This window comes from Quercus lobata, chromosome 5 (assembly GCF_001633185.2).
Source record: "Quercus lobata isolate SW786 chromosome 5, ValleyOak3.0 Primary Assembly, whole genome shotgun sequence".
Lineage (NCBI taxonomy): Eukaryota > Viridiplantae > Streptophyta > Magnoliopsida > Fagales > Fagaceae > Quercus > Quercus lobata.
Genome location: NC_044908.1, coordinates 40736656 through 40808744, shown reverse-complemented (window position 1 = coordinate 40808744; position 72089 = coordinate 40736656). Strand labels below are relative to the sequence as shown.

Sequence of the window (72089 nt, the reverse complement as noted above, 5' to 3'; positions counted from 1 at the left end):
AGCTTCGACCCATTTTGTGAAATAATCTGTGCCAACGAGAAGAAACCTTTTGTTCCTCACTGCTTTAGGAAATGGTCCTAGGATGTCCAGGCCCCACTGCACAAATGGCCAAGGGCTGGATAACGGATTAAGGGTCCCGCTTGGTTGATGTATATTTGGGCCGAACCTTTGGCATTGATCGCACTTCTTCACATATTCCTGCGCCTCTTTCTGCATGCTCAGTCACCAATAACCTTGCGTTATGGCCCTATGGGACAAGGACCTACCCCCCGTATGGCTCCCACAAATTCCTTCGTGTAATTCCTCTAGGATAACCTCAGTGGCATCTGGGTGCACACATAGCAAGTACGGTCCTGAAAATTTGCGCTTATACAGTTTAGACTCCTCGGACAGCCAAAATTGAGAAACCTTTCTTCTAATCTTGTCGGCCTCGTTCTTATCTTCTGGTAAGATGTCGTTCTTTAAAAACAGTACTAAAGGATCCATCTAGCTAGGCCCTGCCCTGATGCTGTGAACATGCACCAACTCGGTTCTTACCATCGATGGTCTGTATAGATCTTCTACGAGTATGACCCGAGGGAGGGGTTGCGTCGAGGAGGTGGCAAGCGTTGCAAAGGAGTCAGCGTGGGTGTTCCTGCTCCTGGATACGTGCATTAGGCTGAAATAGTTGAAACGCGCCTGCAAGCACTTGACTTGGACTAGGTACTCTTGCATTCTTTCATTCCTCGCCTCCAATTCCCCATTTACTTGTCCCACGACAAGTCTTGAGTCCGAGAACATGTTTATGGATTTCTCGCCCAGCTTCTGGATCATAGACATTCCTTCCAACAAGGTCTCATACTCTGCCTCGTTATTCGTGGCAGAGAAGCCCAGCCTTAATGATTTTTCGATGGTAATCCCCTCGGGGGAAATCAGGACGAGCCTTACCCCTGAGCCCCTTTAGTTGGCCACGCCGTCAACGTATGCTTTCCAACAAGTGGACTCTTGCTGAGAGACTGTGCCGATCAGTTTTTTGTTTGAGTTTAGTGGCCCTCCTCCTCCTTCTGATGAGGGTTCGACAAACTTAGCTACCAGATCCGCGAGGACTTGGCCCTTCACAGCGGTGCGAGGCATGTATCTAATGTCGAAGGCGCCCAGAATCGTCCCCTACTTTACTATTCTGCCCGTGTAGTCGGCACTCCGGAGTATTGATCTGAGCGGGAGTTGGGTTAGTACAACAACGGTATGTGCCTGGAAGTAGTGGGGGAGCTTTCGCGTGGCTTGTACGATTGCCAGGACGGCCTTTTCGAGGGGGAGGTAACGGATCTCTACCTCATGCAACGATTTGCTCACGTAGTAAACAGTCCGTTGTGTGCCGTTGTCCTCTCGGATTAGCACTAGGCTCACTGCGTGAGGGGCCACAACAATATAGGCGAATAGAACCTCGTCGGCTTCAGGACTGGACATGATTGGTGGCCGAGACAGATATTCCTTAAGCTGCTGGAAGGCTAAGGCGCATTCTTCAGTCCACTCGAACCCTTTCCACTTGTTTAATAAGAGGAAGAAAGGCCTGCACCTATCCGCCGAGCGGGAGATAAAACAGTTTAAGGCAGCAATCATGCCGATGAGTTTTTGGACCTCTTTGGGGTTCCGAGGAGGCTGCAGGCTATGGATAGCTCTAATTTGGTCGGGGATGACTTCAATACCTCTATGGGTCACCATGTAACCTAAGAATTTCCCTGACCCCACTCAGAATGAACACTTGGACGCATTCAGGCGTAGCCTGTACTTTCTTAGAATTTGAAAGACATCACCGAGGTTTTTGACGTGGTTAGACACTAACTTGCTCTTCACCACCATGTCATCTATATAGATTTCAATGCTCTTACCCATCTATAGTTCAAACATCCTGGTCATCATCCTCTGGTAGGTCGACTCGGCATTCTTCAAGCCAAAGGGCATTACTTTGTAGTGGTAATTTCCAACGGGGGTGACAAAAGCCATTTTTTCTTGGTCGTCGGCAGCTAGGGGTATTTGATGGTAGCCTTGGAAGGCGTCCAAAATGCTCATTCGAGGGTGTCCCACGGTCGAATCCACCAATCGGTCTATTTGAGGCATAGGGAAAGGATCCTTCGGGCAGGCCTTGTTCAGGTCTGTGAAGTCCATGCAGACCCGCCATTTTCCACTCTTTTTCTTCACCACGACTGTGCTGGCCAGCCACTCGGGGTAAAATACCTATTTGATAGCCCCCGCTTTCTTCAATTTCATCACCTCCTCTCTCACTGCATCTGCATGCTCTTTCGACGATCGCTGAGGAGGTTGCTTCTTAGGTGTCACGGCTGGGCTAACATTAAGGTGGTGGCAAATGAAATTTGGATCAACCCCAGATCCTCACAGGCGTCCCATGCAAACACGTCCACATTTTGTCTGAGAAAATCAATCAGCGTTTCCTTCTCTTGGGGCGGCAATTCTGAGTCGACCTGAAAAAATCTTTCTAGGTTGGAGCCCACAAGAACTTTTTCCAAATCCTCACAACTCGCCCTCTCGGCGGGTCCCCCACTACCCGAGGCCAGGGCCGGGGTTGTTAATTGCTATAAGCCATTCTCGGCTGAGGTGGAGGGCTTAGTACTCGGTCGTCGCGAGATGGCAGACACCATGCATTGTTGGGCCATGGCTTGGTCCCCTATTACTTCTTTCACCCGACCCTTCGAAGGTTGATGACACAGCCCCTAGGGTGTGAAGCCACGGTCTAGCTACAATGGCGGTGTAAGGGGAGTAAGCGTCTACCACTATGAAGTCCACCTCCACTATGTCCGAGCCTGTCTGTACAGGCAGCCTAATTAGGCCTTTCGGAGTGACGATTTTCCCTTCAAAACTCACTAAAGGGGAGTTGTATGCTGTCAAGTCCTTTGGTTTCAGCTTCAACCCCTTGTACAAGTCGGGATACATTACTTCAACGGCACTGCCCTGATCGACTAGCACCCTTTTCACGTCATATCCCCCAATCCTGAGTGTGACGACTAGAGCATCATCATGGGGCTGGAGGGTTCCTAGTTTATCCTCATCCGAGAATCCGATTAGGGGCATGGCTATCCCTTTAGCCCTCTTAGACTCCCGGTCGTCAACTTCAACGGGGAGTTGGGCCATCGACATCACTCTGAAAGGATGGGAGCCGGTTCTTCCTAGTACGGCAAGAATGACATTTATCATGCTAATGGGTGGCCTTAATGTGCTTTACCTTGTTTCGACGTTCGACTGCTCCTGCCATCCAACAGGATGATGCAAGAGGTGTCTCAGCTTTCCCTCTCGGACCAGCTGGTTCAAGTGGTTTTTCAGATTCCTGCAGTTATCGGTGGTGTGGCCTAGCTCTTGGTGATATTCGCAATACAGATTCTGGTTACGTTTCGCGGGATCGCCTACCATCCTACTTGGCCAATGAAAGAACAATTCGTTCTTCACTTTCTCTAGGATCTTATATAATGGTTCTCGGAACACAGCATGGATTGCTTGTGCCCCTGTGGATCCAGATTGCTCCGAGTAATCCCTTCTCGGCCGGTTACTATTGTTAAAGCGGTCTGACCTGAAGTCCCCCCTCTCCTGAGGGACAACCTTCGCTTTGCCTTTTCCCGTCTGTTGGTCCTCATCGACTCTCTTGTACTTGTCGATTCTGTCCATGAGTTGGTGCACGCTGGTAACCAGTTTCCCAGTTAGAAACTTTCTTAAACCATGCTCTGTTGGCAGGCCCCTCTTGAATGTGCTAATGGCGACGTCATCGTAATTTTCCTCTATCTCGTTATACATTTCTCAATATCTGTCTGAGTAGGCCTTCAGGGTCTCTCCTTCTCACATGGACAAGGACAGGAGGGAGTCTAGGGGCCGAGGAACCCTGCTGCTAGTTATGAAGCAAGAACCGAAAGCCTATGTTAGCTGCTTAAAAGAGTTTATGGAGTTTGGCTTAAGGCCGTCAAACCATCTCATCGCCATGGGTCCTAAACTGGACGGAAACACTTTGCACATTAACGCCTCGTCCCTGGAATGGATGGCCATCCTCTGGTTAAACTGGCTTATGTGCTCTACTGGGTTCGTCCAACCATTATATATGGCAAAAGTGGGTTGGTGGAACTGTCGAGGAAGCTCAGCCCCCTCTATCCTGCGCATGAAGGGTGATTGGGAGATGCGGTCAGGGCCTTACTCATGGTGTCTTTTGCTAGGCCCATGTAAGATGGGCTTTTGTGGCCACGTTTATGAGGTTGGTCTTCCTCATAGGAGAAGGTTTCACTTGGCGGGGTTCTCGATCTCCGCCTGTACTCATTGTCCTCCTCATTGCTGGTGTCCGGACTGGGGGAAGGACGTCTTCGTTGCGCTCAGCGTAACCTCTTCTTCAAGTCGTCGATTTCTTGCTGTAGAGCCCTATGATCGTCCCGCTTTTGGGATGCGTGACCTTTCCCTTTCGAGCAACTTCTACTCGTGTGGGAGGTATTTACACTACCCTCTCGTCGCTTGTCTTGATCTCTCTCCCGTTCGAGGTTCAAGAAGTTGTCTTGCCGTTGGGAGTCTGCATGTCCCGTTTGGCGCAGACCTGATCCTTCCATCTCTAACGGTCTCACTTGCTAAGGCACAAGTTCTCCCCACAGACGGCGCTAATTTTAGGGTTGCAATTCAGGGCCCAGGCCCAACAGGTATGGGGTTCTGACCCAAGGAGCCCTAAACAATGAATTTATAGAGAGTGGGTTACAGAACTAGGCCTTAACGAAGTGTATACTAGTTAACATTGGGCCATGCGACAATCGAGAGTAAGAAAATCCCCTTCATGTCCATTAGATATTCAATCCAAGAAGACATGAAGGACGTATATCAGTCCCTGCCCAAGGGCTATGGTCCTTACCTTGTTCTTCTGTTCTAAGTTCCTTCCTTTTTTCGTCCTCCTCTTCATGGGGACTCCCCTCTCTTATATAGCCCTCTTGAAGTCATCAGGACCTTACATTTGTTGATCATCTGGACCTTCACTTGAGTACCCGTCCCATCGGACATCTCCCCAATTTTTCTGTGAGTTGTGGTAGCCAAGGCAACACTGTTCGCAAGTCCTCTTCACATTAATGCGGCCAGAAAAGTAGCTGCCATGCATTTAATGTGGCAGTTGTAGCCTCTCCCTTGGCATCCTACATTTTCTTCCCTCTTACGGGCTTGTGGGACTCATCCTTGTTACTAATGCTCATAGGAGTGGATCCTTCTAGCAGGCGGAGTGCATGTTTGAGCCATATTTGGTACGTCCGAGGAGACATTTCTCCTCGGACCGCCTTTTAAATATTTTTGGGCCCATAAGAATTGGGCCGGGAGCCCTTTTGGCACCCACACCTTCCCCTCAGACGTGGTCGAACTTTCATATGGGACCCAAGGCCCATTGTATGATCCTGGGCCTTTGCCCCTACATTTAGTTATTTATAAAATTCTTTTTTTTTCTCCATGTTGAACTCACTAACTTTAAGAGCATTTAAATTATGTTTTTAAGAATATATAAATAAATCTTTTAAGTAAAAACTTTTTTTCTTTAAAAAAAAAAAAAAAGAAGAACTCTACTATAATAATTATGGTTAAAAGATTGGGGCATGTTCTATTTGTCATAAGTAAATAAAAGAATTTTTTTTTTTGATTTTATTATTATTATATTATCACTGTGTTAGAGCTTATAAAAGTGATATTCATCATTTTAATTTATCTGAAATTAATTGTTTTTTCTACATTTTATATCTTATTATATTATTATATTCTAATAGTAGTATTTAAATTTTTTTTTTTTAAATCTTAAGAGAAATTGTTTCAAAATATTAATTATGATTATTATAATTTAAAGGATAATACACATGACTTAATAAAAAAAATATTTTCCTTGAATTATATAAAACCGACTTTTTTTTTAGTAGATATATAAACAAGAAAATAATAATATAATAATAATGTTAAAGATATGTTTTATGTGTGTGTTTTATTTTTTGGTTTAAAATGATTGATCTAGTTAGATTTTGCCCCCCTCTTAATTTTTTTTTCACTCCTCCATTGGTTAGGATGTGTGTTTAGATGCTAAGAAGCACCAAGATTGTTAGGGTTTTCCTTTGAATTTCTATTTGGATTCAAGAAACTAGGATTGTTGGGTTTGTGTTTGGGTTTTATTTGGATGCCTAGACAAGGGATTTGAATTAATTTTTTATTCTTTAATTTTAAAGTTAAAAAAAAAAAAAATTTAGGCTATATAATTGCGTGACATAATTGAAATAACATATCATGTTTTTATGGCACTAACTAGCACATGACAAGCTTAAATGGGATTTAACGGCCACCTCATTAACATAAATGGATAGGTGGTGCTACTGCTTAGAATTTTCAGACGACAAGGAGTTGCAAATAGTTTTAATATTTTTGCTATCCTATTTTGTTTGTCAATAACTGAAGTGGGATAACAAAACTATTTGGTTTAATAATTTGTGTATGGTGATATGCGTAGAATCTATAGAAAGATTGTAGGGGCAGCAAACATTGGGACAAAATGGGCTTCTGCCCTTTTCGGGCAAATTAATTAGCCTTTTATCATTCTTTCCAAACTAAATAGAGAAATGCCAATTTTTTGAAAATTGAGTTTTTCAAAATCAATTTAAGCCCTATAGTGATGTTTTCAAGGACCTATAGTGGCGTTTTGTAACTTGATATCCATAAAATCGAGTTATAGGCAATAAAATTGTCTATAACTTGATTTCATGGATATCAAGTTATAAAACGTCACTATAGGTCTCCAGAAATTTTTTTTTTTTTTTAACTCGATTTTGAGAAACTCGATTTCCAAAAGATGAGCATTTCCCTATTTAGTTTGGGAAGAATGGTAAAATGCTAATTAATTTGCCCGAAAAGGGCAGAAGCCCATTTTGTCCAAAACATTGTAACACTGCTGTTCTAATACCTAGTTTAAAAAAAAAAAAATTGTCTAACCTGTGGGTCCAACGGTTCAACCCAACCCTCGTAGGTTGGATTGAGTTGGACCCCTTTGATTACTTGTGTTGGGTTGAGATTTTTTCAACCCACCTATAGTGGGTTAGACTGAAAAATTCTTGCAACCAAACCAAACCAAATTCCAGCCTAGCCCATGCACACCCAGGAACTACATGGCCTGTTTTTAATAATTTAGTATGCATGGTGAGGGCTAAATCTGGGTTAACGTTGTTTGGCCCCATTGACCTAAAAAATAAACATAATTAGGTCACGAATGGGTCAATATGGATTACGGACGGTGACATGTTAATATCATAACCTATATACGGCGCAGGCTAATTATAATAAAACCTTTTCTTCTTTGAAAGACAAGGTTTGGCGAAACTTCATCGGTTAATACATTATACATTGGCATGTTATCATAAGATCCTTAATTATCAAGGCAGTGTGACACAAGTAGTACAAACTTACACCACAAGAATTTGTGCTTAGACCTTAATTAATGGGATGTGCAACTGAGAATGAACAATTGAACCAAAGGGAGAATGGAAGTAATTGTAACTGTAAGTGTTCTTTGAAAAAATATTGTTACAGGAAAAGGTTTTTTTTTTTTAATTTTTTTTTTATTAATTTTTTTAATTTTTTTAATTTTTAGTCCTGTACGTATTTTTATACAATACATCTCTGCATGCAATCCTATTGAATTTTGAATAATGCTTAATTTTCAGCGGCTGCCACTGGAGATCGGTTTGAAGTAGATGGTGTTTCTGATAAATTTCAGAAATTTAAGGATACGAGTTCCATCACCGATGATGAATCAGATTCAGATGGCCTTTCTGATATTGTTGATGTTGAGGTATGAAGCTTATTGCATAAACTTTTTTTTTTTTTGCCTTATTATAGAATATTTTGGTCTCATGGGAGGTGCACATACTACAACAAAAGCTTATCAAAGGAGAGCTGAATGTCACACAAATATTTGACATAATTGCCAACAATTACAATTAGCATTTTAGTTCTCATGAAACATGGGAATTCTAACTCCCATCACTTTGATATGAAATGCCAACAAAAAGTCAGCTTCTTTCTTTGGACAGCAGTTTTGGGGAGAATTTTAACTATTGATAATTTGAGGAGGTGTTGAATAGTTGTTGTGATTGATTGGTGTTTCATGTGTAAGAAGGATGGGGAGACTATTGACTATTTACTTATTCACTGCCCTGTAGCTGGAGAGTTGTGGAATATGGTCTTTTCGGTATTTGGGGTTCAATGGGTTATGTCAAGTGGTGTTGTGGAGCTTCTATCTAGCTGGTCGAGCAAGTTTAATAGACATAATCTGTGGTGATCCTTCATTGCCTCATGTGGGGTATTCAGAGGAAGAGGTGTACTTTTGAAGGAGGGGAGAGATCGATGCATGAGTTGAAACTATCTTTCCTACTGACTTTGCTTGAGAGGATAATTGTGTTAGGTGTTTTTAGGCTTAACTCTTTGGTTGATAGTTGTACATTCTTTTTTTTTATAGATAAATGTTGTACATTCCATGCACCATAGTTTTATTTTATTTTATTTTATTTAATTTTTTTTATAATTTAATTTAATTTTTTTTATAATGTTTTTGCTGTTTTTTTCCTTAGCACATTGCCTGTGTGCTTTGGCCCCTTTGGTATGATTTCTATATTTTTCAATGAAGTTTATTACTTATAAAAAAAAAAAAAAAAAAATTCTAGTTTATCTAAATCTTCATGAAAATAACTAATTATATATAGTACACGTCAATTTGAGTTTTCATTGAACAAACAAGTGCATTGAGTGATTTCCAGAAAAAAAAAAAAAAAAAAAAAAAAAAAAAAAAAAGGGGGGGGGGGGGGGGTTGATATTTCAGCCAAAAATATGTTTATCATTGTTGTAGGGTTTTTTGTCATTTGAAAATTATCCATAATGGTCAAAATATTAATTTTGTAGCTACAAAACAATTATTCAGAAGATTATTTAAACAATCAATTTATATATTTTTAACACATAGTGTTGTCTAAAATATGGTATAAGAAAATTTCTATTCCCAGGTATGGTGCAAGTTTTGATAAAGTTGTGTGGTTGGGGGAAAAGTTGTGTATTTTCTCTTTAAAGTCACCCTAAAGGGTAGATCAAGAGGGTAGAGAAAAAGAGTGGAAAGCTGCATAAAAGGTTGAGGATGTTTTTGTGGATGGTTGCAACTGGTTTTCTACCATTAGCAAGCAGATTGGCTAGAAACTTGGTTGGTGAAGGAGAGGTGTGAGGTTTGTGTGGAATGGAAACAGAAACTCATTTGTTTTTGAGGTCTTAAGAAGCAAGGCTATCTGGTTTGGTTCAGATTGGGCTTTGAAGTCCAGATCTGCTTGAGATCAAAGTTGGTGCAGTTCAATAATTATGCTCCTGATAATTTGCAGCAGGACCAAATTACTGCAGATCATTTTTCCTTGTTAGCTGCTGTTACCATTGATGTTCTGTGGAAGCTGAGAAGTTCAGTTTTATTTGGAGGAGGTAAGGTTTAGCCAGTGGTTTTGCTTGGAGTATACATCATACTTTTATTATGAGTGCCAGGAAGTACCAAGAACCAGAGATGGTGATTCTTAATCAAGTGATACCATGTTGGGAATGCAATGCCCTCCTGAACAGTGGCTAAAGTTTAATGTGGATGCCGCTTGGGATGAAGATATTGCTTGTGTAGTAGTTGTAGCAAGGAATAGCACAGGGGAAGGTTCAAAAGCTTGGGTGGAGAACACTAGATTGTATTCAGCAGCTGCCAAGGCATTGGCAGTGAGATGGGCTCTGGAGTTGGTGCTTGATATGGGCTGCAAGCAGGCTTTAATGAAAGGTGATGCTAAATTAGTGATAGAAGGCATACTTATCTATAGAAAAAAGAAAAAGAAAAAACGAAAGTGAATAAAAAGGATGTCAATTTGTTCAAGAAAGTTGGGTGGGATATTGTGCTTCTGCCGGTGGACTCTTGAGGATTTATGGAAGCTCATCTCGATTTCAGTTTTTTGTTTAATGGGGTTGTAGAAATAATAATAGAGTGGCCTATTTTTAGGTATATGGAGCTTTAAATTCAAATTTTATGGGGTTCTTCAAACTGACTTTTCCAAAAAATGGTTGAGGGTTTTTTAAGTGTATGAGGCTGGTTTGTAATTTTTATTTGTTTGTTATTTACAATGAATTCCTTTTGAAAGAAGAATGGGGGAGGGAGGGAAAGTATACCATGTTTTGGTAATACTAATTCAGCATCTGTTTTGGTATTTCCTACCCAATAAATGAGTGACATATGTTTCAAAAAACACATCAGACTACTCCAATAAATGATTAATTTATCTTCCTAATAGTATAGAAAATTGTGATTAATTTATTGGAGTAGTCTGATGTAGTTTTTTGAAACAGATGTCACTCATTTATTGGATAGAAAATACCAAAATAATTGCTGAGTTGGTATTACTGAAACATTGTATACTTTCTTGAGGGGGGAGGGGGAGGTGGGAACAAATTCTAAACACATTCAAGCAATAGCATATCAGTTATTGGGAATTTGTGTTGTTGAGTTTGAACTCCCAAGAATTAGTAAATCTCAAAAATTTGAAATTCTCAACAACTGAATTCATTGGGTTGGTTACAGGTTGCATTCTTATGAAGCTCTATACAATTATGCATGATAATATTTCATTTAATTTTAACAGTGAGTTTGTTGCTTGATTTGTGTTTTACTAGATTGATGGCTACCTGAATAATGACAAGGAGACGCGTTATAAGACAATTATATGGGAAGAAATGAACAAAGAGTATCTTGAGGTTAACATTTCATTGTAACATTGAATTGATGTTTTAGTGAACATAAAATATACATAATCTGACAATATTCTTCCCTTAAAGGTTTATATAATGTACTGTATCTGTATGGTTTCCAGGAACAAGAAGCAGTAGCTGCTGCTAAGATGGACGCTAGTCAGATAGACTTGGAGAATTGTTCTGATGAATTACAAGCTGCGCATGAATTAGCTGCAGCAGCTACAACAGCTGTGGCCAAGTCGAGAAAGGTGTTTATTTACATGCCATTTATTCAACTTTGTTTTTCATTTCGGTTAACTTATTTTAGTGAAAACCTAGACTTTTAGACGCAAAGAGGACTGGAGCTTTTTTGTTGAAAAAATGCCAGTGAAGTTGGCTAATTACATAGTGTTTATAATGGCATTGGGAGTCAAGTAAAAGATATGTCTGAAGGATTTCGTTAGTTATTTACCTATAAATTTGATATCTCATGTGATTGAATTTGTGGTAATAGTTTCATCTTCCAAGTAAAATAATTGGGATCAAATCATGTTTGTGATATGTTTTGGCTTTAATTTGTAGCTTATATTTTTGTCGAAGTTTAGATAGGCCTCTACCTAGTGTTGATCATTTGATCTGGGTCCCAGAAAACGAGATCTGCTAATAGTCCTAAACTCTGTTTATATATATAATTTTTTTTTTTCAGCCCAAAAATAAAATTCTTATGCACTTGCTTTGACTATTGTTAGTTTTTGTTTTTGTTCTTGTCCCCCTTCCCCCCATCTGCTTGCAGAGTTGTAAGAGAAAATGTTTCTTCATTCAGTTGTGGTTGTTTTGAAATTATTATTTTGCTTGTCTTGTTATTCTCAATAGAAATCTCTATTCTCTAAAAATAATATCTTTGGTTTCATATTAAATTAGGAGCGAAAACGAAAACAAGATTTGAATGCCAAGCCTGCTCAAACAGCTGCAGAAGCAGCTCATCAAATGCCAATCAAGAAGGTAAGTCATGAAAAGATCAGTACTTGCAGCAAATGAGTATTGACTAAATATGGTAAATAAGCGTGTCACTGCGTGTGTGTGTTTTAATAACACGGTATATCAGCTCAACTGTATTAATATGATTCATTTATTCTGTTTAATCTATGCCAATATTGTTTTCTTATTAGCTTCATTGAGGACCATATAATATATTTTTTTCTTCCACTTGTTGTCATGTTTTACCAGTGTAAAGTCTATTAATTTCATTGCTTTTTTGCTTCTCTCACCGTTGCGCCTAAGATGTTAATTTCCTTCTGGTGTTGATTGCGTTCTTGTTCACAGAGACTCAGTTCGAAAATCAACTATGATGTGTTGGAGACACTCTTTGCCAACGATGTATGTTTATTTCCTCTTATTTTTATTCTGAAAACTTAAATGTTAAGCTTCTGAAAGTGTGTGCGTGCGTGTAATTACCAATAAAATAAATTATTTCAACTTATTATATATATTTTTTATACTTAATCCTGGCAGCCACCTTCTGATTCAAATAAAAAAGCCAAAGCATCAAATGGTGATGGAAGCGATGGTGAGAAAGAGCATGATAGGGACACCACAGACAACTATGAAGAGCTGGGACAAGGGTATGAAGACATGGAACAGGAAGATGCCACAAGAATATATAGCAATGGATTGCACTATGAAAATGAAGAGGATTTTGATGACTATAACTATGATAATGGTGACGATGAATATTATTGAATTGATAAGTAATTGCATTCAGAGATGTAACTCACAGAAGGCTCATTTGAATTCTTTGAATCCCTTGCAAAGAAAATATAAAATCATATTGGAAGACGACATAGAAAGAAAATTGAAAGAAGAAAGAAGTAATATTGTAGAATTTTTTGAAAAAACTGAGAAAATAATTATTTCTAGTCAATCAAAGAACGAAGCTGAGGTAATTGATGTTACATTAGCCTTGTCATACGGCTTTAGAACTTTTTTTTGGATGAATGGGTGCATTAATTAAAAAAAAAAAAAAAAAAATCATATATGTACACAACACCCTTGACATCTATCAATAGATTGTCGACAATAAAGGATGGAGGTTCAGTGCATGAGTCATAAATAGATAATCTAAATGACATTCTTTGCCAAGAAATCCGTACAATGCTTGCCTTTTATGTGAAAACCAGGCTTCACGAGTTAATCTTGCTCATCAGGAGCTCGTAATTAGAGATCGTAACATATGGTTTTTGACTTATGACTCGAGGGTTGGATGATGATAAGAACTGAATTTGAGGACAGTTGACCTCCAAGAATCAGGGAAAGGAAATTAGAGAGATATTGGAAATGAAGCGAAGTAAAACTTTGGTTTATTTTCTGAATGAATCTCATAAAACCAGAAGCTAGCCTTTATACTGACTTAGGCTAAGTTTTCACTAAGCCATTGGCACTAACTAACTTTTTAACCATTTGCCAACTTGGCACTAACACCTTCCTAACTAAGGATACATCTAAATGATTACAACACATTTAGCACCTGCTTAATTTCATTAAGCACATGAAAATTGACTATCCTTGTCAAATTATATGATCACATACATCACAAGTCAGTCCTATACGTGTGCTGTATCATTGAGCTTCATAACTATAAAACTCAGACTAACAGTTGTTGCTGCATTAGTGAACTCAGACTAGAGTTGTGGATGTTTAGACCGGAATCAAAGCCGAGTTGGCTGTACCGCTCTTGGTTGCTACTGACTGTAAGAGGGTCTGCAATTAGAGCTTTTGAAGGAAGTTGCACGCAACGCACACACAACTGTTGGCCTCAGATGAGAGATACAATTCTGGTTGTTTGTACTAAGGTAGCTGAGAGATGCCAAAGTGTGAGTCCTCCAAGAAACATCTGTATCAAAAGCTAACACTTATGTTAAACATCTTATAACATATTATGTATCATGCAATTAGTGAAAAGTGGTATATTTTTTGTTTAATTATACATTTATTCCTCTACCTTTACCCCATGTTTTAAAATGGTTATCATCGTTTGAGATGTTTAACTTTAGTCCTTATACTTAATTTTGTGACAAATAGATCTCTACCGTTAGCTGATTAATTTTTTCTATCTCCAAACATATAAAAGAAGCAAATGAAGTACTTGAATAACCAATCCCTTTCATCCTTTGGTGCTATGTGTAGGGAATTAACACAAAATTCCCAACCTGTGATAAACAAAAAAATAGAGAAAACACACGCCAAAATAATATTTACGTGGTTCGGCAATTTGTTTACGTTCACGGAGTTGTAGAGATTTCACTATTATCAGGGAAAAAAATGCAAGTACGGCAGTACAGTATTTTTTTCTCTCAAAAACTACAACAACAAACCCAAATCACCAAAACTGCGTTTTCTACATCCTGCACGCAAGATTTACAATGAGCTACAAAATGGGCCAATTTTTTTTTTCCTCATGGTTCGAGGGCAATGGACTAAGCCTCAGAAAATCTCCCATTAAAAACCACGCAACATTATTCGAGTCGGGTCAGATCGTCAACCGGATTAAACATAACTAGGCTCCACAAAGCCCAACACTATGAAAATCCCTAAGATTTTGTAGAATAATCCAATCTCAAAATCAGAGCAAAGAGTAATGGCATGGATCTTTCGACATGAACTTAAAAATATAACGGCTGAAAGGAAACATTTCAAAGGATAGGGGCTAATTCAAAACATGGAGTAAAAAGGATTAAATTTGTAATTAAATTTAGTTTGTTTTCTTGGTTTGTACCTTTGCCTAAGTGACTATTAACTTTGTTGGTGGGTGCTATATACTAAGAAATTCCATAATTACATATCATCCCCAAAAAGCATCACATCAAAATGAGTGGGCATGAGAAAAGGCGAATAGGAACAAACTTAATTGTGTTGAGTTTGTGGAGAGAGATGAAAAAAGTACTTGCAATTTGGGTGTTTTGAAATACACTAAGTAATAAATTTCCATACTCTTAAAAGTTTGGAGTAATTTTATATTTGCTTCCTAAAGTTTAAAATTTTCATTCCCCTAATGTTATGTAAGGTTTGGGAAAATAAAAACCATCCATATTTGTTAATGAAGTAACGGTTATGGGCCAAAATGGGTATTTGCCATTTTTGCTCAAAAGATGTAGTAAAATGGCTCTGTTCTGAAATTATCTAGTAAAATGCCCATATTTTGAAATTCAATTCGAAATTCACATGAAACTCAAGTTTCATAATTTTTTTTATTATTTTTTTTATTTTTAAGTTTGATTGCCTATAACTTGATTTTCTAAAAATCGAGTTTTAAAACAGGGATATTTTGCTAGATAGTTTCAAAATAAGAGTATTTTGCTACATTTTTTGGGCGAAATGGGCAAAAGCCCATTTTGGCCAACGGTTAAGTACCACTTTAGCTCAAAATGACATAGTTTTAATATGCTAAAATTATGTCATTTTGTCCACAAAAAAAAATAAAATAAATCTACATCAATATTAATTTTTATTAATTTTTCTTTTTATTTTATTATTCCATTTTTACCCTTCTCCCTCTCTCTCTCTCTCTTCAAAAATCATAAACTCCACTCCGATCTGGTGCTCTTTCGGCACTGCCATTTTATTGGTGCATGTGTACTTGACCAAGTTGTTTCGTGGTCAACAATGGCACACGACTTTAGGCACCATGGACAACATTAGATCCAGTCTTTATGACATGATTTCATCCCGATAACTTCATCTTTAGCTAGTCTGGCACTCAACGACTGGGCCAAGGACCATGCTGACTTATTTCCAACTAAGCCAATAACTTGCACCCAAGTTGATGTCAACTCATCGTAGCCACCCACCCTACTCAAATCCAAGATTCAATCTGGACATTGATTGTTGCTATTCTTGAGCTTGGTGTGGTTGCAAGGTGTGTGTTGGGATTCACATGGAAATAGGTTTCTATACTTGTATAGTTTTATTGGCAAATACGTGAATACAAACTTGTCTAGATATAGCTCATAGAGTCTACAAGATTGATTAGACAATACTCAAGATGGCGGTATTCAGTGTGCAAGAACAGGAAAACAGTTGATTCAAGGAAGTAGATTTTTAACATTTTTGATCGATCGAAAATCATGAATTAGATCAGTTTGCAAATTTTAAAGTCCAGCCCATCGCCTAAACTACTAAGGCTTCATGCCATTTATTCTACACTATAAAAGAAACTTTATTGGATGCAAATAATAGATTGACTCACACTAGTCATCAAAGGTGCTCAAGATTCAAATCTTCAATGAGATTTTGTAGTGTATGGATTGGAAGTTCACATTACAGTAGTTCACTGTAAGAGAAGTATATAAGATTTAGAGCTCAATTTAGTAACTGAAGTTAAATTTGTACGTTTTTAGACTCCTTAAACACAACCAAATTAACCTAGTTATTTAGTCAAGTGATTAACTTAGGTAAATTATGTAGATCTATGTTAACACATATAAATCATATCATTGACAAGTGCGGAAAATAAAGAACACAACAATATGATAACCCAGGAAAACAAAACCAATAAAAAACCTAGGGAGGATTTAACCTAACTATCCTCAGGGTAAAAATGAATTCACTATGAAAGAATTGAAATTTACATAATAGCGACTTAAACTATTAACATCCTATTGCTACCTCGAGTAGGAAACTTACTACCACGACCCCATGATAGTTCTAAGTCCACGGACTACTTTTTTCTTAGATTCCCAGCAAGTACAAGCACTCCCGCTTGTGTATCTTTAAGCTCTTGAATCTGCAACTGAATTGATCACCAAATTCTTGACATAATCTTGAATCTTGAATACCCTAAGTATGTGTGAAGGCAACCACCTCTTGATCTCACAGAAAATTCACACACACAGCATAAAAAGCAACCTCAAAATGTGGCTAGGGTTTTTCCTTTTATACTTAATACAAAACATAAAACCCTACACGTCAAACGGGCTTGGGTTGAGTTGGAAATTCTGTAGAAAAAACAATCTGCACGACTTTCGATCGATCGAGTCTAATTCTTAATCGATCAAGCCAGGTAGATTTACATAGTAAATCCTGCAGCAACTCGATTCCAACTTTACATAAAAAAAAAACATATACTTTGAGCAAGTCTAAACAAGACTAAAACGTTTTGATCATGATTTGTCAACACTACAAAATGAAGTTTTAATACATTTAAACCTAAAGTTTTAGAATCCAACAAACTCCCCCTCTGGCAATCCATGACAAAACACAAACTAAACAAAATGCTCAAAGTTACATAAAAACAACCCATTACAAAAACATAGCCCAACATAACAAATTCAACCTAACTACTATCTATCAATTGCAAGTGTAGATAGCAGCACGACTGAATGAATCTGTATATTTCCTAAAACACTCAACAAATGCATAAATGCACGTGTGGAAAATACAAGCAAAACAAAAATAACTTCTTGATTTCATTTACTACAAAATAAAGACATATATCATGAATAACCTCATAAATATAAATCAATAAGCAATGTGAAACAAGAAGCATATACAAATCAATGTATCTCCCCTTATCATGGACAACCCAATAAAAAAAAACAAAACTACATCACGAGCCAAAAATGTAAATACATAATGAAACACCTAGATACAATTAAATAGCTCCACAAGCTCCATAAAAAACAAAAATCACCCCTAACTACAAAAACCCTCTACAAATGTACTCCCCCTTTTTATGACGAAATGCCAAAGGGCAATTAGAATCCATCTTCAAAATGAGGTGGCGGAGGCGACCGTCTCAAATGCTCCAAATCTGCTCGCAAAGCACGAAACTCACCAAGCATGTCCACCAAAATCTGACCATGAGCTGCTTGAACAGTTATGACAGTTTCCAACATACGTCGAATGTTTGAATCATCCGAGATAGAAGCGGAAGAACAACAGTAGCAGAAGCAGGATCAACAGACTCATCAGCCGTAGTATCACCTGTAGAAGAGGGAGGAGGAGGTGCAACACCAGAAGTCTGAAGTCTCAATCCTAGGGCGTTTAGAGCTCGCTCTCATCTGAGCAGCCCTGCCTAATAAAGGTGGCACCTATGGGAGCAATAATATGGACAGGCTCAGATGCGGGAAATTGCTTTAATCCTAAATGCAAAAGAATCCGATGAATGAAAACCAAAAAGAAAAGAGCATGAGCAGTAGAACTACTCCTATGAAACTCAATCAAGGAACGAATAAAAGATGAGAAAAACTCATAGAAGCATTAGAAATAAAGGCATACAAAAACGCACATCGCTCTAAAGGAATGGTGTGCAGATGAGAGATAGGCCAGATAGAATGGCAAGAAATCCAAAAGAAAGATAGTGAATCTCGGTCAACTCATGAGAGGTGATCCGAAGGTCAGAACCCCACTGGATAGTAGTACCAGTAATAAATGACATAATGTCATTAAGGGGCGGAGACTCATCGTATGGATAAACAGGATGCTGGACCACTGGCACCCTAAGAGCAACAACCACTACTAAAGGAGTAATGGTGTACTCATCACCCGGTATCCAACTTCTCACAAGAGTGTTGGAATCATAGGAGTGGACAGAGAGGTTCAAGTAGAACTCTCTGATCAAGGTAGCCGGAGGAAAATGATCAACATCCAACAGAGGTAACCAGCCTCTACGGTTAACGTTTCTCCTAATCTCAGGATCAAGCTCATCTAACAGAACCTTTCTCTCAGCCCAAATGTTCCTCTAAAGGTTAAGCTTCTCATAAGCTTCTTAGTTTTTCTCACTCAAGAACCTCTCACTCTCAAAGGTGGGGGAAGAAGTAGAGGTGGAGGTCCTATGGGTTATAGTCTTCCTAAACATGATGCTAAGGATCAAAGGATAGACACAAAAGAGAGAGAGAGAGAGAGAGAGAAAAAGATCAAAAAGAAAAACCAATGGCAGACTACAAGTTAGCACAAAAAAATATATATAGAAATAACAGTTCTATATGATGCATGCTCTAATGTAGTGAGAATAAGTTCAATTTTACTTCAAATTCACAAAATTGGCATGAGCATAGAGTTTACATCAAAAACCCCAAACTTTGAAAAACCCATTTTCACAAAACTCAACAAATTGATCAATTGACCATTTCACAAGAGAGATAACACAATATAATGATCAAATGAATCAATCTAACAAGCCAATTTCACAAAATTTACCACAATTGAACAAAATCCCCAATTCGGGTAGTTTCAAGCCCTAGAAATTTCAATATTTCACAAATCACCAAATTGATCAAATTAATTCACATAGAACAGTTGTTTAACATCCTACAACAAAAACCCATTGATCAATTTCCAAAGAAAATATTAAAATCAACAAAAATCCCAAATTTTCTTAGGTTCGAAAATCACCCTTAAATGCATGAAAAAAAATGCATGAATAATGAAAATAAATGAAAAAGGAAGGAAATAAAGGTCTTACCGGCCTTAGATGACAAAAACCCTTGAAGAAATTTGAGGGAAAACGACAAAAATAGTGATTTGAAGCCTTGACCGATTGAAGAGAGAGAGAAAAGAGTTTGAAACCTTTTGAAATAGTGAATGAACACGTGAGAAACACAGGTTTTAAAAAACTCTTTATACGATTTTTGATTAATCTAAAATTAGATTTGATCGATCGAAAATCACTTTCGATTGATCCAACAGCGATCGAGTAGGTCAGGTTCAAACCAAAATTTTAATCGCATTTTCGATCGGTCGAAAAATAAGTTTAATCAATCGAAATTCTGGAAAACACATTTTTTTCAAAAACAGAGCAATTTTATGCAGAAACTCCTCAAAGCATTGAATTTTATGGAAAAAAATGTATGAGTATGAGATGAAATGCTTTTCAAAAACACTTGTTTTGAACCCAGTTTTCCCAAAATTAAGATTTTCAATCAATTCATCTTTTATTCTCAAGCATCAAACATGTTTTGCATAAAACTTAAGGAATTTTCATACTTGGTTGGCCAAACCAAAATCACACACAATAACATGTACAAAGTTTAGCAAAAAGTAACTTGTGTAGTGTGTGCAACTAGCAAAAACTTGAGATACATGTGAGGTGATATGTAAATAGAAATCAAGCACAATGTATACAAAATTCATCATATAGAATTTGAAAGAGACTATTACCTAAAGAGTTATAACATATAACTCTCACATCTCCTAGAAAACAAGCTTGCAATCAATTAAGTTTCTTAATTTTTCTCATAATGTACACATCAATTTTATTTGATTAGAAACTTATTAAAATAGCCAGAATAATGTACACACCAATTTTATTTGATTGTGAAGTTATTAAAGCCCAATGATGTACACACTAATTTTAGCATTTAAACTGAGGCTAAACCTTATGATTTTTTTGTGCATGTGCTACACTTTCTCGAGCACAAAATCTTATGATATGCACTAAAGTGTTCATGATTGGCTAGTAAATAGTGATGAGACAGTTATTTATGTCTTTCTCAATAAGATCAAGTTCGACAATCAAAGGCATATGACTTCAAGATCAAGACAATGTGATAAAAAACTATAAACATTTTTCCCACACAATATGCACTACAAGGCTTCAACTAGTAAAGTGTAATAAATGAGCTCATCCAAGCTAAACAAAGTACATAAACATGTTATGTAAAAATAAATTGGTCAACCTTGATTTCAAATCCAAAAAAAAATGTAAAACACATTTTGCTTTCCTTATTCCTTTCTATTTTATTTTTATTTTTTATTTTGAAAACAATAACAAAAACAATCCTAGAATGAAATGCATGAATGTTATGCAATACAAATAAATAAATAAATAAATAAAAACAAAGAAAACAAAAGCAACAAAGAAGAATGGTCACAAAGAGTAGAGCGATGAAGTACAAGGACCATGTCAAAAAGACTTAATTTGGTTGAGTCTTTTGCATCCAAAACTTTTTAGATGCAACTTGAGCATTGGAGTTATTCTTTAAATTAGAATTCTGAGTAACTCCAGGATTAGAATAAAGGTTTAAAGTCTTTACCAACTCACCAATAAGTATTATAGGATCTTGTGCTTGAGGCACAGACACTTTTGGCTTGTTTGCTTGCTTGGGAGCTTGCAACTTGAAACAGTTTGGACGAATTTGCCTAGACTTTCCACAAAAATGACAAAATCATGCAGGCTTATCATACAACTTGCCCTTAGGAGAATTATGCGCTTTAGGTTTAGACTTTTGAAGATCAACCCTAATCTTCCTAGGAGGTGTAACTTCTACAGATTTAGCAACCTCACTCATAGAAGGTTTGACAACCTCACTCACAGAGGGTTCAGAAGAAGGAACAAAGTTTGTGGAATGGGGTTCAGGCACTGAAATGCTTTCTACAAAACCTACACCAATTTTGCCTGAGGGAAACTTTTGAACACTCAACATGTAATCAAGTTTGGAGCTTGCAGACCTATTAGTTTGTTCTCTAGTAACATATAATTCAAGTTCCAAATTCTTAACTTTATCAAGTAAAAGCATGTTCTCAGTCTTCACATTATTCAACAATTCATTAGCATCAAACAGTTTCACAAGCAAATTTTTCTTTTCAAGTTCAAGAGATGCAATTTTCTTTAAGCCTAAATCAACACTCATACCATCCTTTGTAGCAACTTTGCAAAGTTTATTGTCGGCTTCTTGTAAATCTGCATCCTCAGAAAGTTCCCTATTAAAAGGGTTCTCCTCAACAGCAACACTTTCATCAACTATAGCAGTAGCTGTGAAAGAAATGAAGTTTCCATCCTCATCACTACCAGATTCATTATCAGAAATTTCATCATCACTAAGGGTTACAGCCATAGTCTTACCCTTAGACCTCAAGAATGTTGGACATTCAGATTTCACATGACCATACCCTTGACATCCAAAACATTGTTGACTCATAGAATTATTAGAAGGTTGACCTACTTTCTCTTTAGGTTTTTTCAATGTTATTAGCCTTAGTGGGATCATTCCTCTTAAAATTTCTAAGTTCAGCAGTGTTCTTACCTCTTGCCCTTCTGTTATTGTTGTTAAGAAAATTTATAAAGTTCTAGGCAAGGTAAGCAATCTCTATAGCAGAAAACTCATCATCAAATCCACTCACATCAACATCATCAACAGACTTAAGAGTCATTGATTTGGATTTTCTAGTCTTAGGTAAGTCTAACTCATAGGATTGAAGAAATCCTACAAGTTCATCAACAGGGATGGAATCCACATCTTTACTCTCAGTGATGACAGTCACTTTGGGTCTAATATCCTCAATCAAAGATCTAAGAATCTTCCTAACAATTTTAGGTTGATCATAGATTTCACTCAGATTATAAGCAGAATTCATCAAAAGATTCATTATCAAACATCCTAATGCTTTCAAATTAAGTAGTTAGTTACTGCAATTTATTAATTTTAATTGCCTTTGTGCCTTCATGCACAGTCTGGAGGATATTCCAAGCAATATGAACAATCTCAACATTAAAGATTCTCTTAAATTTCTCCATAGAAACAGCATTAAAAATAGCATTCATAACTTTGTTATTAAAAGCGGCTGCTTCTTTCTGAGAAGTTTGTCACTCACTAACAGGAGTAATGGGCTTCTCCCATTCGTATTCAACAGAGTTCCAAACTCTCTTATCAATAGATTTCAGGAATATTTTCATCCTCACTTTCCAATAAGCATAGTTATTCACATCAAAGTGAGGTGGAATAACAAAAGAGTATCTGTGTTCCATGACAACAGGGGTCAAGGATCAGCTCTTAGATCAAAAGATCTACAATAAGAAAGCAACCTGCTCTGATACCACTTGTACATTTTTAGACCCCTTAAACACAACTAGATTAACCTAGTTATTTAGCCAAGTGATTAACTTAGGTAAATTATGCAGATATAGGTTAACACATATAAATCATATCATTGACAAGTGTGGAAAATAAAGAACACAACAATATGATAACCCAGGAAAACCAAATCGATAAAAAACCTGGGAAAGATTTAACCTAGCTATCCTCAAGATAAAACTGAATCCACTATGAAAGAATTGAAGTTTACACAATAGTGACTTAGACCACTAACATCCTACTGCTACCTCGAGTAGGAAACCTACTACCATGATCCCATGATAGCTCCGAGTCCATGGACTACTTCTTTCTTAGAGTCCCAACAAGTACAAGCAATCTCGCTTGTGTATCTTTAAGATCTTGAATCTGCAACTGGATTGATCACCAAGTTCTTGACATAATCTTAAATCTTGGAAACCTTAAGTATGTGTGAAGGAAACCACCTCTTGATTTCCCAGAAGATTCACACACATAGCATAAAGAGCAATCCTCAAAACGTGGCTAGGGTTTTCCCTTTTATACTTAAGACAAACATAAAACCCTACACGTCAAACAGGCTTGCACTGAGTTGGAAATTTTGCAGAAAAAACAATCTGCACGACTTTCGATCGATCAAGCCAGGCAGATTTACATAGTAAATCCTGCAGCAACTCGATTCCAACTTTATATAAAAAAAACATATACTTTGAGCAAGTCTAAACAATACTAAAACGTTTTGATCATGGTTTGCCAACATTACAAAATAAAGTTCTAATACATTTAAACCTAAAGTCTTAGAACCCAACAAATTTACTACAAATAAAATTATCCCTGATTGTAAATCTTCATCTTATAGTGAACTGTTACCTCAAGATTGATTAGGTTAGTTCCCCCCCCCCCCCCTCTCCTAGGTTTTTCATGTGAAATTGGTTTGGTTTCATTGATTTCCTAGGTCATCGTAGTGGTTCTTGTTTGTTTAACTTAAGGCTTTCATAATAGATATAATTAACAACTTGACCTTAAAAATGGTTAAACACTGTTTGTCTCAAGGCTCTAAAACTACCAAAAAAGATGATATCTAGGGTTGATTCTATGAAGAGTAGATTCACCCTTTATGTAATGGCCCGTCTTGCGCTTAGTCACTCATGAGATTCGGATAGGGGAGTAGTAAGTCTTTTCTGAAAAAACTCGCAGTTCTTCTTATGTATGTATGTATGTATGTATTTTCTTTTTAGATACTAACTCTTTGGTTGGATTGGATTGGGACTTCTATAAAATTAAGGGCCCAAATTCAAAATGTGAAACTTTTAAGGGCAACAAAATATATAGCACATTTTAGAGTGTAAATTGCAATCTTGTCTATGCTAAATTATCTATTTTATTATTTATTTTTTGAAATTAAGACAACCATGAAATTCTACATAAAATGCTAGTTCTTATTTGTTTTTTGATTACTTAAAGTATTTCCATCAAGCTTGAAGAAATTTTAGTCAAGTTTGGTCTAAAGAACTATTTTAACATAGTCATGTAGATAATCCAACTTTAGACTTAAAAATCTACCTCTAATTTTATTTTATTCATTGTTAAATTTTTTTTCTCACTAGATATGCTATAATTTTTTTCTTCCTCTCTCTCTCTCTCTCTCTCTCTCTCTCTCTCTCTCTCTCTCTCTCTCATACCCAACCATTGTAACCCCTCACTCTTCCTCTCATTTGGCACTAAACTTATCTCTCACTCCTCATATAGCTGTTGTTTGTTGACTCCTCGGGCCTTATCATAACCCTCCCTCTCTCTTTCTTCCTCTCATAACATTTAAGTTTACAGATCTAATTTCACTTAATTTCACTTGTGGGCTACACTCAAGCTCTCCATCAAACTTTGAATTAGGCTTTGCCACTGTTCACCATAATAATTTCAATTTTCTTGAAGCCTAAAGCATCTCTCTCTCTCTCTCTCTCTCTCTCTCTCTCACACACACATATGTTTGGCTACCTCAAATCTTTGCTTTTTGTAATGGCAGTTGTTGATTGTTGTTAATGGGTTTGGCAAGTCATTGGAGACCTTGGAGGTTGGCGGTTGGCAATTGATAAGTTATTGGAGACCTTAGGCGTTTGATGATTATGTCAATGATTTTTTATGGAATTGAAGGTTGATCATGGTTGTGTGAATTGTGACCTCAAATTTGTGTGGATTTGATGGAAGTTGTGGACTAATGCTAGTTGTGGATGAGAGAGAGAGAGAGAGAGAGAGTTATACTCATTTTATAAATATGTTATTTCTTAACAACTCAACATTCAGTACCATAAAGCATAGATAGTTGTATATTAGTCTTATATAATTTTCCCTTTAAATTAATAGGTATTCTATATTTACACAATACTCCTGATGCTTTTCTCCACTTCATCTACCCTACTTTTATTCTATGATTCACGTCCTCTTCAATTTCTCAATCTTTGTAAATTATTGACCCAATCTCTCTCTTTAGTATCTCTTGGCCATCAAGTGTTATTGCCCATTCGTCTCTATTTTTACTTTTATCAAATTACATTCCATGTACTCTATTTTAGTCCCATTTAAATGAAAGTCATTAGATTCTAGGGCGTCTTTCCAAATTTCTAATTTGGCATTTACTCCACTTCTAATTTTATTCACTAAATCTATATCATCTCCAAAAAGCATACACCAAGAGACTTTTTTGAATCGATTCAGTAAGCTCATCCATCACTAGTGTAAAGAAATATGGGTTTTAATACTAATCCTTAATGCAAACCTATATAGTGAAATGAAATTCATTCTTTACTTGTCCTCACACTAGTAGTTACAACTTCATCATACTTATCCTTAATTAACTTAATATGCTTTAGGGAACTCATTTTTTCTTTCTAAACCCACAACATAGCATCTCTAAAGACCCTATCTTATGCTTTCAATCAATGAAAAGAGTCTTGCAATTAGTAGAATAATAGGTAGCACACCGATAAATGTCAAAAGCAAGTTTTAAAGAGCTATCACAACAATGTCTCCAATGTGATAAGATTTTGCTTCAAACTTTTCAAGGAATTATATTTTAGCAGCAACATTCACCAAAGTATTGCGATGAAATTATTGTTTGATAAGTTATTATTTCAAACTAGTTGTGATAGTAAATATAAACAATAACTAATTTAACGTTATTGTAACAAAATTCTCATTGTGATAATTGTGGTGGGCCTTTCTAAGATTGTGGGCTGGGCTGCCTCTTGTCACACTACAACGCAAAGGTTCTAGGTAAGAGAGTCAGGACCGGTCCAATTGCAACTCGCCTCAGACCGGCTTGTACACAAACTAAAGTCCCTTTGTCGAAACTTCGATCACATGCCCATGGCAGATGAGGCTGTTACACAAGAGTTATTGCAGACAAATACAAGATGACAACAATAAAAGAAATATACTTACTATTAAACAGAATAAGTAAATGATTCTCAATTAAAATAAAGAAAGAGAACGGCACAACACCAAGAAATACATTACAAATGAAATGGCAGAGGCAAAAGAGAAATAATACTAGTACTTAATCAATAAAAGCAAGGAAGGAATGGCTAGTATGCCGTGCTCAATTGCATTATAGGACTAAGACCAAGGAGAGAACCACTCCCTCAATGTGAATAACCTCTTAGGAAAATCCTGTTGTAGAAATTACCCACTTTAAGAGAATGGGCCTAAATGGCTTATGTCCAGAAAATCCTTAATCCATAACAGAGGATAGACTTTTAGAGGAAGAGAAGGGGTTAGCCTATTGGTGCATATCTGCCATTTCTCTCCCTGTTTTTTCTTCCCAACTTTCTTTCTTTTTCTTTTTTTTTTTTCTTTTTTTTTTCTTTTTTTGTTTTGTTTTGTTACTCTGCTTTTCCCACTCTTTTCTTTCTAGCTCTTATTTGTGGGTGATTGTTGTTGTTGTTGTGAATCTCTCATTATGATTGTTGCTGTGTTAATGATCCCATTATGCACAGTGAAGGCTCCTTATATACTACCTGCTGTGACTGATTTTTTACTATTTCACCCTTTAACCACTTTTGTATGAATGTGGATGTCCTTCCAAATCACCCATTGGTTTATCAGCTGCCTAGCCACCACCATTTACTTATGCTGGCTATGCCACTCCCCATTACCAGACAAAGAAAACTATTTTGTTTGCTTGTTCACCATGGCATTCCAATCCACAACAATGTGGGCGTTCTCTTTTACTATCCCTCATGGCATGCACCTAGTGGTTCCAACTCATCCTTCCCTCTTTTGGGTGATATGTCATCACAGAAAGACATCTCCCCCAAAAGAGTTTGAGCGGGAACCCTAGAATATGTTCCCATCTTCTCCCCATCGCCAAACTATACCCTCACTTACCTCTGACCTATTACATACCACTCCTGTATTGGCTGGGTACAGGTTGGTGATGTTTGGGCTTTGCGTGTGCTCCACTTCCATGTATGTCCAAACCTTGTCTACTGCTTATGCGTTTGCCATGGTTTGTAGGCTCATCTATGCATTATGCCACTCATCCTTGACCTCTTGTGGCATGAACTGTTTTCTAATCTTCTATTCTTTATGGCTTGCTTCCATTAAGGGTTGAGCCTTGCTTGATTGTGGGTTTTTCTCTCTTTATCCCACTCTGTGCTCCTTCCATAAACTTGCTACCATTCCTGTTATGCTACTTTATTATTCTTGTTGTGGTGTTATTTGACCCGTGCTTGCTGGGTCTCTTTTGGGCCTGCTGCATGCTTTTCTTTCACTTGATTACAGTGACCCAGCATTGTCATTGGGTCTACATTCATGCTACTTAGGTTTCCTTGACCCATTCAATTACTTACAGGCTTCCTTGGCCCATTTCTTCCTCCTTGGGCATCCTTAGCCCATTCTGACTCTGCATTCCCATGGGGTTTTGCTAACTCTTTTGGGCTTCCCTGGCCCAATTACCATATTTTTTACCTTTGGGGTTCATGGGCTCATCAACCCCTTACTCACTTACGTTATCACTTTGGGCCTATGTCGGCCCATTCTTGCTTTTATACTGCCCATGAGTTTACTACTTCTTTCTCTAGGCTCCTTTAGGCCCGCTTGCTTCCTTCAAGACCCATTTATCATTTTATGGGCCTTTGATCCATCAATCTTGCCATTCAGGCTTAACGATTTTTCTCTCACTTTACTAACTCTTTTCTGCCCATATTGTTAGGCTTTTTCCTGTTATTGGGTTCTTCCAAAATAAGCATCAACAATAATCTATTAATTCAAATTTTCATGGGAATAAATATGAAAAAATAATTGAGTCCATATTATGAGAATAAACATGAACAATAATTTATACAAGGTTATTGCAATGGTATTTTCATTGTGATAAGTTCTATTTTATCTTTTTCTTCCTCTCCTAAATAATTATTATTTCTAACTTTTTTTTTCAATATATACACCATATTTAAAAATTGCATGCACAATGTTACAAAATGTAAAGTACTTCATCTAAGTTTAAAAAACTAATAGACATAATCTGTTGAGTTTATATCGAGCCACATAAAATTAAAATGTGCAAAAAGAATTTTACCTTTGAGCTTCAAATAGTGCAATGCATCAATTACGAACCACCCAAATGCTCGTCACCCTATAAAAATGAACAAAATTAATTGACTATAATTAAAGAAACAAAAAGAGAGAAACATTTGTAGAAACTCATTATAATTATTATTATTATACAAACACAATATAAATATAAATATATATAAATATATATATATATATATATTATATGAAGAGTGAAATTACTAATAATGAGGGATAGGTGAATGCAAAATAAATGCTGTATTCTTATTATATATGAGTAATTAATATATGAAAATTATATCATTTTATTAATTTTCAAGGTGTTTGTGTATGCATGTTACAATACACGATAAAGAAAGTTAAAATGGATTCTCAATACTTTTTAACAATTATGAATTTGACCCGAAAATAGAAAGACGTTGGACAATAGAAATTACGTTGGATCTTGCCCATTAGTATCAAATATATATATTTGATACTAATGGGCAATAAGATCCAAGAGATGTGCTACCCTTTTGTTTTTAAAATTTATTTTTCACAAAAAAGAAACAATATGGTGAATATTATTTGAGACAAAACAGTTTAGATTAACCTTTAATAATAAAAAATCTGGTTAAAAAGATAATTGAGCATTTTAAGTGTTTCCTTATTTCACTAGTACTAAAAATTAAGAACCCACAAAGATATTTGAGGGTTGCATAAAAATAAAGGGCCGAGGAAATTAAGCAAAGTATAAAACTTATGTTGATTTGTTATACTGAGACATAAAAATGAATTAATCACGTAAGGGAAAAAAAAAAAGTAAAAACATTTTTCATGAGATTTCTTTGGGTATATTTAGTGTGTCAATACACTAACACAATAATGCAAAATTGAATTTTGAAGATGGTGTGGGGGGTATAGGGAAGAAAAGTATATATTAATTTTTGATTGCTTAGTGATCCCTTTATCTGTACAAATATACGTAGTCCTATACTTTCAAGCAGTTGAAACTCGACTAAATTATGGATCACAAGCAAGAATAAGAATAAAAAATCTTTGTTTCACATCAATCACACAACTTCAACAGCTGTGCAACGCACATTAGGCAATTTCTCTAGCAAATCTACCGTGAGCATGGAAGCCCTAGGCTTTGGCAAAGGGTTAGAGTATCCCATTGACAAGTTTGGTGTGGATGTAGTCCGTTTACATGGACTAAGCCACTTCGCTTGCATGTACTTCTGCTTCCTCCATGGCCCCATGTGCATTTTCTTTTCCTTCATGCATTTCTTGGCAGCGGAACATAAGATCTTGATTAGGGTACTCAATCTTTCTACTTTTCCTACATATACTACAGGAAGTCTTTGGACTAGCCGGTTGTAATCTTCGCTTGCTCTTGCCATCTCAAACTCAGCCTGGAAGTTCAACTCAATTATCACCCTCACCTCACCTTTCTTAGAACCAGAATTTTCTATGACATCCAAGAAGGTGTGCTCTCCTGCACCACATAGAAGCCTCATTTGTCACTTATAGAAATTGTTAAAATTTGAAGGAATATTAGAAATGAACTGATTATCGTAATTTGGTCACTAAAATCTAACACTGAAAGCCAAAGTTTTAATATCTTTAAAAAAACTTACATCCTCAACACTAAAAGCCAAATTTGAAATATTTTGAAAAATAAAAATGAGATGAGAAAGGAAGTGATTATCGTGATCCAGTCACTAAAACCTACGTCCAAAACATTGAAAAACTAAAGGATTATATATCTTTTATAAAACTTACGCCCAATAGTTAAAACTAAAGGATTACATCTTTTATTCACTTGATTGATAACACGTTAAGATTAACTCCGAAGAAATTAAGCCAAATATGAGTTATCTATGTTGACTACACACAGGGGCGGAGCAAAGACTTGGAGTTAGGGGGGGCGATTTTGTTGCTAGCTGTATGCGGTAGCTCCAGTCTTTGAGTCTATTGTTTTACTACTAAGGATTTTTGTTTAAAATTTTTTAAATGGCCAATTTGTTTGTTTGGGGTAAAATAGATTGATTCGGCTTAATTTTTTTAGTTTTATTATTGGTAATTTTTGTTGTTGGGTTAGTTTTTTTGGGCTTGTATATTTTGTTTAAGATTTAATCTATTAATTTTTTATGTCCTTTAAAAGGTGAAAAATGCTAAAACTACAAAAAATTTTACAAATTATTAATATGATGAGTAGTTATTGAAAAGTAAAAAGTGATACAAGTATACGAACCAATAAGAATTTGTTACCTCAATAATTTGTAAAAACGTTTATGGCTACAATATTACTCTCAAAAAAATTAATGTCATTATTAAAGGGGTAAATTGTAATTTTATTGAATAAAATTGTAAAAATTAGTACCAATTAATATAATAATATTTAAAAAAAAAAAAATTAAGGTGCCATTGCCCCTCCTAGTCGAATAAGAGTCCGTCCCTGACTAAACATTAAAAGCTAATTAAAGGTGTTTCTGCCTTTCTTTGTTGTACTTCAATTTCTGAAGCGTTCTTATGAAATCAAGAAAAGTTTCACCTTTCAAAAAAAAACCTATTTAAAGCTACGAGTCAAAAGTGGTTGTAGCTATCATACGATTAGGGCATAAATCTTGTGGGAATAAACAAAAAGTTAAAAGAAAAGTAGGTAAGAAAATGATGGGGATATATAGTACTATTGATTCTTTTTGTCATGATGATTAATGATGATGATGATTACTTATTTTAAGCATGCATTCACCTTTCTTTTTTATTTACCTGATGTAATATCTGGGGAGCTTCTCCATTTAGACTTGCAAATGGCACTATTGTAACCGGCATTTTGCAGGCGGCCGGAAACTTCTCCCATCAGGCAATTCCGGCAGCTGCTTGCCAACGGTCTTCCACAAGCACAGACTGTATTTGCACTCTGTATCTCTTTTAGTGCTTCTTTTGTTGTACTTCTAATCCTTGATTCCAGAGAGGAAGTCCTTCGTAAGGTAGCCTATATATAATCGACAAACTAAAAATAATAAGACAATATAGCCTATCACAAACCAGATCTATCAGAGAAGAATGTTTGGTCCTTTGAGCCATTATGCTAATAGATCTATCAGGTTAGAATTCCTTTAAGCAATCATTTCAAGATCTAATATTAGAGGTACCAAAACCATGATAGATCAAAGAAAAGTAGAAACAAAATAAACAAGAAAAAGATGAGCTTTGCTATCCAAACTCATTACATATTTCAATGGACCCCACAAACTAATATTAACTATATATAGAGTATAGTAAAATAGAACAGTACTTAGTTTAAGTACCTGCAAAATCTGTTGCTGGTTTTCCCAATAACTCTTATCCTCCTCAACATTACCAATATTATCTTTCTCTTCATCCTCATCATAGTTTTCAATTTCTCCACACCCTTCCTCACTACTTACACTTCCCGGCAACCCTTCACCATCCTCCAAAAACCCGAAAACCATTTCGGACAAACTCGCTGCCGGTTGTGTCGGAAAGTACTCAAATTCATGGCAATAAGTACCACACATCCAATCACGGCGATTCTCAGGAATTCTAGTAGCCATGATGGTGATGCTTCACAATATATATAAATATAAATATATATATATATATATATATATATTTTTTTTTTTTTTGGGTCACCTAAAAGTGTACACAAATTAAATTGGTGTGAATTGGCATGGAGTATATGAGAGTGAGACACAGGGTTTTTATAGCACGAACTTTGGATTAAGGTTTGGAGCTATGTTTTCTCAAAAAAAAAAAAAAAGGTTAGGACCCATGTGGGCCAAGCGGGACCAACAGTACGCGGCGCACGTGCTTGGTTGGTCTTATTGCCTAGGTGGCGTGAGGTTATTGGGTGTTCTAAATCGGACTAGTAGTATTTTAATTTGGTAGCTCTTTGGCTTGTACAGCAAGGAACCACATCAGTCAGGTCCCAATAATTTCGATGCACCAATCCAAATCTGGATGACTGGAAGTGGATATGCTCGAATATTTCACGTTAAAAAAAAAAAAAAAAACTCTATTAGTAGTTATCAACCTCATAACCTGTGTTTCATATGGTTTTATTTTTAAATTATAGGGTAAAGTATAGTCGGATTTTAGATTTTTTTTTTTTTAAATTGACCAATTAATTCTCAAAAATGTTATTCATTTTCTCATTTTTCTAACAGTTAGGATGAGCCTAAATCTTAGAGCGATAACTGTAATTTATAAATTAATTAAATATTATAAAAATATGTATTTTAAAGTAGTATTTCATAATTTAAAATAATAATTTTTATTTATTTAGGAAGAAAAACCAAAAGAATAAAAAGAAAGTGGTAATTAACATTGTGTTTGTATACGTTTCATATGCAAACTTTTATTAGACGGTATTAGAGAGGAAAGAGGTCAATATGTAAATAATTAAACATACGTGTTTATATATATACAATCTGACGGTGTTTTTTTAAAACACTCTTCCCTCTTTCCGTGTATGTTTTAAAAATACTTAATATTCTAAAAAAAAAAAAAAAAAACATTGAGTTAATCTCACATTTGAAAATGAGTGTGAGTTAAAGATGTTTAAAGTTTGTGCTGTATGTTCAAGAGTTAGATCATTTTGGATATATACCACTGTCAGTTTCTTTAAAACTCTCTCTTCATATGTGTGTGTGTTAAAAATATTTAGTATTCTCAATATATATATGTGTGTGTGTGTGTGTGTATGTACACACACATACATACACATACAAACTTTCTCTAATTACATTCTCAAAAAAAAAAAAAAACTTTCTCTGAGTAGTATGAGTTGTTTTCAACTTTCTAATGATGTGTCCATTACTCTCCATTAATTGCAATAATTTATTGATATGAATGACAATTTTAGACTACTATTACTCACCTTTAATTTTAATTTGATAGGGCTATTCATAGTGCGATTTGGTGCGGTTTTGGTCTATTTTTATCACCACACTATAGGATGCAATTTGAACAAAACCGTCATCGCACTACACTTCTATACATAGTATCAATGTATGGTTTGGTCAATTTTGGATAGGAACATTTTTCAAAATTTTGGGTTGGTTGGGTCTAATCCAAAGCTAGTTTTTCATTTGTTTTAGGCCAATTTTTAAAATGTTAGGTTGGTTTTTCTTTGTTTGGGCTGATTAATAGTAGCTTAACAAGTTTTTAGGTGTGACAGGTCTCAACTATTATATTTAAATGATCAAGTAATCAACCTCTAATTCATATAATATATATTTAATATAAAATAAAACACACATGCACACGCGTGCACACATACACACACATGTACTTATAAAGTGCAGTGCTGTTTTATGCTTTTTCTTAACACAGAACCACAAACCGCACTGCATTGCAAGGTAATGTGATGCAGGTTACCTCATTTTGTATACAGTTTTGGTCAGTTTAAGTGTAATCCAAGTAATTTTGTGAACAACCCCAATCACTCTTAACATACATTTCAAAATTAAAATTATGTTCTCTAAAAAAGTATTTCTATTACAGTAGAATATAGAAGGAAGGCACACTCTTCATTTTTCAACCCAAACATTGACTATCGCATTCTCTTAGCTAAAGCAGCACCGTTACGTTTCACTGATTTCAAATGAACACTAATAAGAAAAGAAAAATGTGAATTACATGAGTAATTTTTCCTTCAACATATGAAGGAGGATTTTGGTTAACAAGAATACAAGATTCAAAAAAATAATTGAGAAAGTGATGTGCTATCCTTAAATAGTGAGAGCATGGGGACCACCACTAATGTGGATTGGCAGGAATGATGTGCCTGAATGTTCTGAAATGGTGCAACGTGGCAAAATCAAGGTCGCTATTAATAGATATGTTTATCCATTGAGCTGGACCCACATGTCCCTTCACCACACCCACCAAACGCAAATAATTTGTAGGCTTTTATTATGGTGGATTGAGATCCCGTGCAATACCTAGGGTATTGCACGGCGTGCAATAGTTTCAATCCCAACCGTTTATTTAATCCAACGCATAAACAATTGACAGCTGATAAGGACAGCTCATCAATCCGCGTGACACCCACCTTCCGTTTCCTTGCTCTTTTCTCTTTGCCTTTCAGCTACCAAAAAAACCAAAAAACTCTCTCCTTCTTCAAATCTTTCTCTACCCAAAATTCAAAAACTCTCTCACGCTTGCTGAATCTGCATGGCCACAGCTAGCAGCCACCGAGTCCCACACCTCCACCACCGGCGGTAGTTCCGGTACGTTCTTGTCTCTCTCCTTCGGCCGCTAAAGGTGCTATCGCCGGTGCCACCACCACTGGTGGTCGCCGGGTCCTCCTCCCTTTCTCCTTATTGTCTTTTCTCTTTTATTTTTCTTTTTGTTTCTCTTTTTATTTGCCTTTTAGAAGTGACTGAATAGTTTTGTTTAGTGACTGGGTCTCCTTTTTGAGTATAAAGCTTGATGATCTGCTTAAGTTTGAAAAATTGGGGCTTTTAGGTGTAGCCGATGTATTTTGATTAAGTGCCTGCGTGTAGTTGTTGTCTGGTGTTGCCTTTGACATTAGTCCAGAAACTTTGTTGCTTGGTCATGAACTCATGATGTATGCTAAAAATCATTATGAAATTTCTCCTTTTTTTTTCCTAATTTTTTTTAGGTATCTGTTCCTTTTCTAAATTTGGATTGACTATGCAGATGGGTAATTTGCTGGTGGATGATATATTTTGTTTCTTGTAGTTCATTTTAAAGATATAAACTATGGCTCTTGATAGGTAATGAGGTACAATGTTTGTGAGCTTAGAATAATGATTCTTGATTTGTTATGCACAACACAACTGGTTTTGTAAGCTATATTGCTACTCACACTCTTATTTTTGGGCATGAGCTAATTCTTGGTCAGAGTTTCTTTAACAGCTTATGTGACATGACTGTTGTTATGGCTGGATTGTTATGCTCTTACCATAGTGTTGTTGCATTGATCCTGAAAAGTATATTGACCTGCTATTTAGAAACCATTCAGGTTCATAGCTTGGACATTTGACAAATTATGCTTTATTTAGAACCCTGCTCGGTCCAGTTACATATTATCTCTGGTATTAGGAATCTACTTGAGGATATTTATATATACACACACACACACATTTTACCTCCTCTTTCTTTACTTACTACCTTGTGCCTTAAGACTCAAAACTATATTATTGCTGGACATTGGTTGTTATTGCACCTGACAGCCAAAATAATATTCCTTTCTTTTCTTCCCTTTTGCTAACAAAAGTTTTCTTAGAAACGTATTAATTAATATCTTCCAACATGTATATTTTGTGTGGAAAAGTGTTCTGTCTCAATTACATTTCTCTTTTTGGGTACATTTCACTAGAGCTGTTTGTAATTTATGATTATAGTTTATAGGGCACTTACATATGTAATAGTGTGAGTGATTTAGTGTAAGGTTTGGTTTATTATTATTATTATTTATTATTTGTTTTTGGGTGGGGTAGGGGGTGTTGTTTGTGTGTTTGGTTAAAAAATAAAAATCTTTATTGATTTATAATTGAAGTACATCATTTACCAAAAAGGCAGAAAAAACACAAAGGCAGATTTTCAAGCCAAACAACATATGAACACATTCCATTGCTAGAGGAATGATCAAGTGCATAGACCCGCAAAATCTGAAATAATTCTTGATGAAAATGTCCATGTTGATTATGTAGCCTAAGTTCAAAGTGCTGATGCTGGGACAGTCCAACAAATAATGATATTGTTGCTAGCCTGCCTGAGAGTAAGAGAATGAACTATTTTGTAGGTGATATGCTTGTGTCTATCCCTTTTGTTGATGCCATTCTAATTAAGGTGTGCAATTTTGTTCCTTGCTTATAATCAGTCCTTTTATTTTAGATTGTTGTTTCTTTCTTTGCACTGCTTATAGTGGCCATTGGTGGAGTTGGGTTGTAAGTAGGGTTTCATGGAGCTCTATTGATAAATTGAATCACACTGATGATTTAGGTAACGTTATTGCAGAATGTGATTTCATTTGCTATTATAAGGAAAATTAATTCCAGTCTCATTTATATCTCCGATTCACATTCTTATGGAGCAGTTGATATTTCAATTATAGACTTGATAGTATCATGCTTTGGCTGCCAAATCTATACCAAACTTCTCTTTTCTCTTCTTTTTATTGCATTTTAATTTGAGGCACAAATTAGATATGTCACACAATAAAATGGGAGGGCAGTTAGTAGCAAACTCTATATAATAAATCTTCACGAAATTTCTCTTCACAATAAAATGGGATTAATTTTATTTATTGTAAGCTGTTTTTTAGTTTTTATTATCTTTTACAATTCCTTGGTGTCACTATTGGTGTCATTACTTGTTAGTTTACTTAAATTTTTGGCCTAGATATCTTAATTTTTTCTTAACTTTTTTTTTTCCTGTAGATACTGTTCAATGGATGACATTCGATGCTTGGGAGGGCAGTTGTTGTGAATGCTAATCCTGATATGATTTGGAAGCATGAAAGGCCATTGGTTTAAAGCTACATGTATCTCTATTGGATCTAGTCGACTTTTGTTCTTTGCTTGGAGAGGTGTGTGTGCAAAAGAAGACTCAAAAAAATTTTGGAAACCAACTATGGCATATCAACTATTGTTGAAATGAAGATACGAGTCCAAAGCACAAAACACAGAAGAAGACTGTGTGAGACTGAAGAAGAAACGAGGTCATTTTGTGTAAATGAGGACCTGATGACATTTAGTGACACAACAGCGTTTTGCAATATCTTTAGTAATTGTTTTAGTGAAACACTTAGATAGATTAGTTCTAATTTTTGTTATGAATTAACTCCACATGTTAGATTGTAATTAATGGTTAGATTAAAACAGTTTTCCTGCTTAATCAAGGAAGTATGTTAGTTTTGCTTATTTCTTTTCCAGATTTTGTATGTAAGGGATTAGATATTTTCTATCTATTCTCAGTTGCTTGTAATCACTTTTACTCATCAATGAGGAAACTAAGTTCTATTTAGTTTTTTTTTTTTTTTTTAAGCTTTGAGTTTTTACAACTCCTGAATAAGCAGTGTTAAAGCAAATTCAATTTGTAAAACAGGCTCTCTCTCTCTCTTTGGGCTGCAATTAATAAAATTAGAGAGGTGTTGTGGTTTGATTCTTTGATATTTGTGAGTTGCAACATTCGTATTTGTGAGATTTCTTTGGTAGTGCGTAGCTTGTGTTTGGTGAGAATTTGCTTTGTAGATCTCTTTCATATATGTGGCTGAAACCTGGCATGAGATACCATAGAAGATGTGGTGCTTAACCATGACAGACGCCACTAATCATGTAAAAAATACTAGCTTTCAAGTGAAGAGTAAAGTCAAGATTGTGTGGACATTAATATAATGTGTGTTTTTATGTCATTCTCAATTTTAGTATTTGCTACAAGCAAATTCATACACAAAGAACAACTCCATTTAGAAGGATAAAAATTTTGAAATACATTTAAAGGCCTAAAAGCTAGTAACAGAACTCCTTCACTACTTGCTATTCGTAAAACAGAGTTGTATACATTACATATATTCATCAAAATAAAGCCATCAACTGATTCTTGCATTTCCCAAAACCAAAATTGCATTTGGAATTAGCCAATTGAAAAAAACTTATTAACTACAGTGGTATTCCATCGGGATGGTTTGTGTTGAACTACACAAAGACCTCCCTGACTGTCGTTCCAAGGGGTCAAAAATCTAATCCCTCCTTGATGGCATGGCAAACTTGAGAGATTTCTTGTACTCTGTTCCTTGCCTCAATTCCCATCTCTTCTGTAAGCGGTAAGTTAATGGAATCAGCCCATTTGGAGAGTAGCCAGGAACATTTATCAACTTGATGAATCTCCTTGAAAACTGCACATCTTGCATATAAAATAGCTTAGTATTAAGCTTCAAAGTTTCTAACAGTTATTCACTAATTTTCACAAACAATTTCTGTGTATTTCCAAAAAAAAATTAATTAAAATTAAACAAAATAAGGAACTACTGCCAATCCCGAACCACAATACAAAAGGGATTATATTAAACCCAAATTAGGTAATGGGTGAATCTTAGAAAACCAAACAAAATTGTTAAATTCATATGTTTCTAAGCTTCCCTACGTTGTTTTCTATAATCTTAAACTCAAACCAAATTGTTCAATTCCACTGAAGTTGATTTTTTGTAAAGAAATCAAGCAAAAAAATCCCAATGAAGCTTCTTTGAGCTGGTGACCTTTGGCTAAGAAATCAAGGACGGGAAAAATGATCATAATACCAGATCTATAATCACATTTTTTTTGGGTGGGCAACTGAAATCTAGATGAATTTATATACTAAAAAGACAATCTCAAGAAACAAGATACTTTTTTTCCCCCTTAAAAATCATGAAACGAAACAAAAACATAGCACAAGGAACCGATAAACCCAACAACCAAACATCGGCATCAAAGGACACAACCTCACAAAATCTCCATCAGCCAGTCCTTGGCCATTGACACACACACTCTACTGGTACTGGGCTTCATACCCATTATAAAAATATCAAAAACATTCAACAATAAATTAATCAGATTTATAAATAAAAAAATGCAATAAAAGAAATAGATAATCTTCAGTGCAATAAATGAAACAAAGGGATGGTCTTTGCAAAGAAATCACATAAAGAAAAAAAAATTCAAAAATTTGATTACCAGATCTAATCACATTTGGGTGGGTAGCTGAAACACTGTTGGTTCACATTCATTCTCTGGTGGAGAGGTAACCGGAGCATCACTAGTGGCTTTTTTTGAGGCATGAGAGAGAGAGATTCTGAGGCATGTTCGGCTGGAACTGGAAGAGAGAGAGTCAGAGAGAGTTTCTGAAATTTTTAAATGGGAATAGGGGTAAGCGTGAAGAAGAGAGAGAGAGGAGAAATTGAAAGAGAAGAGAAAAATGAGAGCTCACACGGATCGCTGACGTGTCTAAATGAGCTGTCCAATTTTTGAGCATTAGATCAATTGAATGGCTAGGATTAAAGTAATTGTACACCGTGCAATACCCTAGGTATTGCACGGGATCTCAATCCTATTATGGTCACTACTCTGTGCCAGGGTGGTGCTTAATTACGCGGCGTCAAGTTAATGGTTCTGCTTCTTTCTTTCTGTTTTTTGCGATAAACGATTCTTTCATTCCCATTGGAATATGTGGTGGGCCTAGCTGTGATTGTGATTGTGGTTGTGGTTGTGGTTGTGGTTATGGACAACATTGAGGTTACTTTAGTCATTGTGCATATTCTGCAATTATATTTGGAATAGGCCAAAAAGCTGATAGTAACTGATACGTATCGTTGCAAGAGGGACCTCCTTCTTTCCCTTTTTATATTCCTTCAAGTTTTTATTTTAATTATTTATTTATCTATTTATTTTTATTTTTATTTTTATTTTTATTTTTATTTTTGTGTGTGTTTTGGGGCAATAAGATTGTAGATTTTTTTTTTAATGAAATTTTCACAATTATTAAGGTGGTAAATTGTCATTTGTGAAAAAAAAAAATGTCAGTAGTGAATTTATATATATATATAAAATAAAATAAAAAAAGCCGGTAAAAACTTGTTGACACATTTATTATAAAAAACATAATATGAAGAAATATGCTTGACGTGTTAGTTATAACTTTTTTTGAAAACACGTGTTAGTTACAACTTAAAATGACGGTACAAAATGAATCAGTCGTGCACGCACAATGAATGGTATGGTATGGTTAATCATAAGTATATTTGGAATTTTTTTTTTTGATGAACAAAAATTGGTATATTTGGAATGGGACAAAAAATTGGCATTGATAGGTCGCACTCCAAGAGGGACCTATCTTTCCATTTTTCTGTTCTTTCACATTTTGATTTGGATTCATTTTGTTTGCCTTTTTGGGTGGAGGGGTCTTTTGCTTCCGAAGAAAATGTCTAAAATGGATATAGACTAGATCAAGGCTCAAGGGAGATGGAATGATTTTCTGGCAAAAAGGCCCACTACCACTATTAAGCAAAAAAAAATTAGCAATCTATCATTATTTTAAAAATATGTAGGGATCTATCACCTTTTTTAAACTCAAGTTTGCCATGAAAATCAAGTTCCAAAAACTTGAGTTCTTTGAAAAAATATACTTCAAATTTTCCAGAAAATTTTTTATGGTACTCGAGTTCATGAAACTCAATAAGCATAAAAAAATTTTAAAATTTTTCCATGGAACTTGAGTACAATGGAAAACTTGATTTCGCCAAACTTGAGTACCCAAAAAGAGATAAATTTCTACAAATTTCCGAAACAATGATAGATTACAACATAGTTTGCAAAAAGATTCTATTTGGCTATTTTCGCCATGATTGCCTCCTAGTCCTAATCCACCTTACAAAAATCTCTAAAAGACTTTAAGCTTTTGGTTTGTCTCCTGGTTAAAAAGGATTTTTCCTCTTCCACTCTCTTATTAATTACAATGGTATGGTTGATCTACTTAATGAAGAATTATCCTATTTTCAAAACCATATATATTATTGGTATACCAATTTCCAAAACATTATAAACATCATTTGTAGAAATATGCTTCGCGTGTTAAAACTTAGAATGACTGAATAATGAATCACGCGTACAAAACTGAATACAAAGACCTTTATGTAAACTTGTTAACATTACTCTAATAGAATATTATAGTGTAGACAGTATTGTACGTTTTTAGACCCCTTAAACATAACCAAATTAACCTAGTTATTTAGCCAAGTGATTAACTTAGGTAAATTATGCAGATCTAGGTTAATACAGATAAATTATATCATTGAAACAGTGCAAAATATAAATAACACAACGATATGATAACCCAGGAAAACCAAACTGATAAAAAACCTGAGGAGGATTTAACCTAGCTATCCTCAAGGTAAAACAAATCCACTATGAAATAATTGAAGTTTACACAATAGCAACTTAAACCATTAACATCCTATTGCTACCTTGAGTAGGAAACTTACTACCACAACCACATGACAGCTCTGAGTCCACGGACTACTTCTTTCTTGGATTCACAGCAAGCACAAGTACTCCCACTTGTGTATCTTTAAGCTCTTTATGCAGCAACCGAACCAACCATCAAGTTCTTGACATAATCTTGATTCTTGATAACCCTAAGTATATGTGAAGACAAACACCTCGAGATCTCACAAGAGATTCACATACACAACATAAACAACAACAATAAAGCGTGGCTAGGGTTTTTCCTTTTATATTTAAGGCAAAACATAAAACCCTACACGTCAAACAGACTTGGGCTAAGTTAGAAAATTGTGCAAAAAAAAATCTGCATGAGCTTCGATCAATTGAGTCTAATTCTCGATCGATCGAGCCAGGTAGATTTACACAGTAAATCCTGCAGTACACTCAATTCCAACTTTATACATAAACATACTTTGAGCAAGTTTAAAACAAAACTAAATGTTTTGATCATGGTTTGCCAACATTACAAAATGAAGTTCTAATACATTTAAACCTAAAGCCTTAAAACCCAACAAGTATAATATAGATTATGCACACATTGAAATTGAATGAAACTCAAATAATATATATATATATATATATATATCTATATGTTCGTAGTTATGTAAGTGTTTGTTATTTGCTTGAAAATGTGAGTAAATTTTTCATGTTTTATGAGAGATAACTAAACTAAAATCATAGAAAATTTTTTAATTCAATTTTTTTTTTAATATCATATATAAGTCTTGCTTAGACACTAGTATCTTTCATATAAGTTTTATACTAAAAAATTTTGAATTTAAATCAAGTATTATATGGTATTTGTACTACATTTTTTAGCCTATTATGATATATATTTTTTGCTTTATTGGAACTTTAAACTTCTTAAACTTTTGAAATTTTATTTTGAGAAAATTACTTTATTTACCATCATTATACCAACAAATTTTTGGAAAACACATTACAAGAAATCTGAACTATTGTGGCATTTTTTGGGACTGCGGCTGTACATAGGGTCTATTGCAGTGTTTTTTAGGACCGCTGCCATAGGTATGGTCTTTCATGGCTTCCTATAGTGGCAGGAAATAAAACCGCCACAATATATATGTTTTAGCAGCGGTAACTTAGATATAGCAGCACTCCAAAAACTCGCTGCAACAGGGGCTCCTTTTTGTGGCGCTTTTTCTTAGTTATAGTGGCGGGTTGGACCACCGCAATAGACATCTAAATTCCCTAGCCCCAAAATTTCCCTCTATTTTTTTCAATTTCCCCCTTATTAGGTTTTCACTTTTCCCACTTATCTAAAACTTCACTCTTAAATCCAAAACTCTCACTCTTTCTCAATCCGAAACTTTCACTCTCTCCAAACTCTCACTCTCTCTAAATCCAAAACTCTCACTCTCTCCAAACTCTCCATCCTCACTGGCAATGGCTTCTGCTTTGCCCGCTCTGCTTCAACCACCCTCTACATCCCCGAGCTTGACCGCATCGTCCTCAAAGAAAAAACCACTCTCCACCCGCATCATCCAGCTCGTCCAACTACTTTGCGCGAAGAACATCATCTCTATCTGTAAGTTTTTTTTTTTTTTTTGGTTGATTGATTCATACTCATTGTGCAAGGAATGTTCCATCTCCCAATCCAAAGGTACTCTCCCTCTCTTTGGTTGCATCCCACTCAAGGTTCAGGTTTTTTTTTTTTTTTTTTTTTTTTGGTTCTATGATTTTATGAATTTAGTTAATTCATTGGGTGTTTGAATTGATATTAATTTATTGTGTTTAAATTATTGTGTTTTTGGTTAATTTTTTGAGATATGTTTGGTTAATTTCTTGTGTTTTTTTTTTTTTTTTGGTGTTTGAATTGGTAGTGTTTAAATAGCCAGCATTCAGTTCAGCAAGGAGCCTAACAATTTGTACAACCTCAACTCCTACAAGCACTCTGGTCTCACCCTCTTTTTCTCTCTTCCTATTATTCTCACTACAAGAAAAGAGTCTACTAGCGAGGGTAAAATACCCTCGCAAAAATTCAAATATCGTCACAAAAGGCTATTAGGGAGGGCATGTGGCCCTCGAAAGCTGTTTTATTTGCTCTTATTGCTAAAAGAGATTTTGCGACCATGCCTTCGTAAATAGATAATTCACAAAGGCAATTTACTGTTGTTATTGAACAAATCCGCCTTCGCAAATATATTACCAAACAACGAGAAAAGTCAACCACTTATTTTTAGCGAGGGGGAATAGTCGTCGTTAACAACTATTTGTGAGGACCTTTATACCCTCGTAATTAGTTATTTGCGAATTTTAAATTAATGACATACTTTTTAGAGACAAATAATGTCGTCGCTAAAATTTATTTGTGAGAGCTTTTAACCCCTTGCAATTAGTTAGGAATAATAGTGATGACATTAAGCTATCGCTTAAAATGTTTTTGCAAGGGGTTAAGTAGCATCGCTATTCTATAAATTATGAGGGACTTTATCGTCACTATAAAATTATTTATGACCAAATTTTTTATGTCATCGGTGATAATATTTTATATCATTTTTGAAATATTTTATTATTTATTTATTTTTAATTATTTTATATAATTTTTTTAACTATCATGTTACAATAGTACAATAATTACTAATCAATTGAAAGATAAAAATTCATATAAGTTCAAACTTTAAAATATAGAATATACAAAGAAATCCTGAAATTAAACCTTGTTTTAAACTTAAACAACTAGAATTATAACAAGATCTATACTAGTGTTCCTCTGAGTTACCATCCAAGCTGTTTTCAACCTCCCTCATGTTATTGATTGAGTTGTCCTCTTCATTTCTACTAGTACCATCCTTCAAAAACAAACAAAAAACAAAAAACAAAAACAAAAACAAAACATTAAACATAATTCATACACTAGAATATTAGCTTTTATAAAAATAATAACAAATAATGGTTAAAGAGAGTGCAAGAGAGATAGAGAGAATTCATGACATATATTTCATTTATACTCACCTCCTAATCTCCATCCATCCATTTATCCACCATCTTTTTCCAAAAGAGTGTAGGAATGAAGGAAGGATCATTCTAATAACGATCTTCTTTCTTTGTGCACTTCCTAAAAATGGGATTTTTAATGGGAAACATCTAATCAGAATAACAGTGTTTCACTAATTCTACAAATTCTTTCTTCACTTCCTCATCTGATTGCTTATGCCTAAAATGTTGAGCTCTATAGCAAGCATATAGAGTTTCAAACTCAAATCTTGGGTATTTCACTAAAAGTCGTCCAAGCTTCATTCAGTTTTTGGTAGAAATGATTAGTAATCTCTCAAATAGCTTTTAGTGTGATGAATCTGCCTTTACTTTTACCTTCCCTTGGCATGACTACCTTTTTTTTTTTATAAGCCCTTGCCACGTCTACCTACTATTAGTTAGTATTAATATGATGAAAGTATATAATACAAATATGTATTTCCAATGTGGCTGTGTTAAAGACATGACCCACTAGTAAAAGATGATACTCTAGTATAAGATGATACTAGACCTTATCCTCAATCCAACAATACTTATTGCTACAATCAACACACAAATAATTGATTTTCATATCTTTATTTATTGAATGTTTAAATGCATTCTCAAGAAAATTTTCAACCCCATTAATATATCTAGTAGAATGATGCATCCAAAATTTATCAACTGACATTTTATCTACTCCTAATAAAGCATCATATTATATAACTAACAACAATAATGTACACTCTTAAAAATAACTAGCACAGTTAACATTGGGTCTTGTAAAATAGAAATATCAAGGATTTGCATATCTAGCTACAAAATAGAAATATCAACACAACCTAAAGCAAATCTCAAACCAAACAATTGTGATTGGACAAATATGTGGTCAACATCATCATCCTAATTAACTTTTTCAAGTAATCTATAAATTTTCGGCTCACTACAAGCCTTACACATTTAAAACTCACATCAAAGAACTCTACAAAATTTCCGCATTTAACATTCCTTATAGTGTTTTGAAAATTACCGCAATATATATATTTTCAATAAGATACAAAAGTTTGTATTTGCCTATATACGAGATTAGAAAAAAAAAAATAGCTTCAATCCATATTAGTATAGATATATATATGACTAATTATTTTATGGGTTTATTTTAAAATACCAAAAAAAATTAAAAAGTACTCATTTGTCATTTGGTTCAAAATTAAATTTATACAATGGAAAAATTATTCATAGCCTCCAAAATCCAAATTGCTAGAATTGGAAATGATAGTTGATGAAGACAACAAAAAAGAACAAATACATGTGGTGTACATTTACAAAAATCAAGCATGCCGTATAAGAGAAAATGACTAGAACTCACATTGCAGTGTGTACCGAGGTGGGACCTGAGATAGGGAAGTAACTTCTTCAATTCCTTAACCATCCTATCATTTGCACCTAATCCTTTTGCGGCAACACCAAAGTAAGGGAGAGAATATTTTTCTTTTCTTAAAAAATTGTAAAAAGTGAACCAAAAAAGTAGAATATGCATGTGTGTGAGAGAGATACCTCACCAACAAGCAGTAAGAGCATTCTCATCAAAGATTGTAAAAATTTTAGCATTTAGCATTTCAAAAAGTTACTTTATTCATTTTAACATCTCACTTTACAATACACCTAACAATAAAGGTTCTATTATTTTACCACTTCATTTAAATATTCTTTTTTTATTCTTTCTTTATGTTTTCAAATAACTACCATTAACTACCATGATTTTTGTACCTAGCAACAACCCTCACACCTCTCTCCTTCACCAACCTTCTCATCCTCGCAACATCAACAAATGATCCACCTGATGCATACATGCTCAATGCAAGCAAATAACCTGATGAATTTAAAGGCTCCAACTACTCAATGCATACATGCTCAATGCAAGCAAATAACTTGATAACTTAGAATACATATCAATTAAAGAATTCCCCATATACAGTTCAAAACCAAAACCTCTACTAATCACTAACCCGTGGTATTAAGTAATCCATCAAAATTCCAGTGCATCTATTTTTATTTTTATTTTCATTCTTTGTTTAGGACTTTTGCTCAAGCTTACAAATGCGGCCCATGATAACAAAATCCAAACACAAATTCTCAAAAAGCAACCAAATTTGCATTGATCATACCATAAAAGGATCAAGATATAACATCAATAAAAGCAATCAATCCATTTGTGAAATCATATGACTAGCACATGTGGTTGGCTACCCATCACCCCAAATTCTAAATTCTAAAGTCTGCAAAATAACAAATCATAACCTGTGCAGATAGTTAGAGAGATTTTTGGGCTGAAGATTGTTCTAGTTTTGTCATTTTGCAGTATCTTTAGTCACATTAGTAGCTATGCCTATGCAGATAGTTAGAGAGATCTTCCCTAATGATAGTAATAGAGTTGGTGAAAATATTATATTCAGCTAAATTTAAAGTACTTAATAACTTGAAAGATAATTTCTGTTTCATTGAAGGTCAATCCATGGTCCCTATTGATCTTTATTCATATTTTGCATCAAGCTTTACCTTATGATAAAATATGACAAGATAAAATATGCACACAATATCAGATTGTGAGCCTTAGAGAGTTTCACCATAAATAAATTTTGACTAATAATACATTGGCAAAACCAAGTTTTTGATTTCTAAAAGAGAGACAAAAGCAAAACATGCGCATACTGTCTGAGTAATGCATAAAGGCCCTAAAGGGTACCATGAGAAATATAGCAGCAAGGAGTCCTGACAGCATTTTGGTCCCTCAATAAGATAGATACAAAATTACAAATGAATGTGGTAGGCCCCATTAAGTTCACAGGACAATGATAGTAAACAAGACCTGTCTTGCAATGTCAACAATTTGACAATGTAAACTTATAATTCAGAAATATTACTGGATAATATTGTTAATCTGAGATACTAATGGAAGCTACTCTAAATTTAGTTAACCCACACCCAACCAACTCTAGCATCATAGGTTACTCAAGTCCAACCTAAAGTCCTTTCCTGCCACAATATCAACCAGAAAATTAAGGGGAAAAAATAACAAGAACAATAACAAATCCAACAAAAAAAATTCAAATTTAATTCACAACGACCCTTAGGAAAAAAAACTACAATCACAGATTACAGATTCACAAATCACAAACATTATAAATGTATGGAGTGGAGATAGAAATATCATACCCAAATAAATGTTAGGTTTTGAAGTTGAATGAGTGAAAATAGTTGGAGTAGATCGGATTCAGGATGGAGGCTAGAGGCATCATCGGCCGACATCGAAGGAGCTTGCTAACGTGCGCCATGGCTAACACACTTTCACACTGAGAGTGACTGTGTGAGAGAGAGAAAAATGGAGACTTTTTTAATAGGGTTTTTTTTTTTTTTTGGTGTTTTGTTGATGATGGTAATGTCAATGTGTCTTTCTCTCTCTCTCTCTGTGGGATTTTGTACAGCTAGATAGGTAGAGAGAGATGGCGGGGTTTTGAAAATGCACAGGTTCGGATTTGAATTTTGGGTAGCTATTGGGTGTGGTGTGGTGTAGATGGAGTCTTTTACATGTTTCTTGGATATTGGTTTGTTGAGATGGAAGGTCAAGTGAGGAACCAATTCCTTGACTTCTTTCAAAATTTTGGTGCCATCCCCCGCTTTTCACTTGTTTGGGACTTTTGAGTCTTTGAGTGCGCCTCAATTTGTCTAATTTATGCCTTTTTTTCTTTTTTTTTTCTTTTTTTTTCTTTTTTTTTGGGTTTATTTCATCCTAAATTTTGGAAAGGAGTGATTACACCCACTCTTTTCTCAACATATTACATTTTGTCATCTACCAATGTTATTAATTTTAGTCCATTATGATTGCAACTACTGAAAGATTTTATTTTCAGTCATGTTTATGTGGATATTCCACCTCCGTTTAAATCTCGGTCAATTCTCATCCATTCTACTAAATTCCAAATAATATAATGATTTTTTTATTGTAATGTGAACAAAGCTTCTTCTTCTTTCTTCCTTTTTTTCCCCCCCTAAATTCATTTTCTTTTTCTTGTTCCTTTTTAATTAGAACAACAAATCTAAAATCAAAACAACGGCATATCAAAAACAGGGAAAAAAAAATTAATTAGAACAACAAATCAAAAATCAAAACAACAAGAACAACTGATCAAGAACAGGGAAAAAGAAAGATTTAATAAGAACAAGAAATCTAAAACCAAAACAAAAATAACATTTGAAGAACATAGAAGCTGATCTAAACCAATCCCAGTTGCATGCACTTGGCAGTGGGTAATAAATATGAAGATATGCTACCACAATATTTTCAAAATATTTTGTAAGCAAGAAAAATATATGAACATAATGTAATCTAACGGTAGATTTATCAAAATTTACATCAAATTAAGAAATATAGGGTTGGGTTCAAGTTACACCTAACGTGACTCTAAAAAATGTTATACCATCCAACAACTTAATAGAATATCCAACCATTGGATTACATGTTCTATATGGTCTAAACATGCATGCCAAGTTTCATGTCAATCGAATGTAATTTACCATTTGATCTATAAACTCATCTTTGATGCATTATTTTAAACTACTAAAACTTGAATTAAGACAATTAATTGATAACATAACTATTAATGTTTGATCACCTTGAAATTTTGTAAGCATGAAAATATATGAAGATAATGTAACCTAACGGCAGATTTGTCAAAATTCATATCGAATTAAGAAATATAGGGTTGGGTTCAAGTTACACCTGATGTAACTCTAAAAAATTTTACACTACCCAATAACTTATTATTGAATTCATATTTTGGAAATCCAATCGTTGGATTATATGTTCCATACATTCTTAACAAGCATGCAAATTTTCATGTCAATTAGATGCAATTTACCATTTGTTCAACAAACTTATCTTTTATGCATTATTTTAAATTACAAAAACTTAAATTTAGAAAGTTAATTGATGACAAGCCTATTAATCTTTGATAACCTTGAAATTTTGTAAGTATGAAAAATACACGAAGATAATGTAATCTAACGATATATTTGTCAAAATTCACATCAAATTAAGAAATATAAGATTGGGTTAAAGTTACACCTGACATAATTCAAAAGAATGTTACACCACCTAATAACTTATTATTGAATTCATATTTTGAAAATCCAACCGTTGGATTACATGCTCTAAATTTTCTAAACACACATTATAATTTTCATGTCAATTGGATGTAATTTACCATTTGATCTATAAATTCATATTTTATGCATTATTTTGAAATACTAAAATTTGAATCTAGACAATTGATTGATGACATGGCTTTTAATCTTTGATCACCTTGAAACTTTGTAAGCATGAAAAATATATGAAAATTGTGGGGGCCGGTTAATCCATAAATTATTAAAATCGTGTTAACTGGACTTGTGGCCCATCCGAAGACGTAAAACTGTCCGAGGAGGCCCATATCAAGTTATAAGGGTAATCAAATGAAAAGGAGACTTGAACGCCACATTGTTGCAAGTACGCCTCAGAGCTACATTACCACTGAAGGTGGGACATGAGACCAAGGGTAAGAAAAAAAAGGTAAACAAATATCTTTAACAACAGCTGCCTCCGCATTAATTGCCTCTCAACCAACTCTTTGGCCGCATTAATGTGGAGGTGATGCCTGAACAGTGATAAGGCAACCTTACAGCTGCTCGATGGAGGTTCCAGGAGGTGTTGGATGGAACAGGAAAGGATCCCCCGAACCCAACCTACACGTGTGTGGTGAAGATGACACCAAGAGAACAGTATATAACATGGAAGAATGCATTGAGAAAAGGGGATCGAAACTTCAAAACAAGGAGTACTTAGAAGAAAACCTTATGAAATCAAGAATTGAACTTGTTTCAAGGAGAAGTTGATCGTCATATTAGTGCTAATCTATCTATAAACGTTAAGTTTAATCGTTTTTCTTTTGAAGTTAACCTAGTTCTTTGACATCCACGCTCTACAAATTTATTGTTTGGACCTTTAACGTTCGTACCTAATACGAATTTGGGATCGTTACAAATTGAGTCCTTACAATTGGCGCCGTCTGTGGGAAAAGCTTGATCTAACTTAAAAGAAATCCGGTGCAACGTTCATGATGGAGGAAGCAGGTCCACATCACTACATAGCAGGATCACATAAGGTAGATGCCAACCCACACCAAGCAGAGTCAAGGGGCTCCCAGCATGGTGATCCGCACCGAAGTCCCGAACGGAAAGAAGGTCGTGAGGGGAGTGTGCGCATAACTCATACCACCAAAAGTCGCTCTCGTGGGAAGAGTCATGTTTCCCATGCAAAAAATGACAGGAACCTGCAACGTGAGATTGACGAGTTGAAAAGAGAGTTGCGTCATGCCCGACGAGACGTTCCCCACCTTGCTCCGAACCATCATCCGAGGAGACGGATGGAGTTAGTTATAGGCAGAGATCCAGAACTCCGCCTAGTGAGACTTTCTCCTATGAAGAGGAGCATGGCCATCGACATAGGTACAAAAGCCCGCCTAGCAGGGGCTTGGAGAACAACGCTATGAACAAAGCATTAAGCCAAGTCTCCAAATCACCCTTCACAAGAAAATATAGAAGATGCTATTCTTCCTTGGCGATTCCACCAGCCTACATTCACCGTATATGATGGCCAGTTAGACCTAGTAGAACACGTTAGCCATTTTAGCCAAAAGATGGCTATCTACTCCAAGGACGAGGCCTTGATGTGCAAGGTCTTTCCATCAAGTTTGGGTCCAGTGGCAATAAGATGGTTCAACGGTTTAAGGGCCAACTCTATTGAGTCCTTCAAAAAGCTTACCCAGGCTTTTGGCGCTTGCTTTATCACTTGCAGTAGGGTTTCTCGGCCTTTGGGATCCTTGCGGTCTATGTCCATGCAAGAGGGCGAGACTCTCAAGGCTTATTCAGATAGATACTGGGAAATGTTTAATGAAATAAAGGGAGAGCATGATGATGTAGCCATAAGTACCTTCAAGGCTGGCCTCCCAGCCGAGCATGATTTAAGGAAATCTCTAACTGGTAAACCTGTTGCCAGTGTACACCAATTGATGGATAAGATTGATAAGTACAGAAGAGTAGAAGAAGACCAACTTCAGGTAAAAGGAAAGGTTAAGGTAATCCCTCAAGAGAGGAGGGATTTCAGGTCGGACTGTTATAATAGTAACCGACCTCGGAAAGATTTCGTTGGGCAATCAGGTTCTGCTGACACCCAGGTGGTTAATGTAGTGTTTCGGGAGCCGATGCAGCAAGTATTAGAGAAGATAAAGAATGAGCCCTTTTTTAAATGGCCAAACAAGACGGCAGGAAAGCCTAAGAGACGCAGCCCGAACCTTTATTGCCACTATCATCAGGATCATGGGCACACGACGGAGGATTGCAGGAACTTATGGGACCATTTGGAGCAGTTGGTCTGAAAGGGGAAATTGAAGCAATTATTGCATCATTCCAGTGGTAAGGTAAGCCAGGCAGGCTCAAGAATGCGTGGGGACGCTTCTTCAAGACTTCCCCTTGGTACGATAAACGTTATTTTTACTGTCCTAGGGAGGACTGGATCTTGTCCTTACAGGGTACTGTTGGTGTTCCGACCTCTGGTCGAGGATCATTGCCAAGTGTCGAATAGAGCCAGGGGTGGACGTCCCCCTGATTTTGGGCTTTTCAGATGAGGACAAGGTTGGAACCGCACAACCCCATAATGATGCTCTGGTGGTCACGCTGAGAATTGGTGGGTACAATGTCAAAAGAGTGATGATTGATCAAGGTAGTGCTGTAGATATAATGTACCTAGATTTGTATAAGGGGCTAGGTCTGAAGCCAGATGACTTAGCAGCCTACAGTTCCCCTCTGGTGAGTTTTTAGGGAAGGATGGTCGCTCCAAAAGGACAGATCAGACTACCCGTGCAAACCAGTATGGATGTGGTGGAGGTGGATTTTATTATTGTGGACTTTTTCTCTCCATACACGGCTATTATGGGTAGACCTTGGCTTCATACCCTGGGAGCAGTCTCATATACTCTACATCAGAAAGTGAAGTACCCATCTGGAGGCCAAGTATTGGAGATAGTAGGAAGCTAGGTTGCAGCTCGGCAGTGCCTGGTAGCGGCTATACAACATCGGCCAGAGGCAGAGACCTCGACTACCACCAATAATAGATTATAGCAATTAAAACCCCCAGCATTACCTTTAGATGGACCAGCCGACGAGGTAAAGTGTGAATATTTGGAGAGGTTAATTATTGTTGATGATCCAAAAAGATTCTTCCAGGTTTGGGCTAAACTGCCTTTGCAAGAAAAGGAGCGATTGCTAGAATTCCACAGAGCAAATGTGGATGTGTTTGCATGGAGCCCATATGAAGCCCCAGGTATAGATCTGAATTTCATTTGTCATCGACTCAATGTGAATCCTTCTATAATTCCCAAAAGACAACCACGTCGGCGACCATCAAAAGAGCACGCTGAAGCTGTTAGAAGTGAGGTAACCAAGCTCAAGCAGGCTGGGGCTATCAAAGAAGTTTTTTATCCTGAATGGTTGGCCAATACGGTGGTGGTAAAGAAGAAGACAGGAAAGTGGCGAGTGTGCGTGGACTTCACGGACCTTAATAAGGCTTGTCCCAAGGATCCATTTCCCATACCGAAGATGGACCAGTTGGTGGATGCAACCGTTGGTTATCCTAGGATGAGTTTCTTGGATGCCTTCCAAGGATATCACCAAATACTGCTAGCATTAGACAATCAAGAGAAGACTGCTTTTGTCACGCTTATTGGAAACTATCATTACAAAATGATGCCCTTTGGTTTGAAAAATGCAGGATCTACCTATCAACAGATGATGACTAAAATGTTCGAACAGCAGCTGGGCAGAAACATTGAAGTCTATATTGATGACATGGTAGTGAAGAGTAAGGTGGTGTCCGAGCATGTGGAAGATCTCATGAACATCTTCGGAATACTGAGAAAGCATAAGCTACGCCTGAATGCTTCAAAGTGTTCCTTTGGTGTAGGCTCCGGGAGGTTCCTGGGATACATGATGACTCATAGAGGAATTGAAATGAACCTAGATCAGATTAAGGCCATCAACGATTTACAAGCATCTCGGAATCCAAAAGAGGTGCAAAAACTGACTGGAATGACTGCTGCTTTGAACCGATTTATCTCCAGATCAATTGAGAGGTGTCGTCCCTTTTTCCTTCTATTGCATAAGTGGAAAGGATTTGAATGAACCGAGGAGTGTGCTGTGGCGTTTCGGCAGTTGAAAGAGTACCTGTCCAGGCCACCTATCATGTCTAGTCCTGAGGTAGATGAGGTGATGTTTGCTTATCTGGCAGTTGCCCCTCATGCAGTTAGTTTTGTCTTAATACGAGAGGACAGTGGCGTACAAAGACCAGTTTATTTTCGTAAGCAAGTCTCTTCATGAAGCCGAGGTGAGATACTTACCATTGGAAAAGGCCATCTTGGCAGTGGTCCATACAACACGCAAACTTCCCCATTACTTTCAAGCCCACTCAGTGGTTGTCTTGACTCAGTTACCTTTCAAGTCCATACTTAAAAGTGCAGATTACACTGAGAGAATTGCTAAGTGGGGCACAATCCTAGGTGCTTTCGACATTAAGTATATGCCTCGCACCTCTGTGAAAGGCCAGGTCCTTGCCGATCTGGTTGCTGAGTTTGCCGTGTGTCCAGAAGAAGCTTATATGAAGCAAAGTGACATGGATGAAAAATCGGTTGGTCTAATATCCACACAAGGCGGTTCCTCCTGAAGGGGGTATGTGGATAGAGCAGTAAACCAACGGGGGGCAGGATTGGGGTTAGTTTTGGTATCCCCTGAAGAGATCATCATTGAGAAATCCTTGAGGTTGGGATTCTCGACTACTAACAACGAAGCAGAATACGAAACTTTATTGGTGGGAATGAGTATGGTCCAGAAAATGGGTGGAAAGATAGCAGAATTATTCTCAGATTCAAGATTGGTAGTCAGCCAAGTGAAAGGAGAACTGGAAGCCCGAGATCCAAGAATGCAGGGGTATTTGAGTCAAGTTAGGCATATGCAAACGAAATTTGAATCTTTCGTCTTGTCGCACATCCCCTGAGGTGAAAATACCCATGCCGATTCCTTGGCAACCCTTGCCACCTTTTCAAAACAGAATTTTCCTCAAGTGATAATCGTCAAAGATTTGTATACACCCATTTCACTAGAAAAGGATGTACATCAGGTTCATCAAGTTAATCTAGCACCGAGTTGGATGGATCCCATATTGAAATTCCTCGAAAGTGACATCTTGCCCGAAGAGAAAATAGAAGCTGATAAAATACGGAGGAAAGCTCCTCGGTTTTGGTTGTCCAAGGACAAAAAGCTATATAAACGGTCATTTTCTGGGCCGTACCTACTTTGTGTACATCCCGAGATGTCAGAGTCACTCCTAGAGGAGCTGCATGAAGGTATTTGTGGAAGTCATACAAGGGGAAGGTCTTTATCACACTGGGCCATTACTCAAGGATATTGGTGGCCATATATGCAGAAGGAAGCGTAGGATTATGTCAGAAAATGCGACCAGTGTCAAAGGTTCGCCCCAAACATCCACCAGCCTGGAGGAATTCTTAATCCTCTGTCCAGTCCTTGGCCTTTTGCTCAATGAGGGCTAGATATTTTCGGTCATTTTCCTAAAGCCTTAGAAAACAAAAAGTATCTGCTGGTCGGCACAGATTACTTTACTAAATGGGTCGAAACTGAACCTTTGGCTAACATCAGAGACGTAGATGTTAAAAGGTTTATTTGGAAGAATATTGTTACGCGATTTGGAACTCCGCGCACTCTTGTCTTGGATAATGGCTTTCAATTTGATAGTAAGGCCTTCAGGCAATACTGTTCAAACTTAGGTATAAAAAACAGATATTTCACTTCGGCTTATCCTCAAAGGAACGGGCAAGCCGAAGCTGTTAACAAAATAATAGTCAATGGACTTAAGAAGAGACTGGATGATGCAAAAGGAAAATAGGTAGAGGAATTGCCACATGTTCTCTGGACCTATCGAACAACGCCTCGACAATCAACAGGGGAGACTCCTTTTTCCATGACCTATGGAGCCGAGGCTGTCATCCCTCTGGAAACTGGATTCCCAACGTTATGAACTAGTACATTTTTCTCAAACAATAACGACGGGCTGTTGGGGAAAAGTTTATACTTGATTGAAAAGCGAAGGAAGAGTGCAATGGTCCAATTGGCTTACTACCAACATAAACTCAAGCAAGGCTATGATATTAATGTGAAGCTGAGACCATTAGCCGTAGGAGATCTGGTGTTGAGGAAAGTTCTGGGAACCACCAAGAATCCAGCTTGGGGAAAATTGGGGCCTAATTGGGAAGGGCCTTATCGGATCACTTCAGTAGCAAGAATAGGAGCCTATTATCTGGAAGACCTAAATGAAAAAGTTGTACTTCATCCTTGGAATGTAAATAATCTCAAGAGGTATTATTATTAATAAACGTAGTCTAGTTTTTCCTTTAATTTATGCTAATCGTGCATCTTGTGTTTCCACACCTAATGACATCTATTGAATTATTAAACAGAAACTAAGTTATGTCAGGTCCTCGGACCACAAACTTAATGGAAATTAATACCCTATTGCATCTTGTGAAGTATTAAACAGAAACTAAGTTATGTCAGGTCCTCGGACTACAAACTTAGTGGAAATTAATGCCCTATGACATCTATTGAAGTATTAAACAGAAACTAAGTTATGTCAGGTCCTCGGATCACAAACTTAGTGGAAATTAATACCCTTTTGGATCTTGTGAAATATTAAATAGAAACTAAGTTATGTCAAGTCCTCGGACCACAAACTTAGTGGAAATTAACACCCTGTGAAGTCTATTAGGTCACTAAGTGGGTTCCTTGGAAACTAATATAGCCTCTTGATATTAAAGTGCTAGGGCCACTTGGGCTTATGCATTCCAAGATAACAAATTCTCAAATATCGTCCTAAGATCACAGGATTTTTAATCACCTATTGGAGATATAAACCCCACTAAGCCTATGAACATCATCTAATGTACAATTGAAGTACTGTAGACCCAACTTTATTCAACTTTTGAACATTCCCTAAAGTTTCAATTGATTTGAAACAATACGTATGTATCCAAGATGTCTCCCTGAGACCTCATAGTATTAATGGTTATCACCCATTTTTAATCCCCAATTGTTAATGTTTATAAGTTATTTTTTCTCTTACAAACGAAAGATAGCCAAAATGAGTCCATTCAAATTAAGATAACATAGTGAGCAAGTACAAAAATAAGATAAAACTGTAATAACAATAAGTAAATAAACATAAGAATCCTTACAAAAGCCCTAGTCAAATTACAAAATAAGTCCTATTTTTTCAACTTGATTTGGAGCTTTGGAGCTTGGCTGGATGATTTATCTTCCTCCGAGGTGGTGACTCCCTCTTTATCCTTAGCAGCTCCCCCAGCTGGCATGACTGTGGAAGCCAAATCCTGTTGAAAGCCCTGAGAAGCCACCTCTGCCTCAGAAGCAGTTGTAGTCTTGTCCAAGGAAGCTTCTGGAGGGGCATTATTCCCTTTAGCCAGTTTCGGTTAGCCAGGAGGAGGAAGACTTTGAGGCAAAACCCCTTTATTAGGATTGACGGTTGAGGGAGTGTCTTCAGCCTGACTGGATGGAGGAGCTGAGGTGCGGATTGCTTCAGGGTAGAACACGTTCTCTGGCTTCCTTAACTCGGATGAAGCCTCAACCCCAGCTCAGTTAAGGGCTTCATCCCAAGTTTGGGTGCAGTAGATAGGGCACACCATTGGCACCTCTGCTCTTAATGTCTCCTCCGTCTCAGCCACACCGATGTCATAGCCTTTCTGCTCGGCTTCATTCGTTGCCTGTTCGGCCTCGGTTTTTGCTTTCTCAGCTTCCTCCCTGGACTTTTCAACTTACTTCCTCAGCTTTTGGGTTTCCTCCAAGTGCTTCTTAAGGACCGCAACTTGCTCACAGGCAGTCTTCAGTTCTGCATTTGCCTCACGCAAGCACTTTCCCTGGTCCTCGGCCTACTTTTGATAGCCTTCCAAGGCCGAGTCAGCGCTCTTGCGAGCTTGCTCCTCAGCAAGTAACGTTTTCCTCGCATCAGCTAAGTCCTGCTCGGATTGTGTCAAAGTCTGTACAGTCGTTGCCCATTTCTTCTTTTCATCATCTAGCTGACTGTAGCAGATATTGAGCATCTCATCTAGCTTAAAAGTATTTTGGATAACCTAAAAGGAAGAGATTAATGCTATAGTTAGTAAAAAGTACACATCAATGAGTAATGATCACAAAAAGAAAAAGAAAAGAGTTAGCACTATACCATGCCCAAGTATCTTTTATTATTGAGGATGAGTTCATTCTTCCTCGCATTCTTTATTTCAGCCATGTCCTTTGGGAGTAACAAGGCCTCCTCTATAGCCGAGGCTACGTGACACCCAATGCCATCATTAAAGTCCCTAATAGATGCATCATCTTGTAAGGGCTCCCCACCATGCATGGGTGCTGGCAGCCAGGCTTGGGGCTCAGGAGGTTGAGTTTCAGACCTCTCCTGGCCTCGCTGAGGAAGATGGCTAGTCTTCTGCTGCTTTGCAACTCTTTGGGCATCTTCCTCGCGGGTCGGACGGGACTTGCCAGCATCCACCATGTCCTTCCCTTTATGTTCCCTGCGCCTTTTCAATTCGGCCGCATCAGCTCTAACTGGCTATTGAGGTTGATGAGACGGTGGATGAGGAGCAGGAGGTGAAGACCTGGTGGGAAGAGAAGGAATCTGGGATTGCGTCGATTTCCCCGGCGCATTCTTCCCCCTAGGCTGATTCTCGATCAACTCCATTAAACTTCTTTGGGGCTTCCTCTGTATTCCCATTTCGTCAAGATCTTCCTTGGAGCGTATAGGTTGATCAAAAACCCCAAAATCTTCTGAGGAGTCTGAGAGTTCTACAACTTCTTCCTCTTCTTCTTCCCCTTCCTCCTGCTCTTCTACTTCCTTTTCTTTGAGGATAGGATGGGATGAAGAGGCTCATGTTGAAACGGCAGCCACAAAAAGGGGTTCAGTGCGGGATGTATCCTGGGGAAGCGGGATACTTTCTGGAACGATGAACCCCTTGAAGGCAACACTAATACAGTGTAGCCGAGGATCGCGGGTTCTGATCACGCACTTCGGCGCCTGGAAAGCAAACAAGAGGGGGGTGTAGCCGAGGATTAAATGAGCTGCCCGAAGTTAGCCGTTAGCTTCGTTCACGTATATCTCGGCTTTCAATACCCTATCCAAGCTTGCTTTGTTGACTAACTTAAGGTTAGGCTTCATGAAACGTCTATCTGCAAAACTATTGAATTGAAATGAAACGTCATTAGGGATAAGAATACTAAGACTCAAAACAAAACAAAAAAAAACAAAAAACAAAAAAAAAAAAGAAAGAGAAAAAGGAAAAATTTGTATGAACTGGATATTATGGATCTATGACTGCATTCCCACCTGGTGCTCCTTCCTCCGTGGGGCATGGCAGACCATCATGCCATTCCCCAAAAAAGATAAGGAAATCCTCATTTAAGTTCTTGTTTGAAGTGGGAAGGCACTGAATTAGCCTCACTTCGGGATATCTCGACTTGAGATAATACCCCTGCCCCTTCAAGTGATGAAGGTTGTGCACCCAGTTCACGTCATGATGGATTAGGTTTAGGTCCATTCTCTCGTTCAAAGCCTCTATACTCCCCAGGACCGTAAACATATTTGGGGCACACTGAGTTTGGGATAACCTAAAGAACCTAAGGTAACTCCTAGTAATCTTACCCATGGGGATGGTCATCCCGCCTTCCATGAAGACAATCATGGGAATAACCACTTCCCCTGTTTGTCTAGCGTCGGCCCATTCCCCTTGGGCTGTGTACCTCATATCCACCGTAGAGGGAATCCTATACTTAGAGCGGAAATTTCTCATACTTTCCTTGGACTCAACTAGACATCGAAACTTACCTTCCTTTTTCATCATTTTCCTAAAGGATTTAGTAGAGAAATTAACGAGTGTAAAATGAAAGTGGTAAAGGTTTTGAGAAAACTTACAGGTTTGAAAGAAGGTCCTCGGACAAGATTTAAGTATTTGTAGATGCCAAGAAAACGAAGAAAAAGGAGAAAGACAGGTTTAGTGTATGAGCTCTAGAATTGTGTGATTGCTGAAGGTAAGAAAGAGAATTGATTTGAGAATTCCTTTATAGTCGTGCAAAAGTTATGAGCGGGAAAGTTCCCGCTCGCGAAACGAGATAGACCCCCTACCCTTCGATTTACATCTTACCGTTGAACGTGGGAGACAGGGGCGTCGCCAAAATTTAATGCTGCCATGCTCGGGATGCTGAAGCGTTAGGAGCATGCCCAAAACATAAAAGGGTATGGGCAAGTGACATCAAAATCAATCTTTTCTCTCGATGAGTCAAAAAGCAAGATTTTGAGGGGCTATTGTGGGGGTCGGTTAATCCATAAATTATTAAAATCGTGTTAACTGGGCCTGTAGCCCATCCGAGGACGTAAGACTGTCCGAGGAGGCCCATATCAGGTTATAAGGGTAATCAAATGAAAAGGAGAGTAGATATCACGTGAGGTGAGTTCAATATTCGTCCGAGGACAAAATCCATCTCAGCAGTATAAGTTCGAGGACGACTTGAATGCCACATTGTTGCAAGTACGCCTCAGAGCTACATTACCACCGAAGGTGGGACATGGGACCAAGGGTAAGAAAGAAAAGGTAAACAAATATCTTTAACAACAGTTGCCTTCACATTAATTGTCTCTCAACCAACTCTCTGGCCGTATTAATGTGGAGGTGGTGCCTGAACAGTGATAAGGCAGCCTTACAGCTGCTGGATGGAGGTTCCAGAAGGTGTTGGATGGGACAGGAAGGGATCCCCTGAACCCAACCTACACGTGTGTGGTGAAAAAAACACCAAGAGGAGAGTATATAATATGGAAGAATGCATTGAGAAAAGGGGATCGGAACTTCAAAACAAGGATTACTTAGAAGAAAACCTTATGAAATCAAGAACTGAATTTGTTTCAAGAAGAAGTTGATTGTCATATTAGTGCTAATCCATCTATAAACGTTAAGTTTAATCGTTTTTCTTTTGGAGTTAACCTAGTTCTTTGACATCCACGCTCTACAAATTTATTGTTTTGACCTTTAACGTTCGCACCCAATACGAATTTGGGATCGTTACAAATTGAGTCCTTACAAAAATAATTTAATCTAACAGTAGATTTGAAAAAATTCACATCGAATTAAGAAATATAGGGTTGGGTTCAAATTACACCTGACATAACTCTAAAAAATGCTACACTATCCAATAACTTATTATTGAATTCATATTTTGAAAATCCAACCATTGGATTACATGTTCTGTATAATTTTCATAAGCATGCCAATTTTCATGCCAATTGGATGTAATTTACCATCTGACCTACAAACTCATATATTATGCATTATTTTTAACCACTAAAACTTGAATCTAGACAATTCATTGATGACATGATTATTAATCTTTGATCACCCAAAAATTTTGTAAGCATGAAAAATATATGAAAATAATGTAATTTAATGGTATATTTGTCAAAATTCACATCGAATTAAGAAATATAGAGTTGGGTTCAAGTTGCACCTGACATAACTCTAAAAAATATCACACCGTCCAATAACTTATTACTGAATTCATGTTTTGAAAATCCAATCGTTAGATTACATGTTTTATATGGTCTTAACAAGCATGCCAAAAGGATGTAATTTACCATTTGATTTATAAACTCATCTTTTATGTATTATTTTAAATCACTAAAACTTGAATCTAGACAATTAATTGATGACGTCACTATTGATATTTAATCACCTTGGCATGAAAAATATACGAAACTAATATAATGTAAAAGTAAATTTGTCAAAATTCACATCGAATTGAGAAATATATGGTTGGGTTCAAGTTACACCTGACGTAATTCTAAAAAATGTTACACTACCAAATAACTTATTATTGAATTCATATTTTGAAAATTCAACCATTGGATTACACGTTTTATATGGTATTAACATGCATGCCAACTTCCATACCAATCAGATGTAATTTATCATTTGATCTATAAACCCATCTTTTATGTGTTATTTTAAACTATTAAAACTTGAATCTAGACAATTGATTGATAACATGACTATTGATCTTTGATTACTTTGAAATTTTGTAAGCATGAAAAATATACGAAGATAATGTAATCTAACGGTTGATTTGTCAAAATTCACAAAGAATTAAGAAATATAGGGTTGGGTTAAAGTTACACCTGACGTAATTCTAAAGAATGTTACACCACCCAATAACTTATTATTTAATTCATATTTTGAAAATCCAACCGTTGGATTACATGCTCTACATTTTCTAAATATCCATTCCAATTTTCATGTCAATTGGACGTAATTTACCATTTGATCTATAAATTCATGTTTTATGCATTATTTTGAAATACTAAATCTGAATCTAGACAATTGATTGATAACATGACTATTAATCTTTGATCACCTCAAAACTTCGTAAGCAAGAAAAATATATGAAGATAATTTCATCTAACGGTAGATTTGTAAAAATTCACATCGAATTAAGAAATATAAGGTTGGGTTCGAGTTACACCTCACATAACCCTAAAAAATGCTACACCATCCAATAACTTATTTTTGAATTCATATTTTGAAAATCCAACCGAGGGATCACATGTTCTGTAAAATTTTAATATGGATGCCAATTTTCAGGCCAATCGGATGTAATTTACCATCTAATCTATAAACTCATATTTTATGCATTATTTTAAACCGCTAAAACTTGAATCTAGACAATTCATTGATGACATGACTATTAATCTTTGACCACCTTAACATTTTGTAAGCATGAAAAATATAAGAAAATAATGTTATTTAATGGTATATTGTCAAAATTCACATCGAATTAAGAAATATAGGGTTAGGTTCGAGTTGCACCTGACGTAACTCTAAAAAATGTCACACCGCCCAATAACTTATTACTGAATTCATGTTTTGAAAATCTAATCGTTAGATTACATGTTCTATATAGTCTTAACAAGCATACTAATCGGATGTAATTTACCATTTGATCTATAAACTCATCATTTGTATATTATTTTAAACTACAAAAATTTGAATCTAGACAATTAATTGATGACATCACTATTGATACTTAATCATTTTGAAATTTTATAAGAATGAAAAATATACGAAGATAATATAATATAACAGTAAATTTGTCAAAATTCACATCGAATTGAGAAATATATGGTTGGGTTCAAGTTACATCTGACGTAATTCTGAAAAACGTTACACCATCCAATAACTTATTATTGAATTCATATTTTAAAAATTCAACCATTGGATTACATGTTTTATATGGTAATAATATGCATGCCAATTTCCATCCTAATCATATAATTTACTATTTGATCTATAAACACATCTTTTATGTATTATTTTAAACTATTAAAACTTGAATATAGACAATTAATTGATAACATGACTATTGATCTATGATCACCTTGAAATTTTGTAAGCATGAAAAATATATGAAGATAATGTAATCTAACGGTAGATTTATCAAAATTCACATTGAATTAAGAAATATAGGGTTGGGTTAAAGTTACACCTGACGTAATTCTAAAAAATATTACACCACCCAATAACTTATTACTAAATTCATATTTTGAAAATCCAACCGTTGGATTACATGCTCAACATTTTCTAAACGTGTATTCCAATTTTCATGTCAATTGGACGTAATTTACCATTTGATCTATAAATTCATATTTTATGCATCATTTTGAAATACTAAAATTTGAATCTAGACAATTGATTGATGACATAACTATTAATCTTTGATCACCTTGAAACTTTGTAAGCACGAAAAATATACGAAGATAATTTAATCTAATGGTAGATTTGTAAAAGTTCACATCGAATTAAGAAATATCAGATTGGGTTCGAGTTACACCTGACAAAACTCTAAAAAATGCTACACCATCCAATAACTTATTTTTTGAATTCATATTTTTAAAATCCAACCGTTGGATTACATGTTTTGTATAATTTTAATATATTTGCCAATTTTCATGCCAATCGGATGTAATTTACCATCTGAGTTATAAACTCATATTTTATGCATTATTTTATACCACTAAAACTTGAATCTAGATAATTTATTGATGACATGACTATTAATCTTTAGTCACCTTAAAATTTTATAAGCATGAAAAATATATGAAAATAATGTAATTTAATGGTATATTTGCCAAAATTCACATCGAATTAAGAAATATAGGGTTGGGTTCAAGTTACACGTGACATAACTCTAAAAAATGTCACACCGCCCAATAACTTAATACTGAATTCATGTTTTGAAAATCCAATAGTTAGATTACATGGTCTATATGGTCTTCACAAGCATGCCAATCGGATGTAATTTCCTATTTGATCTATAAACTCATCTTTTGTGTATTATTTAAAACTATGAAAACTTGAATCTAGCCAATTAATTGATGACATCACAATTAATACTTAATCACCTTGAAATTTTATAACCATGAAAAATATACGAAGATAATATAATCTAACAGTAAATTTGTCAAAATTCACATCAAATTAAGAAATATATGGTTGGGTTCAAGTTACACCAAACGTAATTCTGAAAAATGTTACATCACCCAATAACTTATTATTGAATTCATATTTTGAAATTCAACCATTGGATTACATGTTTTATATGGTAATAACATGCATGCCAATTTTCATCCCAATCAAATTTAATTTACCATTTGATCTATAAATTCATCTTTTATGTACTATTTTAAACTAATAAAACTGGAATATAGACAATTAATTGATAACATGACTATTGATCTTCGATCACGTTGAAATTTTGTAAGCATGAAAAATATATGAAGATAATATAATCTAACTGTAGATTTGTCAAAATTCACATCGAATTAAGAAATATAGGGTTGGGTTTAAGTTACACCTGATGTAATTCTAAAAAGTGTTACACCACCCAATAACTTATCCAACCATTGGATTACACACTCTATATGCTCTTAACATGCATGACAATTTTCAAGTCAATTGGATGTAATTTATCATTTGATCTATAAACTCATATTTTATGCATTATTTTAAAATACTAAAAGTTGAATCTAGACAATTGATTGATAACATGGAATTAATCTTTGATCATCTTGAAACTTTGTAAGCATGAAAAATATATGAAGATAATTTAATCTAACGGTAGATTTGTAAAAATTAAAATCGAATTAAGAAATATAGAGTTGGGTTCGAGTTACACCTGACACAACAATAAAAAATGCTACACCATCCAATAACTTATTATTGAATTCATATTCTGAAAATTCAACCGTTGGATTACATGTTTTGTATGATTTTAATATGCATGCCAATTTTCATGCCAATCGAATGTAATTTACCATCTGATCTATAAACTCATATTTTATGCATGATTTTAAACTGCTAAAACTTGAATCTAGACAATTCATTGATGACATGACTATTAATCTTCGATCACCTTAAAATTTTGTAAGTATGAAAAATATATGAAAATAATGTAATTTAATGATATATTTTTCAAAATTCACATCGAATTAAGAAATATAGGGTTGGGTTCGAATTCCACCTGACGTAACTCTAAAAAATGTCACACCGCCCAATAACTTATTATGGAATTCATGTTTTGAAAATCCAACTGTTAAATTACATGTTCTATATGGTCTTAACAAGCATGACAATCGGATGTAATTTACCATTTGATCTATAAACTCATCTTTTATGTATTATTTTAAACTACTAAAACTTGAATTTAGAATATTAATTGATGACATCACTATTGATATTTAATCACCTTGAAATTTTGTAAGCATAAAAAATATACGAAGATAATATAATCTAACAGTAAATTTGTCAAAATTCACATCGAATTAAGAAATATATGATTGGGTTCATGTTACACCTGACGTAATTTTAAAAAATGTTACACCACCCAATAACTTATTATTGAATTCATATTTTGAAAATCCAACCATTGGATTACATGTTTTATATGGTATTAACATGGATGCCAATTTCCATGCCAATCAGATGTAATTTACCATTTTATCTATAAACTCATATTTTATGTGTTATTTTAAACTATTAAAACTTAAATCTAGACAATTGATTGATAACATGACTATTGATCTTTGATCACTTTGAAATTTTGTAAGCATGAAAAATATACGAAGATAATGTAATCTAACGGTAGATTTGTCAAAATTCACATCGAATTAAGAAATATAGGGTTGGGTTAAAGTTACACCTGACGTAATTCTTAAGAATATTACACCACCCAATAACTTATTATTGAATTCATATTTTGAAAATCCAACCTTTAGATTACATGCTCTACATTTTCTAAATATGCATGCCAATTTTCATGTCAATTGGATGTAATTTACCAGTTGATATATAAATTTATTTTTTATGTATTATTTTAAAATACTAAAATTTGAATCAAGACAATTGATTGAAGACATGACTATTAATCTTTGATAACCTTGAAACTTTGTAAGTATGAAAAATATATGAAGATAATTTAATCTAACGGTAGATTTGTAAAAATTCACATCGAATTAAGAAATATAGGGTTGGGTTCGAGTTGCACCTAACATAACTCTAAAAAATGTCACACCACCCAATAACTTATTACTGAATTCATGTTTTGAAAATTTAACCATTAGATTCCATGTTCTACATGGTCTTAACAAGCATGCCAATCGGATGTAATTTACCATCTCATCTATAAACTCAACTTTTATGTATTATTTTAAACTACTAAAACTTGAATCTGGACAATTAATTGATGACATCACTATTGATATTTAATGACCATGAAATTTTGTAGGCATGAAAAATATACGAAAATAATATAATCTAACAGTAAATTTGTCAAAATTCACATCGAATAAAGAAATATATGGTCAGGTTCAAGTTACACATGACGTAATTCTAAAAAATGTTACATCACCCAATAACTTATTATTGAATTCATATTTTGAAAATCCAATTAATGGATTACATGTTTTATATGGTATTAACATGAATGCCAATTTCCATGTCAATCAGATGTAATTTACCACTTTATCTATAAACTCATTTTTTATGTATTATTTTATACTATTAAAACTTGAATCTAGACAATTGTTTGATAACATGACTATTGATCTTTAATCACTTTGAAATTTGGTAAGCATGAAAAATATACGAAAATAATGTAATGTAACGGTAGATTTGTCAAAATTCATATCTAATTAAGAAATGTAGGGTTAGGTTCATGTTACACCTGATGTAATTCTAAAAAGTATTACACTACCCAATAACTTATTATTGAATTCATATTTTGAAAATCCAACCTTTAGATTACATGCTCTACATTTTCTAAACATGCATGCCAATTTTCATGTCAATTGGATGTAATTTACCAGTTGATATATAAATTTATTTTTTATGTATTATTTTAAAATACTAAAATTTGAATCAAGACAATTGATTGAAGACATGACTATTAATCTTTGATAACCTTGAAACTTTGTAAGTATGAAAAATATATGAAGATAATTTAATCTAACGGTAGATTTGTAAAAATTCACATCGAATTAAGAAATATAGGATTGGGTTCAAGTTACACCTGACATAAATCTAAAAAATGCTACGCCATCCAATAACTTATTTTTGAATTTATATTTTGGAAATCGAACCATTGGATTACATGGTCAGTATAATTTTAATATGCATGCCAATTTTCATGCTAATCGGATGTAATTTACCATAAGATCGATAAACTCGTATTTTATGCATTATTTTAAACCATTAAAACTTGAATCTAGACAATTCATTGATGATATGATTATTAATCTTTGATCACCTTAACATTTTGTAAGCATGAAAAATATATGAAAATAATGTAATTTAATGATATATTTGTCAAAATTCACATCGAATTAAGAAATATAGGATTGGGTTCGAGTTGCACCTGACGTAACTCTAAAAATTGTCACACTGCCTAATAACTTATTACTGAATTCATGTTTTGAAAATCCAACAGTTAGATTACATGTTCTATATGGTCTTAACAAGCATGTCAATCGGATGTAATTTACCATTTGATCTATAAACTTATCTTTTGTGCATTATTTTAAACTATTAAAACTTGAATCTAGACAATTGATTGATGTCATCACTATTGATATTTAATCACCTTGAAATTTTGTAAGCGTGAAAAATATACGAAGATAATGTAATCTAACAGTAAATTTTTCAAAATTCACATTAAATTAAGAAATATATGGTTGAATTCAAGTTACATCTGACATAATTCTAAAAAATGTTACACCACCCAATAACTTATTATTGAATTCATATTTTGAAAATCCAACCATTGGACTACATGTTTTATATGGTATTAACATGCATGCCAATTAGATGTAATTTACCATTTGATCTGTATACTTATCTTTTATATATTATTTTAAACTATTAAAACTTGTATCTGGACAAGTGATTGATAACATGACTATTTATATTTGATAACCTTGAAATTTTGTAAGCATGATAAATATACGAAAATAATATAATCTAACGGTATATTTATCAAAATTCACATCGAATTAAGAAATATAGAATTGGGTTTAAATTACACCTAACATAATTCTAAAAAATGTTACACCATCCAATAACTTATTATTGAATTCATATTTTGAAAATCCAACTGTTGGATTACATGCTATATATGTTCTTAACATGCATGCCAATTTTCATGTCAATTGGATGTAATTTACCATTTGATTTATAAACTCATATTTTACACATTATTTTAAAATACTAAAATTTGAATCAAGACAATTGATTGATGACGTGGCTCTTAATCTTTGATGACCTTGAAACATTGTAAATATGAGAAATATATGAAGATAATTTAATCTAATAGTAGATTTGTAAAAATTCACATTAAATTAAGAAATATAGGATTGGATTCGAGTTACACCTAACATAACTCTAAAAACTGCAACATCATCCAATAACTTATTATTGAATTCATATTTTCAAAATTCAAAAATTGGATTACATGTTCTGTATAATTTTAATATGCATGCCAATTTTCATGCCATTCGGATATAATTTACCATTTGATCTATAAACTCATATTTTATGCATTATTTTAAACCAATAAAACTTGAATCTACACAATTGATTGGTAACATGGTTATTAATCTTTGATCACTTTAAAATTTTGTAAGCATGAAAAATATATGAAGATAATATAATTTAATGGTATATTTGTCAAAATTCACATCTAATTAAGAAATATAAGGTTGGGTTCAAGTTGCACCTCACGTAACTCTAAAAAATATCACACCGCCCAATAACTTATTACTGAATTCATGTTTTGAAAATCCAACCGTTAGATTACATGTTCTATATGGTCTTAATAAGCATGCCAATCGAATGTAATTTACTATTTGATCTATAAACTCATCTTTTATGTATTATTTTAAACTTCTAAAACTTGAATCTAGACAATTAATTGATGATATCACTATTGCTATTTAATCACCTTGAAATTTTATAAGCATAAAAATATACGAAGATAACATAATCTAACAGTAAATTTGTCAAAATTTACATCGAATTAAGAAATATATGGTTGCGTTCAAGTTACACCTGATATAATTCTAAAAAATATTATACTACCCAATAACTTATTATTGAATTCATATTTTGAAAATCCAACCATTGGATTAGTTGTTTTATATGGTATTAACATGCATGCCAATTTCCATCCCAATCGAATGTAATTTACCATTTGTTCTATAAATTCATCTTTTATATATTATTTTAAACTATTAAAACTTGAATCTAGACAATTGATTGATAATATGACTAATGATCTTTGATCACCTTGAAATTTTATAAACATGAAAAATATACGAAGATAATGTAATCTAACGGTAGATTTATCAAAATTCACATCGAATTAAGAAATATAGGGTTGGGTTTAAGTTACATCTAACGTAATTCTAAAAAATGTTACTCCACCCAATAACTTATTATTGAATTTATATTTTGAAAATTCAACCGTTGGATTACATGGTCTACATGTTCTTAAAATGAATGCCAATTTTCATATCAACTGGATGTAATTTACCATTTGATTTATAAACTCATATTTTATGCATTATTTTAAAATACTAAAATTTGAATCTAGACAATTGATTGATGACATGACTATTAACTTTTAATCACCTTGAAACTTTGTAAGTATGAAAAATATATAAAGATATTTTAATCTAATGGTAGATTTGTAAAAATTCACATCGAATTAAGAAATATAGGGTTGAGTTCGAGTTACACATGACATAACTCTAAAAAATGCTACACCATCCAATAACTTATTATTGAATTCATATTTTGAAAATCCAACCGTTAGATTACATGTTCTATATGAGTTTAATATTCATGCCAATTTTCATGTCAATCGGATGTAATTTACCATCTGATCTATAATCTCATATTTTATGCATTATTTTAAATCACTAAAACTTGAATCTAGACAATTAATTGATGATATGACTATTAATTTTTGATCACCTTAAAATTTTGTAAACTTGAAAAATATATATGAAGATAATGTTATTTAACGGTATATTTTTAAAATTCACATCAAATTAAGAAATATTGGGTTGGGTTAGAGTTGGACTTAACGTAATTCTAAAAAATGTTATACCACCCAATAACTTATTACTGAATTCATATTTTGAAAATCTCACATTTAAATTACATGTTTTATATGGTCTTAACAAGCATGCCAATCGGATGTAATTTATCATTTGATCTATCAACTCATCTTTTATGTATTATTTTAAACTTCCAAAACTTGAATCTAGACAATTAATTGATGATGTCACTATTGATATTTAATCACTTTGAAATTTTATAAATATAAGAAATATACGAAGATAATATAATCTAACGGTAAATTTGTCAAAATTCACATCGAATTAAGAAATATATGAATGGGTTTAAGTTATACCTGATGTAATTCTAAAAAATATTATTACCACCCAATAACTTATTATTTAATTCTTATTTTGAAAATCCAACCATTGGATTACATGTTTTATATGGTATTAACATGCATGCCAATTTCCATCCCAATCGAATGTAATTTACCATTTGATTTATAAATTCATCTTTTATGTATTATTTTAACCTATTAAAACTTGAATCTAGACAGTTGATTGATAACATGACTATTGATCTTTGATCACCTTAAAATTTGTAAACATGAAAAATATACAAAGATAATGTAATCTAACGGTAGATTTATCAAAATTCATATCGAATTAAGAAATATAAGGTTGAGTTTAAGTTACACCTTACGTAATTCTAAAAAATATTACTTCACCTAATAATTTATTATTGAATTCATATTTTGAAAATCCAACTGTTAGATTACATGGTATATATGTTCTTAAAATGCATGTCAATTTTCGTATCAATTAGATGTAATTTACCATTTGATTTAAAAACTCATATTTTATGCATTATTTTTGTGGGGCCCAATAATTTATGGACCAGGCCCATTTACCTGTGGGGAGTCCAAAGGCCCAAGCCGAGGAAGGCTATGGCCCAAGCTCAATAATATAAAGCACAAGATAGCCTTGGGATACAGCCGAGGACAGTTCAGTCCTCGGCAGACCCAAAGTCCCACCGAAAAGATGGGCAAAAACGGTATAGGACTAAGCTTGAAAGAAAATCTAAAATATCCAGGAAAAGCTGCCCTTACTGCCATTCAATACTTTGTACCTGACAGAGCCGTATTCTTCGGGTTTTACAACCACCCCCAACGACTTTGGGTATGGACTAATGGGACAAGTATCAGTCTTGGAAAGGTTGACCCTACACGTGGACGAAGGACAGTGAACGCAGGCTAGTATAAAAGAAAAAGTAAGTAATCTAGAAAGAAGGCTGGGAAAAATGGCCAAAAACCAGAGTCTCCCAGCCCGCCTCCAGGAGAAAGACTCCTAAGGCGAAGACGACTTAACCATGTATGCATATCACGTAAACCCACCGTTTGGCGACCAAGGCCTAGTCTTTCAAACCCACGCTCTACAAATGATATTGTTTGGGCCTTTTTACGTGCGAACCCAACACTGTTACGGTCCGCCACGAATCGTGTCCTTACAATTTTAAAATACTAAAATTTGAATTTAGATAACTGATTGATGACATGGCTATTAATCTTTAATCACCTTGAAACTTTGTAAGCATGAAAAATATATAAAGATTTTTTAATCTAACAGTAGATTTGTAAAAATTCACATCGAATTAAGAAATATAGGGTTGAGTTCCAGTTACACCTAACATAACTCTAAAAAATGCTACACCATCCAATAACTTATTATTGAATTCATATTTTGAAAATCCAACCGTTGGATTACATGTTCAATATGATTTTAATATGCATGCCAATTATCATGACAATCGGATGTAATTTACCATCTGATCTATAAACTCATATTTTATGCATTATTTTAAACTACTAAAACTTGAATCTAGACAATTGATTGATGGCATAGCTATTAATCTTTGATCACCTTAAAATTTTGTAAGTATGAAAAATATATGAAGATAATGTTATTTAACGGTATATTTGTCAAAATTCACATCAAATTAAGAAATATAGGGTTGGATCAAAGTTGCACCTAACGTAACTCTAAAAAATTTTACATCACCCAATAACTGATTACTGA

The 72089-nt window shown here is 35.0% G+C and overlaps 3 protein-coding genes and 3 long non-coding RNA genes across 7 annotated transcripts; 2 read left to right on the top strand and 4 right to left on the bottom strand.

The window, feature by feature from the left end:
* Positions 1 to 3213: 3213 nt before the first annotated feature.
* Positions 3214 to 3780, bottom strand: LOC115990470. The gene has a single exon (XM_031114300.1). It carries the CDS (start codon positions 3778 to 3780, stop codon positions 3214 to 3216), a length of 567 nt encoding a protein of 188 aa, XP_030970160.1.
* A 3542-nt stretch (positions 3781 to 7322) lies between these two features.
* On the top strand, positions 7323 to 12526 carry LOC115989248. Its single transcript, XM_031112914.1, has 7 exons — positions 7323 to 7520; positions 7686 to 7813; positions 10696 to 10776; positions 10893 to 11021; positions 11674 to 11754; positions 12076 to 12129; positions 12265 to 12526. The coding sequence occupies exons 1-7, from the start codon at positions 7460 to 7462 to the stop codon at positions 12490 to 12492; spliced, it is 762 nt and encodes a 253-aa protein (XP_030968774.1). The 5' UTR covers positions 7323 to 7459; the 3' UTR covers positions 12493 to 12526.
* Positions 12527 to 29134: 16608 nt separating this feature from the next.
* On the bottom strand, positions 29135 to 31751 carry LOC115992431. The gene is made up of 3 exons (XM_031116631.1): positions 31442 to 31751; positions 30900 to 31125; positions 29135 to 29622 (listed from the first exon to the last, which is right to left on the bottom strand). The coding sequence occupies exons 1-3, from the start codon at positions 31706 to 31708 to the stop codon at positions 29198 to 29200; spliced, it is 918 nt and encodes a 305-aa protein (XP_030972491.1). The 5' UTR covers positions 31709 to 31751; the 3' UTR covers positions 29135 to 29197.
* A 2409-nt stretch (positions 31752 to 34160) lies between these two features.
* On the top strand, positions 34161 to 37059 carry LOC115991916. Its single transcript, XR_004092377.1, has 2 exons — positions 34161 to 35975; positions 36566 to 37059. It is a non-coding gene; the product is annotated as an uncharacterized LOC115991916 (long non-coding RNA).
* Positions 37060 to 37499: 440 nt separating this feature from the next.
* Positions 37500 to 39156, bottom strand: LOC115991915. The gene is made up of 2 exons (XR_004092376.1): positions 38840 to 39156; positions 37500 to 38022 (listed from the first exon to the last, which is right to left on the bottom strand). It is a non-coding gene; the product is annotated as an uncharacterized LOC115991915 (long non-coding RNA).
* A 4610-nt stretch (positions 39157 to 43766) lies between these two features.
* Positions 43767 to 47785, bottom strand: LOC115989137. Of its 2 annotated transcripts, XR_004091819.1 has the most exons (3): positions 47357 to 47785; positions 45510 to 45592; positions 43767 to 43977 (listed from the first exon to the last, which is right to left on the bottom strand). It is a non-coding gene; the product is annotated as an uncharacterized LOC115989137 (long non-coding RNA). The 2 variants fall into 2 exon arrangements; XR_004091818.1 differs by lacking the exon at positions 45510 to 45592 and having other exon boundaries at positions 43772 to 43977; positions 47357 to 47752.
* Between the last annotated feature and the right edge of the window lie 24304 nt (positions 47786 to 72089).

Coding starts and splice junctions, on each gene's coding strand:
- LOC115990470 (XM_031114300.1), bottom strand. CDS start 3,780: ATGTATAACGAGATAGAGGAAAATTACGATGACGTCGCCATTAGCACA.
- LOC115989248 (XM_031112914.1), top strand. CDS start 7,460: ATGGGATGTGCAACTGAGAATGAACAATTGAACCAAAGGGAGAATGGA. Junction 7,814..10,695: donor CTGATATTGTTGATGTTGAG/GTATGAAGCTTA, acceptor GTGTTTTACTAG/ATTGATGGCTACCTGAATAA. Junction 11,022..11,673: donor CTGTGGCCAAGTCGAGAAAG/GTGTTTATTTAC, acceptor ATATTAAATTAG/GAGCGAAAACGAAAACAAGA.
- LOC115992431 (XM_031116631.1), bottom strand. CDS start 31,708: ATGGCTACTAGAATTCCTGAGAATCGCCGTGATTGGATGTGTGGTACT. Junction 31,126..31,441: donor ACCAGCAACAGATTTTGCAG/GTACTTAAACTA, acceptor GATTATATATAG/GCTACCTTACGAAGGACTTC. Junction 29,623..30,899: donor CTCCCCAGATATTACATCAG/GTAAATAAAAAA, acceptor TATGTGGTGCAG/GAGAGCACACCTTCTTGGAT.